This window comes from Lygodium microphyllum, chromosome 20, assembly GCF_053477565.2.
Source record: "Lygodium microphyllum isolate KBCC chromosome 20, Lygodium_microphyllum_v1.1.10, whole genome shotgun sequence".
Lineage (NCBI taxonomy): Eukaryota > Viridiplantae > Streptophyta > Polypodiopsida > Schizaeales > Lygodiaceae > Lygodium > Lygodium microphyllum.
This window is the reverse complement of record NC_141154.1, coordinates 102140174-102212262: the sequence shown is the minus strand read 5'-3', so window position 1 is coordinate 102212262 and position 72089 is coordinate 102140174. Positions and strand designations below refer to the sequence as shown.

General features: G+C 39.6%; 1 protein-coding gene and 2 pseudogenes across 1 annotated transcript; all 3 read left to right on the top strand.

Moving 5' to 3' along the window:
• Positions 1–27960: 27960 nt before the first annotated feature.
• On the top strand, positions 27961–56160 carry LOC148019179 (polyadenylate-binding protein RBP47B'-like). The gene is made up of 8 exons (XM_087660723.1): positions 27961–28247; positions 28612–29092; positions 42559–42641; positions 43113–43243; positions 43365–43470; positions 43560–43730; positions 55433–55530; positions 55624–56160. The coding sequence occupies exons 1-8, from the start codon at positions 28080–28082 to the stop codon at positions 55712–55714; spliced, it is 1329 nt and encodes a 442-aa protein (XP_087516849.1). The 5' UTR covers positions 27961–28079; the 3' UTR covers positions 55715–56160.
• Positions 46197–47163, top strand: LOC148019181 (uncharacterized; annotated as a pseudogene).
• LOC148019180 (uncharacterized) lies at positions 47291–55405 on the top strand (annotated as a pseudogene).
• Positions 56161–72089: the final 15929 nt, after the last annotated feature.

Sequence of the window (72089 nt, the reverse complement as noted above, 5' to 3'; positions counted from 1 at the left end):
GCTCCAATGAATCTCCGTACCTCTGAAGTGGTAGAACAATACTCTGTAATCTTGCATATAGCATCCACCTTATCAGGTGAGGGTTTCTTGCCATAATACCCACACATATGTCCAACAATGACAACCTCATTCACTCCAAAAATAGATTTTTGCCCTGATAGTGTCAAGTTCACTTCTTCTAACCTGGAAAAAATCTTCTCACAAGCTGAAATATGATCAACCACAAAGTATCTGCATCCCTACTCATTTAGACTCTCATTCTTCTCTTCTTCTGCACACCCCTTAATGGGCACATCATCCAAGAAAGGCATAGTAAGCTGAGGTATATAATCACGAAGAACCTTATGCATGGCATTCATCATATGTACAACAGATGTAGTGGCACCTTGAGGCAAGGTACACATCCTGACAAGCCCAATAGGAGTTCTCATGGTGATTATGTCCCTGCTTTCCAAAGCCAGCTGAAACTGATCATATCCTGAATACAAATCACCTAAAGAATAGATGGCACGTCCAGCAAATGCTTCTGCAAACTCATCCACAACTGGACCTATACCAACATTCCTGATAGTTACTCTGTTTACTGGCTGCATGTCTTGTATAAATCGGAGAGTACCATTCTTCTTTGGAACCGTAAACCACCTGTTTGAGTATGGTGCAGATGAAGGCTCAAGAATTCCCATCCTGATTTTCTCATTCAATAAATCAATCAGCTTTGGCAGGTGTGCCTTAGGCACTGAAATAGGTCGGAGATTCCATGGAATATGAGGAATAGTAAAAATGACCATAGGAGCAACAATATCCAGATTCACACATCCAATCTCATGCAGGAAAAAAGCAAACCCCCTTCCATGTCGCTTAAGCATCTCCTAAAAGCATTTCTTCTCTGTAGGTAGTAAGAAATCACCATTTCCAATTTTCAATTCAGCAAGAGTCTCTGCTGAAAATTTATGGCCAATATGCTCCGGATTCCTCAAAATTGGCTGTTTGGCAGCCCTCTTTATTTGCTGATCACTGTCAGGTGGAAGCGGTACAGCTACCGGCTTCACCTTCTTATCCACAGTTTTGTATTTCGTGTCAACCCTGGCTTCATTATGCTCTTCTGCATTATTCAAATATTGCTGTAAATCAGCAATTCTGCACTCCAATGGTTGAATAACCTCAGCCCTCTGCTCTATGGACTGCATAGAAACAGCCCTAAACTCTAGATGCTGAAATATCTCAGCAGTAAACTCTGTTGGCTGAAAGTTTTCAGCCCTCTGTGTCTCTGTAAGCTGATCATAATCAGTCGAAAACTCTGTTTGCTGAATTTCTTCAGCACTCAACACTTTTTGCTAAATCACCTCAGCCTCTGACTCAATCTGTGACACAAAATCTGCAATTTCATGAAACATGTCCAGGGATTGCACTAATACATTACTGTGACAACTCTGCATATCAATTTTTAGCATATCTTCCATCTCTTCCATCGTATCTGCACAAATCATACTGTCATACATCCCATCTATGTGCTCATCATCCTCTAAAATTCCTGCATTTTTCAAATTTTTCTCCTTCCTGCATATGTGCTGCCTAGCAGCTCTAGGCAACTTAGAAGTCTTCTGATAGCTCATTGAACTGTTTGCTGAAATCCCAACAAAATTGAAGGAGAAAACACTGCTGCCAGGAGGCGAGAACTCCAATCTCCTCTGCTCTATACCACCGTCGTCTCGCGAAACGGCAGTACCTAATGAAAACCCGAATCCCTCACAGTGGGCAAAGGTGCATCTCTAAGAGTATCTCTGTTTCTAACATGGTTCACACACACAGTCATAAACTGAACTGCTCTCATGCCATCTTTACTGCGAATCCATGCATAAGCAGATCCATCATCCATTACCTTTGTTTCCATGCGCATCTCTGTGATGAATGGCTGTCCAAGAATTATGGGATAAGAGCATGAATCCTACACAAAGAAATGGAAATCCTCCTCTACATCTCCAATATAAACCCTGACACTGGGACAGGCAGCATATAAATCACCTGCAGTGTTGTTGGCGGCTCTCATACGCCACCCATGCTCTACATCCATAGGCCATCTATTACTCTCATAAACTCCACGAACTATGAGATTAATCTCTGAACCATGATCCACCAAAGCAACATAAGGCACTTGTTTCTCTCCAATTTTTACCATCGTCTCTGTAGTTGCCCTAGCCCAATGACTCCGCGAAAAGTGACTACGCGGTATCAAGACAGGCTCATCAGTTTCAGCATAATGCATAGGCTGAACCCTCTTCTCTACCTGCAAAAAAACAGAAGCATTCTCAACCATAACCTCATCCTCATCCTCATCCAACTCCCCAATCCAAACTCCCTGTGTATCAGTAGTAGGCAATGCATGTCTTTTCCTCTTCAGGACCTCCTGAAACTGATCTTGAAACTCTCTTTTCGAGATGCCCAAAACCTCAGAAATAGTGAAAGTCACCTCACTGCCAAGTATCTTGTCATTAAAAATTTTCTTCATGTCCGTAGATGTCTCAATATCGGACATCAATCTAAATCCTGGCTGCTTTCTCTCTCTAGGCTCTTGCCTCTTTTCTCTCTTTTGAGCATCTTCCATCTGTCGTTCTGGCCCTGGTCTCAACGACGGTCCTACAGTAGGTGGAGTAACAAACTCACCCCCTCTAGTCTTTTTAGCTGCACTTGGATTTTCTTCATCCCTCTTACGCTTCTCCTCAACAAGTACATCTGCTCCCTGAGACTTAGCCAAGTAGGCATAAATAGAGTACCTGTCATCAACAGGCGAATCCCAACCTGTCTTTGAGAGCCTGCACTAGTCAAAACAGTTTGCTGAATTTTTCCCTTGTTTGCAGTCTCCATAGCATAAGTCCATAGTGCTGACTGATTCTCTGATCCCTTCTCAATCTGGACTCCATATGCAGAAGCATCTCCTCTAGCTGTCACATAAGAAGTACGCGCAGCCATGTCATCCACTAACTTCTTCATTCCGCCTTTCCCAAAGTTGGTAGCAAGCGGAGCTCCTATTTCAGTCAACCAAATCTTACCATCTTGTCCCCAATATACCAAATTCTTTCTCCTTGCATCCTGAAAAGATTCACAATCCCTGCAATGCTGATGGTCCGTACTATCACACCAAATACATCTCCGATCTCTCCTAGGTGCACTAGGAGCACTCCTAGGTGCAATAGGAGCACTAGAAGAAATAGTAGGCGCAGTCGAAGCAAACTGCTCTTTCAATTTTCCCACCAACTCCGCTTTAACTGACTCCAGTGTCAAATCCGTTATGCCTTTGATTATGTCATTAAGAGAGGTAGGCACTGACAGAGTGGATGGTTTTGGAGCAGAAGGTACAGGCATCGGTCGCGGAATAGGAGGAATAGGAGGAGTGGAAACAGTAGGCACTGGCATAGGCCAAGAAACTGGCTGAGGAGGAGAAGAAATAACAGGGATAGAAGCAGGCATAGGAGCAGAAGACGGTGTCGGTGTCATAGAACCATTCTGTAGTAGGCAGATCTTCCATATCCTCCTCTTGGTCAAATTTGAGACTGCATCCTGGGCATCCTGCCAATCCGTTTTAAGTCCCATAGGCTTCGTGCGATCTTCAAGAAGCTCTCCCAATTATTCCTGAAGAGCAGGATCTACAGCTTGCAAGAAAAGCTCAACTTTTTCAACATCCAATGCTCTTTGTTCAATGGCATCAAGCTGACTATACCTCTCTTCAAATTCCCGAATCAACTCTGAAGCAGCTAGACCTTTGTTTGGCATGTAGACCCACTCTCGGAATGACTGCCGTGTAGCCATCCCAAAGTCCTCAAGGAAATACTCTTCTTTCAGGGCCTTCTTAAAATCTTGCCAATGCGAATTTTGAATAAAAAGATCAGTCACTTTTGCCCTCAAGGTGGGTGTGACAAGACGAAGGAAGTACTTACTCATAAGTCCAGCTGTAACTCCAAAAAACCCCATCTTGATCTCATATATCTTCAAATATGCTGAAACATTACAGCCACCATCAAATAGCTTCTTCTCATTCTCAACTGCTTCAATCGCCTTAGTCGCGCTGTTTGCATTCTCCTGCTCCGAATATAGTTGCCTTTGCTGAGACAACTGTTGTTGATGCAATTGCTGCTGTTGCTGCATATACAATTGTGTCTGCTGATTTTGAAGTTGCATATACATGGACATATTCTGCAAAATCTGCTTTAGATCATCTGTTGAAGTACTTGACGCAGCATTCATTGATGGAGCTGAAGTAGAGAACGCAGCTGGAATTGTAGAAGAGGCTGAAATAGATGCTAAAGTATCTCCCATCCTGAAATTTCTGCGACGCTTTCACGTCGGGTTCACCAAAGATGTCGAAGGGTTTTCGAAAGCAAAGTCGCGACCACAGAGGACCTTGACTAATTTCAGGATAGAAGATCAATCGAAGCAAACAATCAAGACAAATATGATGCCAAGTAACAATTGTATTACTGCCAAGTTATCTCTGAGCATAGAGAAACATCATAGCAAACCACATGTGATCTATGCAATCGACCCATGCCATGTATACAAGCTCAAGTATTTGTGATTGCAACAGTTGACAAAACTATTTCACCCTCTCAAGAGCAATATGAAAACTGAGAATAGCTCTTCAAATCATGACAATTTGATTGAACTGCTCAAACCTTGTGGTTCAGAATTAATCATTGCTGTTGCTTTTCCAAAGTCTGTAAGAAAGCATACTGCTTGATTTACCAAATGTATGTGCACCAGACAGGGCCACCACATCCTTTATGTCATCAAGCTCTACTGCAGCAAATTTGGTCACAATAGCATCCAAAGACTCTCTTGCAGATGGTAGCCTGGATGCAACAAGGAACTTATATGCTGCTTTACTGTCTTTCCTTCCTAAGTTGACATTCCATGTTAAGTTCAGCTGTTAAACATATAAAGACAGCTCATACACATCATAACTGCATCTGAATGGCCAACATCACGATTGATCCCTTTTACCAGAAAATTAGAGGATTGTTACTTCTGAGAAACTCCAAGATGGATCCATTACTTACACCTCTATAAACTGAAAAGTAGGACTTGTAAAAGCACAAGTTCTCATCTCAAGGACTAGCAATTTTCAGAAATAATTGGTTTGCTGAAGTAGGTTTATGATTGAATGACCTATAAATTGAAGGTAGATCCATGTGTGAGAATTTAGCTATTCCCTGGCAGACTGTCGTCAAAAATCCTCCATACGTCCATAACCTGTGAATGTAATATATGCTCAACCACAGCTTGTCGCTGAACACTTGATGATTCAGTAATTCTCTACGACATGCAAAATTTTAGACATCCCTGTCACAATTGTCAAAATACCAGGAGTAGTACAAGCGAATTGCATAGTACATTGTGCAGGTGATCTTTCATCCCCAAGTTCAAGGAACTTATCCTTGACTTCTTGATTCAAATCCTTGACAAACTCTTCCCTGGAACAAAGGAGTGAAGTAAGGTCTCAAGATACACCTCCTGCCAGTAGACCCAGCATTCGCTTTTTCTCCCCTTTCACATCGACTCTGATCCAGCGCAATCTTTGTCTGCAATTGTAAATTCTGTCATGACAACCAATACATATGATCATGCTTTCCTATCAGCTTGGAGCATATAGCAGACGTAAGCGAGGTTGTCGTCCACTCCATGGCCATTGGTAGTTCCGCATTATGCACTTTTTCACCCACTGTTGAATGCTGGCACATCAATTTGATACCCCTGGCCTGGCCCTCCAGATCAGAGACAACTTCATATATCAGTGAATTGTGCCAGTTTCTCAATCATACTGTGAAGTCAGCTCATGAACTTCATTACAGAACCCAAGCTCGAGAAGCCGATCTGCTTCATCTAGCACTAAAATAGCCAAGTCCTCCAAGCCAACTGACTGGCTGTTATGTAAGTGATCAATCATGCGCCCTGGTGTAGCTATGACAATGTCTGGATGTGACCGTAGTGCAACCTCTTGAGCCTTACTAGAAAGACCTCCCACAACAAGACAACTTCGATCCCTTTTCTGTTGCACCTGTACCTTCCTTTCTGCCCATCCAAGCAAAGCTGATAGAAGACAGCCCAAGATTTCCGTGTTGCCAGTAAAGTGTGTGTGCTTTAGAGCTGAGCATCTTGCACCATGATAACAGTTTTCGTATTCAAAAGGATTTTAACTGGAAATTGATCACCAATCTTCACAGCAACATTGCTATCATCAGCTTCATCTTTAGAATCACTGCTCTCCAAAACAATTTACCATTCTGTGTCATCCAGATCCCTGTATTCGTTGCTTTCTCTCCCCCAGTATTGCCCGTTTCTCTTTTCCTCCACACTCACAGGGCGTCATCCTTCTTTTTTTTCTCCCTCCAAAAAGCTCACATTTAAAAATAGCCATACATTTCAAAATAGCCTTCCCAACAATAACGTGCATCAAATGACAAAAAGGTATAGCACCACTTGTAAACATGGGTCTGCCAAAATATACGGTCATGTTCCATAAAGAGCATCTCTCTAGCACCTCCAAGAATCAGAACACAGCTACAACCATCTTTTAATAAATCACAAAGAACCTTTCTTGAAGCAGAAACTAGTCCCAACCAAGTCCATATGTATCAAAAACCGCACTACTTGCTAGGCCCTTAACATTTCAACTGCAGAAACCTCCATTGCAAAATCCAAGGTAGATGGTAATTGATCTTCTAGTGCTTCTGGAACTGATCCAAACTTCCCAAACATTTCCATTACTATGCTTCCAAACTTCTCTCCACTATACTCGCATGCAGAAAATAAATGTAAACACAACGACTAAGTATGTACAAAGTAACAAATGTCACACACACAATATTTTGGTGAATTCCACACCTCGAATGCGCAGCAATACGACAACGTTTTTTTGCTCCTGTTTCAAAATCTGGCTCAAAAATCCCATTTTTTTCTCATATCTCGGGCATCCAAAACCGATTTAGGCAAGTTAAGAGTCTAACTTGGGTCTTGGCATGCTCCGGACACAGTGGTGATGTCAAATCTGCCAAATTTTGATCACAAAATTTTTTGTAATAGATTTGAGTTGATTTACAACAAGAAAATGTCATGCTCTTAGCTTATGTGATGCTCCCGAGGCTTGGTATTTGATGCCCAAATGCTTTGGGGATGTTCGCCCAATGTTTTGAGATGCTTTGGGACCCGATTTGAGCTTCCATAGCTCAATTTATGCACGGATTTACTGTTGTACATTGTTTAGGCAGCAAGGCTTTATCAGGGATGGCTTATGCATAATGCTCTTTGTTGACATTCGGGTGTCTTGTTGGATGTATTGATACTTGGTCATCATGGTTTATGCCTGCTATTTGAGAGCTATTGAGCCTTGATTTGGATGCGAACACTTCGTTGTTGGTTGGGATTTATGCTACCTTGGTTGAGAGGCTATTTTACCTCCAGTTTGGTTATGCCTATGGTCTACGGGTGCTCTCGACTACTCGGGATGATATGCTGATGTATTTGGATGATGCCACTTTGATGTTTATGCTCCCAGATGCTTCTTGAGCAAATAGTAGAGCTCAATTCTTGGTTCACTGTCATTTTCTTTCCAGCTGGCATTTCACTTGACAAGGTTTATGCCCCGTGCTACCCATTATGGGACCGATGCTGATGTGGATGCTTTTGGGTTTGACTGTAGAATGGCAGATGTTTGGGCTTGAATTGACTTGCATTTGAGAATTTTGTGGAACAATTTGCATTTGGTTGGCTTATCACTTATGCAGCTTGGATGCTATTTGGCCCTCAATGCCCCGATTATGGATCTTGGATTTACTTGGATGCAGATACATGTTTTAAGCAGTGCTTGCTCCATTGTCTTGGCAGTTGGTTATTGAGATTTCATTACTCATTGATGCTTGGTTCTTTGCGGGTTACTCCTTGATCACTAGATTTCTTGATAGTGCTTGGGTTTAGCAGTTATGGCTTTGTTGCTTCTATGTTGCCTAGCTTCAATGCTAGTTGGGTTGCTTTTGCCCATACAAGTCAGAGAGCAGTTGCTCTTGATGCTTACCCGGCTATGCACTTTGTCTATTGTCATGTACTTTACAGAGCCACTTATTTAGATGTTATTATACAGATACTTGGGCTTCTCCTGGAGCTTGACCATTGCAAGATGAATACCATATGCACTTATGACAGATGTCTTATGCTTTACCGTACTATGGTTGGTTATGTCATGTAGTTGGCTATGACTCTTCTTCATGTGGGAGCTTTTGCATCCTTGGTTGATGCCTTTATGTCCTCCCATCTGTTGAGGTTTCATGAGCCTTTGCAGCATGCTTCTACCACTGATGTACTTGTAGATGATTGTCTTTATGAGCAGGTTCCCTCCCTTGGGATAGCCCTCGACTGCTTGAGCTCCGTGGATGCTATGGATAGCCCTATTCATGATGACTTGGATTCCTTGTCGTCTTCTACAGGTTCTTCAGTTACAGATGTTGTATGCTTCCATTGTGGAAAGCTTGGGCATGTTAAAAGAAAATATTTTAGATGGATTAGAGAGTAGCAGAGACAGAGACGAACTCGACATGAGTAGAGAGTCAGAGATACAGGAGATGCAACAGGTGTTACCACTATTACTAGTGGTGAGGTACATGTTGTTACCCATGATGATGCAGTTGAGCATGTACTCCTGTCATCTAGTTTCCCTACAACTTTCTTGCTCAGTGATATGGCATATGCCTCAGATTGGCTATTGGATTCTATGGCATCTTGTCATGTTACTTCACATAGAGCATGGTTCTCTACTTACAAGGAGTTTGATGGATGCATTTCTTTGGGCCTTGAGCAGACTTATGCTATTCTTGGTATAGGGGACATACACCTAGCTTTGCCTAATGGGACTTCTCTTATACTCAAGGATGTTTTACATGTTCCCATGCTTGCTCAGTAAGAGCTTGATTTCTGTCAGTCAATTACATAATGCAGGATATACTATTTCTCTTCAGGATAGGTCATGGAAGATATGTCGTGGTTGCTTGGTTTTGGTCAAAGGTTCTAGAGTTGGTTCTCATTACCTAGTGCATGTCTCTCATGTGGGAGATTCTATGGTTGCAGTTATCCAAATACCACATGCATTGTTATGGCATTATCGCCTAGGCCATATGCACCACAAAGAGATGGAGATCTTGTCTCGTTTAGACTCATTGTTGCCTCCTATGTCACTTACAGATCTTGATGCTTGCCCTAATTGTACTCTTGGTCCTTGCAAATCCCCCTTGGCTTATGGCGATCGTATGAGGCACACTCCTCTAGATCTTGTCCATTGTGCAGTATATGGACCTATGCCTTCCCAGTCACTTGGTAAAGTGTCATACTTTGTGACCTTTTTTGTTCATGCTACCCACCGTGTTTGGGCTTTTCCCTTGGTGCAAATTGAGGATGCCACAGTTATGCTTGACAGGTTTATGGATTCTGTTGGTAGCAGGACTAGGTGCTTGTAGATGGATTATGAGAGTCATGCTCTCTCTCCCAACTTTCGGACCTCTTGTCAATATGGCATTGATTTATTGTGCCCATGGTATTATGGGATTGCTTATGCCATGTGTCTGACCTTACATGCAAAGGTTGCTTCTATGCTTACCACAGTTGGGTTGTCTTATGGCTTTTGGGCTAAGGCCTTTATGACGACAATCTATTTGGTTAACAGGATGACGTGCTTGACTTTGGATGGTATTACACCCCATGAGGCATGGAGTGGCATGCAGACCTCCTATGATTACTTGAGGATGTTTGGCTGCCAGGCATCTGTACGTATGCCACATGAGCCTATGTCACGTAGATGTATCATCCTTGGTTATGGAGATGGTGACTTTAAGGCCTATAGATTATGGGATTTGGATGCCCAGCAGGTCGTACGCAGCCGTCATGTTGTCTTCTATGAGAGGCAGACACTTCTCATGCCTCTTGATGAGCATTCAGTACGCTTTATGGCTGATTTTACAGCAACTATAGTGCTATCCCTTCACACATTTCAACACCTACATTCACAAATGTGCAAGGCTATCCCTAATCCCAAACCTAAGCATTTTTCACGGTATGAGGAAGGCTCCCCTCCAATGCCCAATTGTTTTACATGATCCTTTGTGCAACATCTTCACAGAAACTTTAACAACCCCCAGTTGGTTGCAATCAAGTGGACAGCCATGCACATTGTAGCAAGATCATTCAACTCCAATGGGGCAATCAAATGCCAAGATTTATGGCCTTTTACTCTAGCTCAGGGCCCTTCTGGCACAAGTAAATCCACACCCCCTTGCAGGCTCATGAGAGCTGTTTTCTTGTAGTTTTGCAGGCTGGACAGCCAGCCATATGTCAGTCTTCCACTTCGTTGAGGCCACATGTAGTCTTGAGACCCCATTCGAGATGTTGGCTCTCTTTCAGTGATTGACTTTGGAGAGTTTGACTACTCTCTGCTATCTTGTATGCGCTACATTGATGTTATGCTTGACTTTAATGCTTTACAGCCGTGCACTGGTGAGTTGTGCTTGCTTCATGAGAAGCATTCTTGGATTGCTCCATTGTATGGAGCTGCAGAATCGCTTATCTCCTGGATATCATGGACTCTGGGATGCTTGACTCTTCTCTGCAGAGGTTCTCAACACTTCTTGCATAGCTTGCTTTCCGTTTGGGCATTGGGTGAGATGTCATGATTCCTCACCTTGTCTTTTTTTTTCTTTTCTTTGTTTTCACTCCCTAGCCACATTGGCTTTTTAGTGGGAGGTTGTTGGGGTAAAAGGCCTCTGGGCCTGCCCGTGTACACTGTGACCACCCATTCTTTATTCATATATAATATGATAGTGCAATAAGGCTGTCAATTGAGTTGGATAGCACCTACATTGTGTGTGCTCTTCTCTCCCGCATCTTCCTCTTCTCCTTTTCCATTGCCATTGCATCCCCTTCAACGAGATTATTTCATCGAGAGTGGTGGTGCCCATAGGAGAGTACATGCACTTGCATACAAGTATTGGGCTCCAGATCACTTGGAGTTGGGCAAAGTTCCCCCCAAGGTGGGGTTGTGCATCCCTTCAGGATCTTAAGTGGTAAGGGAGGGTTAGCTCTCTTTTGGCTTACCACCTCACCTAACATCGACCTTTTTCCTCAACTGAAGTGTGCATGGTAGACATTTTTATTAAGCAATCAACGTGAGATGCATTGGAAAGGAAGCATTGGGTCATTTCATGATATGTGAAGATCTTGGATATGGATTACCTTGGCAATCCAATGACTCATTGGTTGCTACTTACATGTTTACAAAAGCTTATTACTCATTTGGGATTAATCCAAAGCACACAAGATCAAGGAGGAGTTAATGTCAGGAAAAAATGCAATTGATTTAGGATTAGTCATGATGCATTAGGAGGAAAACGGGGTATTAATTTCAATGGGCTCATGCATACAATAATGGATTGAACTAGTGAAGCCTATGCAACCTTAATCTCTCCAACAAAAGAAATTAAGCTCAGCAAAAGTGGATTAAGATGAGAGATTAAGATCAAATTGACATACCTCTTCAATGTTGGGAAAAGATAGTTGAAGTATGATTCACCATGATGCCAATTGCTACATCAAGCAAGCTCGATTGGTTGGAGCACTCCAATGAATGAATAAGCATTCGAATGCTTCCATTGATGACAGGGGCTCCTGAGCTTGTACCAAGCTTAATCTTCAATGATGTAAAGCTTCAAAGAGATCTTTCATGGCTGTCCCCAGGAAATCTCTATTTCTTGAGCTCCATGCTTTCAATCTAGTTAGAGAGGTCAAGAGTGGCTGAAGGAGCTCTTGGGGCTAAGATTTCAAGGGTGGGAGGGCTTGGGCTAAGCTTTAATAGTTGAGATAGCTCTAGGTGAAGAATTCATGGCTCTCCAAATTGTCCAGCTTGTTGTCTAAGGTTTGTTTCAAGGCCAAGAATGCCAAGAAGGGAAAGGAGAGAGTGCTAAAGGAGTGCCCTAGGCTAGTCAAGAATGCTAGAGAGCAATAAGAAGGCAATAGGAGGGCTAGGGCACAGGTTGGGGCAACCAACACAAAATGCACCGAAAATTGCAAGGGCTACCCTGCAAGCCTCAGGGGCAGCCCCCCCACTCCACTACTTGATCTCAAGTTGATGATACCAAGGCTGGATGGTAATTTGGGGTAGGTTGGAGTAAGTTCTTGGAGATTTTTGGGGCTAGTAGCCATGGTAGCTTGCAGGAGAAGAGAGAGAAGGAGGGTTGAGGCAAAAAGTAACTGAGATTTTTGCTCTCTTCTAGCTCCTAAGTCTCTAAACTTGGCCTTGAACCCCTGATGCTTGCTCCAAAAAGTTGAGGCTAACTATGGTCCTTTCCTATTGTACCTCTACCTGTAACCTGAGTAACTATGGTTTGGGATTCGAAAAGGAAGAAAGAGAAAAGAAGAAAAGGACCAAAGCCTGATGCTTTCATACCACTTGTAATGAATGAAGCTAAGAGGAGATAAGAGAATGCACTGAAGGGAGAAAAAGAGAGAAAGAAGAAGAGAAAAAAAAGACTAGAAGAGGAGAGAGAAAGACAAAAAAGAGGGAAGAAAGGAGGAGGAAGCCATGGAAGTTGGAGATGAAGGTGAATAGTATGTTCTTGATAATAATGGTTGCCCTAAACTAGGACTCTTACACCTTATATACCCTGGTCAATGTGACTGGGCATCCAACCCCTAGTTCTTATGTATCCCTCTTGTTACAAGCCACCACAAAATAGGCTATCAGACATGTACCTCTTTTCTAGTATCATGGTCCTAGTCCACTGGGGCATCTATGTAGTGTGTCTAGCTGGTTGTATAGTAATAGGAGACTCCTATTGAAATATGACCCTACATACCTCAACAACCTACTCATGTTACTTGTGCATTTTCTCCTCATGGAAAACAACATCATGGCTATAGATGATCTTTTTAAGCCTATGGATCCCATAGGTGATAGCCCATCTCACCTGCATCCCCATAACCAAGAAAGATGCATTTCATGAACTTAAGATCCAACTTAGTGCACTCGTCTTAGGGAACACATAAAAGAGCATCACAACCAAAGACACACAAATGAGTATGTGATGGAGGTTTTCCAGACCATACCTCCTCTATAACCTGATAGTTAAGAGTAGTGCATTGGGATCGGTTAATCAAATGCATGGTAGTAGTAACTGCCTCAAGCCAAAAGTGTTGCGATAAGCCTGCCTGGTTGACCATACTATATGAACTCACTCCTGAATCGTCCTATTCATGTGCTCGTCCATACCATTCTGGGGTGGGGTATACAATGCAATCAACTAACACTTAATATCTCTCTTGTCACAAAATTGCTCAAAGGCTTTAGATACATACTTGCAACCACTACCAAATCGTAAGTATTTCAATCTATATCAACACCGATTCTCAACAAAAGTAAGCCAATGCTAAAAGGTAGCCAAGACTTATGATTTTTTCTTTATGGGATATAATGTATAAATCTAAAGCTCTATGTAACATGCAAAGTAGCATAGGTAACTCCCATTGGAACAAAATCGAATGCCAAATGAGCAATCCAAGCTCAGAACATTAAGTACATGACATTCGAGTATCCAAGATACATGAAGCATAAATTAGAAGCTTAAAACCCAATAGATTCTTCAAGCCCATAACTGTGTTGATGCTAGGAGGCATATTCCACGGTGGATTTTGTGAGTTTTTTTAATTCCACGGTGGATTCCGTGAGGTTTTGTGGTGGATTCTGTAAAACTGTATTTATTTGTCGGGGCTTGTAAACAAGGTGGATTCCTTGTACTAGAAGTTGACAGGGACACCTGTCCTTTTCGGGCGTCATGTTAATTTAATGTGCATGTGAGTGACTCCACAGCTGGTGATTCCACAAAATACATATTTAAATCAATGGACATTTATGAGTTTAGAGTGCACTCGTATTAAATTAAGGTTAGAACAGAGTTCTGACCTATTTATTTATTTTGTAGCTGAAGACTACTAGGTATTCACTTTTGTCAGTTTAATCTTATTATTTTCTAACAATTGTGAATGCTTCAGTTGATGTGTAGAGCAAGCGGCGGTGGCATTGGGAAGCACTGGGCGATAGCATGTATTCAAATTACTGGAGCCCCAAGAGGAACACCAAGGAAAAGGGAATTCTCTTGCAAGAAAATCTATCTTGTTACATCAACAAGCTTTTATTCCATTCTTTTGATTATCAAAACAAAGAAAACAGCAATTCTTCACGCAGCATCATAGTGGATTTCTCCCACGGATTTGATAGAATCAACCATAATCTTCAACATCTTCATAAAATCCATCAATAGAACAAAGAACACAAAGGAATACACCATCTTTGAATGGAAATCAATCACATATTATTCATCTTCAATGTCTTCATAGTTCTCTCTCTCAATCTCTCATATACAATTACACTGTTTTGATAGAATTGACTATCTTTGACTCTCTCTCTCTCTCTCTCTCTCTCTCTCTCTCTCTCTCTCTCTCTCTCTCTCTCTCTCTCTCTCTCTCTCTCTCTCTCTCTCTCTCTCTCTCTCTCTCTCTCTCTCTCTATCAATAATACATCATATCCTCACTACAATACTCTCATAATAACCCTCAATGATCCTTCTTAGGTCATGGATGCACCTCCCAAGAGGTATGTCTGATATGAAGAGTCACCAGAACCACTACAGTGTCTTTTCACAGCTCACTACTGTCACTGTCACTGTCTTCTCTTCAGTCTTCAACAACTGTTTCTTCCACTTGTTTTAGCTCTTTTGAACTTAGATTCATCCTTTCCAAAGGTTAGAAAACTTTCCCAAAGTCACACATACATTCTACAGAACACTTACAGAAGGTCTACAAAACAGTCACAGTACAGCACCAGAACAGCTACAGTACATTTACAGTACAGAGACAGAGCAGAGACAGAGGCTCTATGGAGGGTCTACAGAAGGTCATCAAAACCTCGTAACTCATACTCAAACCATTCCAAACTCTCAAAAACTATTCAATAAGCTTTCACAAGATCTCAATCTTCATCAATCCTCAATCCATGCTTCATACATAAGACAATCAGAACAAAACAGAAGCTATACAGAAGGTATACAGAACCAATCAAAACCTATCAGAACATCACAAAACCTCATATCTCCACTAAGAAACGGTTTGGTTAGTCTCTTTATTAGCTTTTTTAGCTATATCTAGTGTTTTTGCCCAGCAGAGTGCCTTTGGTGTTCCTTCCGATCCCTACGCATTTCACCGCTCCACCGGAAATTTCCTTTGCCCCTACCGTACTCCAGCTCAGTAGTTTCCACTGCCTATCCATGGTTAAGCCCTGGTATTTGATAGGGGACTTAAAGAGCCACCTACAGACGCTTTACGCCCAATCATTCCGGATAACGCTTGCATCCTCTGTCTTACCGCCATTGGCTGTGCTGGCACAGAGTTAGCCGATGCAGATACCGTCATTGCTTCTTCTCCGAGTTTACGACTCGTGGGCCAAAAGGAAAAAGAAAAAGAAAACCCGCTAAGATGGCCAACCATCTTATAGAGAATAAGTTTTGAGTTTTCTTATTCTCATTAAAAAGTTTTATAAAACTTTATTATAGGGTTTCGATCAATTCCTGCCAGTAGCCTCGCCAGGATATGAGAAACATGAATCCAGTAGCCCAAACGAGATGCCCAAAGAGAAACATCCATGCCCAAACAGATAAATTGTTCATGCCAAAGGGGTTGTAAGCATGAATAAGTTGTGACGAATAATGCCATTAATAATCTCTCAATCGGCCCCGGTAGCCCCGTTAGGCCTGCCCGGCAGCTTAGTTCCCTCTACCACTATGGAAGGCTGGGTGTATCCCTTGGCAGATGATCTATCGGGGTGTGTGGAACGGCTGAAACACCGTTGTGAGAAGAGATCGTCTTGACCTCGAAGAGCTTGTCTGGGTTCTGAGCACCCGCCATACTTTCCTACCAATGGAACTTGGAAATCTTGGCCCGGGTTCGGAATGACGTGTTTGTTTTTAATAATCTTGTGGAAAAAGTAGATATATTGGTTATTTCATTCCACTAGTAAGTAATTTCTCCTTGAGTTTCTACTCATTTCATTGATTTTACCTTCTAAAAGAGTTTTACTTTGATTTTTAAAAGGATGTTCTTTGAAATTAACTGGAAAGTGTTGCTGCATTAATCGTAAGGATTTACTCCAATATATAAAGTAATCATATTATAATTTACCTTCTTTTATCATGTCTTGCAACGATAATACAGGCAATTCGTTATCAAAACGATTGCTTAAGTTGAAATCTTCTTATTTTTTGTCCTCTGGCTCGCCCAACCCTTTTTCATTAACTCGTTTCAATTTTAAGTTGAAATCTTCTTCTTTGTCCTCTGACTCGCCCAACCCTTTCCTATTAACCCGTTTCAATGAATTAACAACTTCATCTATTTCTTCTATAATCCTATCGTCTTCTCCTTTCAGAACCTTATCGTCTTCTTCTACTTCCTTTACTTCAGATGGTTTTATTGAAGAATGATTATCCTTAACCGGTGTTATTGAAGATGGATTGTCCCTAACCGGTTTTATTGAAGATGGATTTACAGAAGATGAATCGCCTTCAGACTTATCTGAATCAGAAGTATGTTGTTTGCTAATATTTCAATTAGATGCGCTAGTAGATGGTAATGTTATATTTTTTGAAGATTGAACTTTATCAATAAATATATATAGTGCACTCACTATTTTAGATATTCTCTCTTTAATAGGATTGTAAGTCAGCTAGCCAAATGAAATTAAAGTCAACAACAATAATAGCCAATAGCTCAACACAAAATTGTATTGCTAGATCAGCGCAGAACCGTTCGTTCCTGCTTTAAGGTTAGCGCACGTTTTAAGGTCAGCTAGCCGATCAGCACACGCATAACGTCTCAAAGTCAGCTAGCCTTAGAAATCGACACAAGTTTTAAGGTCAGCGAAACAAACACAAATGCTAGCCAGCGAAATAAACACAAATGCCATCATTCTTTGATATTTTTTATGAGAGAAGCAGCTAGGAATGCGTCAAAGGACCTTAACTTGGGTGCATCTCAGCCTACATAGTTAAACCACTTCACCGCATAATTGGACGTAGAAAGAATGCGAAACAACCATTGTTTGGTTGTTTTTGCTAGTAGATGGCATTCTAGTTTCTATCCCTTTCCGCTAGAATTTCTCCATACCTTGAAAGTTCTCCTTGAGCAACCATAGGTTTCTGGTGCATGTAAGTATTATTGTTAGAACGTTCATAGACTCTCAATTGAGTATCCGCAACCTGGCTGGCAAAGAATACAACTCTATTGCCATCAACGTATTTGATTCTTCTTTCTTGTTCGGATAGAGCCACGCTTCCTGAATCTAAAGCTACCTAACCTTCTAATCCAGTACCTACAATGCACCTTTCAGGCCTAAAAAGTGGAAAATCTTGCTTTAGCGTATTGACTAAAAGAAAATGGGCTTCAGCCACTCGACTGAAGGGAAGAGAGAAAGGCAAAGTGCAATGATTTGAATGGCATTCGACCCTTTATGCGATTGGAAAATTCCAAACATTGGGTCCCTAAAAAGAAAAGTTACCACTTAATTAGCCAGCCATCGTTCCTTCAGTCCCTATCACCCATTACTCTTTGTAATTGCAGGCGCTAGCCCCACTTACTTGGCTGCAGCGTATGCTTGGTTGCATCGTATGAATATGGATTGAATAATCCATCAGGCATAAACTCCAAAGTAGATAAGATTGCTTCTTATCCCCCTTTCCACATCGCGCTTCATCGCCTAAAGTGCCGAATGAAGTGCTGGTCTGATTTTAGGGGCGTGGTCATCTTGTCTAGGAAGCTATGGATGCCCTCATCGATAGCATACGTGGGCAACTATGTCAATAACAAACCTTACAAACAAAAAAGTCGTCTTTGTTGCACGATTTTATGGGAATCTGGATTGCGGGTCGTGGGTCCATCTTTTTTGTTACACCAATGTGGATTACCGAGTGATTCGTAATCTGACCTCTCGCTTGCAATTTGGTCATCCCATAAGGCGGCAAAATCGATGGAGTGACATAGATTAGGTATTCAAGCTAACTTTCTGACGCGCCATTCGCTTACATCCATTGGTTTGTGATCCGAGGACTGTCCATGTATCGAAGCGGCTCGTTATCTTAATTTATTTTATCTAACACGATCTGGTTCTCATACTGACCCAATATATGCTTTTCAGTATTCACACATTGACTATTGGGAAGGATTTCTAAAACCTAAGACCAAAAGTCCTTTTGCTTGCAAGTCACAAGTTTTCAGGGCCAAACAACTGAAACGACGATTATCACAAGAAACTGTGGCTTCTTCCAAAGGTTAGAAAACTTTCCCAAAGGCCAATTCTTAAAGATGTGTATGAATTACATTCTTTCTTAGGTCTTGCTAGCTTTTACAGAAAATTTGTGAGAAATTTTACATTGCTTGCATTGCCTTTGACAAAATTGTTAAAGAAAGGTATTGTATATCATTGGTCTGATAATCAACAAATGTCTTTTGATTTATTGAAACATGCTTTAACACATGCACCTGTTTTGCAATTACCTGACTTTAATAGACCATTCTTCCTAGTAGTCATTAATACTAGTGGATCTAGAATAGGAGCTGTCCTTATGCAAGATTCACATCCCATAGCCTACTCTAGCTACAAACTTAAACCATATAAACTCAAGTATTCTACCTATGATAAGGAATTGCTAGATGTAGTACAAACTTTACGTCAATGGAAACACTATTTAATGGGATCTGAATTCATGATCAAAACTGACCACAAACTATCAAACATCTTCTTAGTCAGCCATAAATCTCTAACCGTCATATTAATTATCCAATATCAACCTGGAAAAGAGAATGTTGTTGCCGATGCCTTAAGTAGAAGACCAAGTATCCATAACATCTTCGTTATATCTTTTGATTCCCTTATCCCTATGAAAGATACCTATGATCAAGACCCCAATTTTCAAGTTGATTGAAATAAATTAGCTGCAAATAACTAGATTCCAATAGATTCATTGTCTTATTCTGATGGATTTATGTTTTATGAGAAAAGGTTGTGTGTAATTGTTCCATTTAGATCATTTGTGTTGCACGAAATTCATTGTCCCCCATATCAAGGTCATAGAGGTATTATTTCTACTTTATGTATATTGGTTGAAGATTTTTACTGGCCACAAATGTAATTTGATGTTTCTAACTTTGTATCTGAGTGTTTAATTTGTCAAAGAGTTAAGCGACACCATGGTAAGCAATATGGTTTGTTGATGCCTTTACGAATTTTTGAACAACCATGGGAACATATTTCAATGTATTTTATAACTAGTTTGCCTAACACACAAGCTAATCATGATATGATTTGGACTATTGTAGATCGATTTAGCAAACAAGCATATTTCCTTCCATGCAAGAAAACATTAACTACATCTCAAGTTGTATATTGTTTTTAAAGACTGTTTTCACTAACCATGGTTTGCCAAAAGTTATTATTTCTAATCGTGATTTTAAATTTTGCAATAATTTTTGAACTACTTTGTTTGCTAATTTAGGTACAAATATTGATTTCTCATCTACATTTCATCTTGAAACAAATGGGCAAATAGAAGCTACTAAGAGTACACTATTAGATCTTTTGCATGCATACACAATTTCAAAACCACAAACATGGGATACATACTTACATTTACTTCAGTTTGCATATAATAATACACCGCACACAGCTACACAGAAAGCACCTTTTGAAATCATTTATGGACATAGATTGCCTACACCTGTTACATCATTATCAAACAAAGTTGAAGCTGCTGATGATATTGCCAATACACATGCTACTATTTTTGCCGAAGTCAAAGAAATGATTGCGAAAGCCCAGCAATCATACACTAAACAAGCTAATAAGAAAAGAAAAGCTATGAGTTTCAAAGTTGATGATTATGTTTGGTTACGCATTGAAAAGAGAAGATTACAAAGTATTGAGAAACACCATGTTGTTAAGTTAGCCCCTAGATTTTATGGACCTTTTAAGATCATTCACAAAATCAATGACAATGCATTTAAATTAGAACTATCCCAACACTGGAAAATCCACAATACTTTTCATATCAGTTTGTTACGACATTTTAGAGGCCAATTACCTGTTCACCCTGTCTATGAAAACCCTCCTTTATTAGAAGAAGAAACTGAAATCCTTGAACCTAAAATTATTCTAGACACTAACTTTATGACCACTAGAACTAGCCATCGATACTCTAGATATTTGGTTAGGTTTAAAAATCATCCTGTTGACGAGGACCAATGGATGCATGCCCACAACCTAATTTCTTACCCTTCATTGCTCGCTCCACATTGAGCTAATAGCAATTGAGGACAATTGCTATCCCACCCCGGGGGTATGATGCCAGGAGGCATATTCCATGGTGGATTCCGTGAGTTTTTCTAATTCCATGGTGGATTCTGTGAGGTTTTGCAGTGGATTCCGTAAAACTATATTTATTTGTAGTGGTTTGTACACAAGGTGGATTCCTTGTGCGATAAGTTTGACGGGGACGTCTGTCCTTTTCAGGTGTCGTGTAAATTCAATGTGCACGTGGGTGACTCCACAACGGGTGATTTTACAAAATACATATTTAAATTAGTGGACATTTATGAGTTTAGAGTGCACTCATATTAAATTAAGGTTAGGACAAAGTTCCAACATATTTATTTATTTTGTAGTTGAAGACTGCTAGGTATTCACTTTTGTCGATTTAATCTTATTATTTTCTAACAATTGTGAATGCTTTAGTTGATGTGTAGAGCAGGCAACGGTGGCGTTGGGAAGTACTAGGTGATATCATGCATTCAAATTACCTAGAAGAAATTATCATTTTTGATGGGTGCGCGTTTTATTATTAAAGATGTGGCGCTAATATTTATTTAAGCGCGCTTATCTATTGAAGCGTTTGACAAATATTTATTATTTTGTATGTGCATGGGCGCACGGTTTAAATATTTCATTATGGAACATTGTATTTGGGTACATCCCAACTTTTGGGCCGCCCAACTGCTTTATTCTTTATTTGAACAAAAGCAAACACAAAAGCTAAAGCATGCTTATTGTAAATTTGGGCTATTTTTTGAGCTTTGAGATGAATAAATTTATAAATACATACCTTGTGAAGTGCTCACACAAGGCATGGGGGGAGATTTTACCCAATTTGTCTCTTTTCTTCATGTTGTGCAAGTCTATCTTCTTGTTTTTTGAGCTTAAGTAGAGTTCTTTTGTTCTTGGGGACCTTCCAGTGCTTGCTATGTATGCATCCAACATCCGATTTGCACACCATGCGTAAGCCACTAAAGTAATCAAGGAATGTAACCATAGCCAAGATCAATGTAACAAAACCCAAATCTCAACTCAAAAGCATGCCACAGCATATCGAAAAGTATACATAACAATCAAAGTAGCGATACATCCATTGATGAGTACCCCGTAAAGCATATGAGCATTAGGCATAATCTTTTCACTGATAAATGCTTACTGACCTATTATTATAGCACTAAAATGAAAATGAAATCTAAGCTATTTCAAGCTCAATTGAGTCCCAAAAGCATAGCCGTGCTATCTAGGCGCCAAAATAGCATCCCCGAAGCATCAAACATGCATTATGGAATTTACTATTTGATGTCCAAACTAGAAATGTTCTATTCCATGTGAAACAAATAATTTAAAACTATACAAAATCAAATCTATGAGTACCTAGATCTGTAGCTCTCATCGCACTCTTAAAACGCCTACATCTGATACCATATACAAAAGTTATGGCCAAAATGTGGCAGTGTTATCAAGTCGCCATAGTTATCCATGACTTTTACAACATGCTTTGTATCCACTCAAAATGGATAAAATGGTTGCTCCTCAACTCAATAAACACTCAAGAAGGCTTACCTAATCTTGGGAAGTTCGTCAACAAGCATGAAGCAAGTTGGGATAAGCCGAAAGAAGGAAACATTCAATGTATACCTCAAGAGAAAGAAACAATGGCTGCCATGAAACCTTGAGTTCAAGCTTTGAATTTGGGCTAAAGCAAAGGATTAATAATCTCCTCAAATGGTTGGCTCTGATACCAATTGAAAGGTAGAGCCCAAAGTGGAAGCATACAAGTAAAATTAAGAGCAAAGCAAGTGGCTGATAGAGTAAAGAGCGAGAGAGGGAGAGAGACACCATACGTGACAACTCCAACAACCACAATGTGTGACTAGCCTTCCCTTATTCAAATGTTAATAAATAATGAAGTGACAATGATGGGCATCCACCATTTGCAGTGTATAGGTGTTCAGATATTGTCAATGTAATGAATACACAATTGGTTAGGTAGAGGCTCCTTTACCCCCAACAATGCAAAGCCACTTCTAAACTTGACTTACTTATAAATCGTATGTCTTTAGTAAAACATTGATTAAATTCTAATTCAAATCTAAACTTTAGTTTTCTTACAACCTATATACAAAGCTATAATAAGGAATTGGTTCAAGATTCTATTCCAACTTCTAAAACAATAGCTTAATAATTTCCCATACTCAAAGCTATAGTAACATAGTATTTCTAACTTTAAATTTTAAACCAATAATTTGCCTATAACCCGTATGCAATGTTGTAGTAAAGTATCGAATCATTATACAGTCTGATTTTTAAATTTATTATTGCAAGCTAGATAGATTTCTTCATCTATATTGCTTTTGCATGTCCTTCTCGATAAAGAGTGAACAAGCAGTTGAACAGAAAACTATGGACTAGCTTTACATATATAAAAGCTAAACTAAGGTATATCTATGAACAAATAAATATTTGGAGAAATTTTTTGTACAAGTACTTATTGTATGGATAGTGTTTAAACAACATGTATCAAAACATATTATTTGATTGATAACGTATTAATTGATTGGTTTATCCTACATGTCACCAAATAATCGAATGAGATTTTCACCTTCTACTATTTCATAATCAAGCAAATATCTTATTTTGAATAATACAACTCAACTTACATATGCATAATATAAAAAATTTAAATATTGATTGCCTCAAGATTCAATGAAGGCAATGGCAATAGAGGCTCCACTATATGAGAGAATGTTGGTTTCTACCATGAAGCTCTACAACAATACAAGGCAATGGTTCTTTATTTTTGAAGCATAAGTTAGAGTAAGATGCTATGAAGCCAAGTTCCTTTTGTGCCCCAATAGTTAACATGGTGCAACTACTTTCCTTTAATGGATATTTTGAAGAGTTGCTAATGCTATCGACAACATGATTTGGCTCAATAACTCATTTTCCTAGAAATTCCATTTAATAAGACATAAAAAAGGGGTAGACAAAAGGCGTAGAAGTGGGTGTCATGATGGACTAAGCAATTATCTAGTAAAATTTTATGAAGGGTAACTCAATCAATTTTTATGATCACAATATCCAATTTGGCTAGGTCTTCCATGATATGGATGGTGGAATCCTTGTAGACAAAGTGCTAATGCTAGCTCGAGCAGTGGTCACTCAGTTATCTAAACATGTAGTAGCTATAGCATCTAAAGCATCTTTTGATCTTTAAAAGAAATGAAAAGACATTGAAACTACATAATATTGTGAGACAACTATTATGTGTAGCCCTGACATTTGGAAAGCCATTACTCAACTACTTCAAGAAAGATATCAACATCCCTATGGTGGTGTAATAGGTAAAGTGACATTAGAAGTTGCTGTAAATCTAGATGTCTTAAATGTAGACTATTGCCTTCCAAAATTCCATGTCTAGTTGTTTAGATGTAGTGAAAGCTTTTACAAATGTCTTGTTTCATGGAGGATATATAGTGAATGTCATTTAAGAGAGCATACATACCAAGTCCTTAAGTTAACCAACTAGGAAATGGTTCTTTTCTTAATTAAGATAAGAAACTGACACGAAGTTCTCCCTCTTGGTGTTCTTTGCTCCCTAATTCTAAAATTCAATGGCATCCAAACTAATGGTTCATTAATCACATTGGCTACACAAGAACCCAAAATTCTTATCCATACTCTTGGATAGGTCTTAGCTCTGACATGCACATAAGTATGATTGGACGAAAGACATGTGAAAAAGAAGTAGCTCATCCTTTCAAGAAACAAATCTAAAGTAAGTTTTACAGTAAAGAGACATATGCAAATGACTACTTGTATGGTTTGGAGAGAACTCAATATACACCAACAAATTTGTGGAAAGTTTAACTCTTTATCCAAAATATGCTTCTCTAGGAGCATTATGATGTGCTACTTAGATGGTTCCTTATGAAGTATTTATTAGTCCTATATCTTAGTGGCTGAAAACAAGGTCATGTCTAATGATGTGCACCCCATCCAGTTAGGAATCAACATTCTGTGATGTCTCGATGTGGAGGATATGCAGGAGCATTTCATTGCAAAACATTGTCGACATTGACATTTTCTCCTACCCCACCAGAGTATATGCATCTTCCCCTAGGCACTCCTTTTGCTAGCTCACCTAGAATTGGTGATTTCTTTTGAGGTCAATATGGCCAAAATTTTCTCTCAGGATGTGCCTTCCCATTTTTTAGAATGGATCCATTAGTAGCATGAATGGAAATTATTCTCACCCTAGACACTCCATACATTTTTTGTTTAATTGGTAAAGTTTGTCCTAAATCTTTGGGTTTCAATCATACCAAACATGTGGTAATGGATGCCAATAGAGGGAAAGCAATTAATTCCAATCCTTAGATGTACGAAGAATGGACTGATGTAGAGTTGGAACAAGAACTACATGCGTTCTACAAAGTTAAAGAGGATGAGACAAATGAAATTAGCCTAGGTATTCTAGATGAAACCAAAATAATCATTTGAATAAACTAACTTCTTTGCTAGAGCAATACATGGATTTTTTTAACCTAGACTCATAAGAATATGCATGGTATAGACCCTCGATTCTATCAACATAGGATTAACTTGAAGAAAGATGATACACCAAATTAATACCAATGGTACTAATAAACCTAAGCTATGTTAAGGTTGTGAAGAATTGGAGGAGCTCCTAAGAGTGGGGTTTATTTGTCTAATGAACCATGCAACAAGCCTTTCTCCAAATGTGGTAGTATCAAATCAGAATAACAAAGTATGAGTTTGCACCAACATTTTCCAACTAAATATTACAATGGTAAACTAATCCACTTCCATTATTGCTTACAAACTTCATTTTGGATGACAACACAATTCATGATATGCAGTTCTGCTTTGATGGATTTAATGGATATACCGAGATCTAGATGCAACCAAATGATTAGCATAAGATAGCTTTTGCTAGAGAATGGGAGTTTTTATTCGTATTGTTATATGATATGATTTAAACAATGCCCGATGGCCTCTCAACGATAGGTTAGGATGTATTTGACCTATAGCTAATAGATTTTGTGACAATATTCTTACATGATTTGACAGTGTTTGGGAGGATACTAATTTTGTATGGAGTACTACTCTTACATTAACAATGGCAACAACTTTGATGATGTAGTCTTCTAACTAGACCAAACCTTATCATGTCTTTGTGGATACTTTAGATGCGGTGGTAAAAAATGCTCTCATGCAAGAAAGTGTTGTGGTTTCAGGGCAATCTATTATGCAAGATGAATATTTTCATTGCACGAAGTGCAACTATTTAATAATGGAGCAAGAAGTGTTGGAATTGGAATCTCAACAATGACACATACACACCTTTGTAAAGGCAGGGAGGCTTAGATGTAAACTAATTCGTGATGCTAGTAGTGAGTTAATATACTAAGTGTGATGCTAGAAAGCTAAGAGTACACATGGGAGATTCCTGATTACATCATGGGTTACTTTGACATGATCTAATTAATGATTTCATATACATGCTTAGGGTTAATACTCTCCCATCCACCAAATAGGGGGAGCTCATATGTGCAAGCTAGCTATAATTGATGCATAATATTAATCTCTTCCTCCCTAACTCAAAACTAGCTTTTACAAAAATGTCAACACAAATGTAGAATAGACTGATTAGCCTCGTGTTAAAAGGCTTTGACACAAATTATGTTTATCATCTTACCTCTTACGAATTGCAAATCGTGTTAAAGGAGTTGTTTCTAATTCAAAAAGAAATATTTCCAAAACAAAAGTCTAACTTAAACGAATAAAAATGAATGAGAAGAGGCAAAATAAAAATGCAACATCTTTTGAGGGAGGGTCTTTGATTCCATCAAACGGCCAAATTAGTCTTCAATAATAACTAGGTTATGAATAGTCCATGATCTAGTAGTCCCAAACCATAGAGGTGAATGCTCTCCAAAATAAATTTTGAACAATCATTTGGATAGTCTTATTTCCATCTTGCTCTTTCCTTAAGCAATGGCTCAATCTTTTCAGTATTCTATAAAATGTATCATCCATTTCTTGATGATGGCCTTTGACTTCTCCCTTTCGATATACATGAGGATTCATGTGACTAAGTCATTCAATGTGAATATCTTGTGTTGACTCTAGAAAAAATCATCTAGAAAAATGAGGATATTGATCATATAACCATTTGGAGGATGTAAAGTCATGATGATGCCAATTTTAATGTCATGATCATTTTACCATTTGGAGGATGTAAAATCATGATAATGCCAATTTCAATGTCAAAGAAGTAAACAATGAGTTTTAAATAAATTAAGATGAAGATTTATTATAGCATGGATGTGATATGATCTTTTTTTCTAGATAGGTCACCCAAAAACCATCGAAGTATGCAAACGGGGGCCTTCTTGTCCAAATTTCCATAATAGTCTCACAAGAGTAAGATGGAGAGAGCTTAGAGTTTTGTATCGTCAAACAATAACTAAAACTCTATTTTTAGTAAAGAAGAGTAATGGCTCCTTTGACGGTTGCTTTGACCAATTTCTTTGCTAGTATCTAGTGCCATGAGTTGCAAAATATATCCCAATGAAGGGACAAGAGAAATGGATGCCTCCTTTGAGATTTATGAGTCCTTTATTAAGGGTGGTGATATTGTGCCAAAATTGGATAAGGTAGAAATATAATGAGATAAGGTAGGAATACTAATGGGTATCATTTAATGGGGATATTCACATGGTAAATAGGAAAATGGTGATTTTTATTCATGAAAGGTTTATAGATAAGGGGTTTCAAAACTAGGCCATGAATGTGAGTGATAGTGAGGATTTGCATATATTGAACCCCTCGAGGCTGTGGATGAAGAAATGGATGGTTTGGATGTTTTCATACATAGATTTAGTGTCATTGCCAAATATAAGAAGCCACTAGGATGTAAGTGGGTGTACAAGATAAAACATAATGCAAATGGTTTAATAACTAGGCACAAGCCAATGCTAGTTGCCAGTATGTATGCTCAAATGTATAGTATAGACTATGAGGAAACTTTCAACCCTAATATAAAAACCATAACGATAAAGTAGTGATTATTATGGCTAGATCAAAAGGTTGGCAATCACAACAAATGGGTAGAATAATGCATTCTTGAATGGTGAGCTATAAGAGGAGGTGTAGATTGAAGAACTAGAGGGTTATTTGCATCTAAAATTTCGAAATTATGTATGTCTATACTATTAGTTAAGGAAAGGTGGGGGAGGGTGCCACGTGGTAGCCCCCCACCTCCCCCACAAAAAACAAAGAGAACGCGGGGGCGGGGGCGGGTGCCACGTGTCCAACACCCGCCCCTCCCCCGCAAAAATCGTGCCCACGCGCCGGGGTGAGCCTAGGCGTGGAGCGCCTAGTATGTCACGGAGAGAGATAGAGAAGGGGTGGGGGGGCAACTCAAGGTAGGCAAACATTTTGTGATTTTGGGGGTGAAATTAAAATAAAGTAGGGTGCTGTATGACAAATCTTTTCACCCTTAAAAGGCGTGGACATGCCTCCCTTCATTCACTAGAAAGACAGAGCTTCAAAAGCTCTGTGAATTGCGCCTTACCGAGTTGCACCAAAAACCCACAGAAGAAAAAACAGAAGGCGAATCATGCAAGCTGACCAGCAGTACCAACAATGGCAGCAGCAGACTGCTTACTCTTCGCATCATTATCACCAGCCCCAGACGCTGGAAGAAGTTAGGACGCTTTGGATTGGCGACCTTCAGTACTGGATGGATGAGAATTATGTGTATTCCTGTTTCGCACATACGAACGAGGTAATGTTATCCTTTCGGTCTGTACTTGCAATTCATAAGCAAATGTTATTGTTTAGTTCAGTGGTTTTTAGTGTTCTACATTTCGTGAAGTAGAGGTACAGACGTGGGATCTTTGAAGGGCCATGAAAAGAAGAATTATTCTGGTGGTGAACGGTATTTGGTTGCTTCTTTGCGGCGAGCTAGCAAGAAGTTTTGCAAGATTTATGCAAGGAGTTCTGACCTTATGATATGGTTGATGCTGCTCATTACATTCAGGGGCCATGAAAGAAAGAATTTGGCATATTAGCCATATTAGCAAGAAGCTTTTGAAATATTTATGCAAGGAGTTATGACCTTATGATATAGTTGATGCTTCTCATTACAGGTGTTATCTGTGAAAATTATACGAAACAAGATCACAGGCCATCCAGAGGGATATGGATTTATTGAGTTCACTTCCCATTCTGTTGCCGAGAAAATCTTACAGACGTACAATGCCACACAGATGCCTCAAACTGAACAGTTTTTTCGGTTGAATTGGGCTTCTTTTGGGCTTGGTGATAGACGAGGTGAGACAGGGGCTGATCACTCTATTTTTGTGGGAGACCTTGCTCCCGATGTAACTGACTACATCTTACAAGAGACATTCAGGGCGCAATATCCTTCTGTGAGAGGTGCAAAAGTGGTCATCGATGTCATCACTGGACGGTCAAAAGGTTATGGATTTGTAAGATTTGGTGACGAGTCCGAAAGGTCAAGAGCAATGACAGAAATGAATGGCGTGTACTGTTCAAGTAGGCCAATGCGGATCAGTGCTGCAACTCCACGCAAAGCATTGGCTGTTTCACAGCAGACAACTACAAAAGGTAAGCAAGCCTTGAAAAGCATGTTCATGGTTTTTCTCAGTACAGTGATGCAGGTCAACATTTAGACTGCTATTCACAAGGATATGCTACTCACAACCTCAACATCTGCTTATTTATCTGAACCTTTAACATGATTGAACTGGTCAGAAAACAGTTTCCTTGTTGCATAAATCAATTCTCAAAACTTGGGCTTTAAGTAAAAAATAATCTGTTCTTGATTCTTTCTTTTGGATTATTGTGACAAGCATTGAGCTTATATTTGTAGAAAGAGAAAACAATACAAGGATTCTTTAATGGCATTAGGCAAAGGCAAGGTATACATGTTATGGTCACTGGTGGTATGAAAGGCATATATCCCTGTGCTTATGTTGCTGGATTTTGAGCTTAGAATCTCTTGAGCTGAATTCTATAGTGTATGTTTGCAAGTTCCATGACATGAGTGCTAATGGATTGTTCTCAGTCCATTTTTCATAATGTAACTGTTGACCAATTTGGCTATTTCTAGTGTATTAGACCTTTTGTTTTGTCTCATTTACTGGCGGAAAACATAGATGTTGCTTTTTGGCTGCATGCATTTTCATTCAAGCCATATGAAAGGGCAAAACTGGTTATTTAAGCTGCTTGGCTTGTTCTGTCTCCCATCCTTGCAAATCCTAGTTTGAGGGAAGCCTAACCCTAGGGTGTGGGAAGATAACATGTGTCATGACTTTCAAAAGAAGAATCAAACTCTAGGCAGCCTTGTCCTATGTGGCCGTTTATAATTGAATGGCATCTAAAATCATGCATGGACAGTGAGTAAGTTGTGTGAGTAGTATCAAATACAAATGGAGTGATATGTCTAGGATGACATCACCAATAGATATCATAGTAACCACTTACCACAATAGGAAACCCCTTATGTGATCATCAATCCATATGTGAACATCAATGCCATATGCGAAAGACAAAAAGCTCTCCTAGTGTGCTAGATAAGCCATTGATCTCATACATGGAACTAAACAAAAAAGCTGACTATTATGGTTGTAAATTAGTACCATGTGATAGGCTTTCCAACACCTATCCTTGGTGGTAGTACTATCTCCACATTGTAGAAAAAGTAACGGCGATGGGCAATCTCAAAAGTAAAAAGTTTACTTCAAAAAAGAGATTTCAACTTCTAGAATTTAAGTGATTTTTTTCGCTATACTTGACAACCGGCCCTGCATGACCAAGCTTTATTTGCCTTCTCCTTTGTAATGAGTTGCAAGCAAAAGGAAAGCAATCAGCCCTTTGTGTGTCTGTTCACATTGTTGGACTGGAGAGCTAAAAACCTCCCCAAAAGACCTAGCTGACATCTTTTAGCTTGTTGAAAGCAACTTCTTGCCTCTTTTCATCAGAAAACCGCTTGTAAAATCTTTCATGCCTTAGTATCTTTGGTTGTAATCTCCATGCCCTGTGACTATTTATTAGTTGGATCCTCAAGATAATTGAACTTGGATTTCACAAAAGTGTTCCGCTCAAAAAGGCCGATAAGAGTTGTTGTAAACTTCCTTTTGTTTGTTTTGGCCATTGAACCTCTTAAGCTTTACCATTTGTCACCACCTTGAATCACTAACCCTTCTCTGTTTCTTTTTCTTATCATCCTCTTCTTTTTTAACAGGATCTCCATAAGATGAGGAATCAAAATAAAAGACTTTGTTAAAGAACTAGAGTTGGAAGAGAGAGAGAGAGAGAGAGAGAGAGAGAGAGAGAGAGAGAGTAGAATGCCAAAGATTGGAAAGAATGAAGGCTGAAACTGAAGGCATAAATATATAAGGGCTGTGTGAGTATAACGAGACGGGGAACTCTCTCCATGTGCACGCACAAAGATGAAAAAAAATGGGGGGTAAGGCCTGCCCTATATAGGCAGGAAAAAAATAAGATAGTGACCAGGTCAGCCAGTAAAACCTGGCCGACTGCTGCATATTGTGGCCAACTGGTACAAAACAGGCCGACTGCAGAAAACAATTGCATTAAATGCTGTGCAAGCTGCTGGGTGCCACGTGGCACATCTGCTTGACCTGTGCAGACTCCAAACTGATCTGCCTGCCTGGTAACCTGCCCAAACTGCTGGCGGCTGTAAAACTGATGCCTGACCTGCTCCTGTACACAGTAAATCTGCCTAAAACTGCCCTAATCTGCTCTGTACATGCCTATGCCCATCTTGGAGGTGACCAAATCTCTAACATCCCCTCTTAGGTCCTAGATGTGACATTAGGCTAAGGGATCAGGAATGTTGATGAAGAATGGCCTGAGGAAGTGCCTTGGTGAACAAATCTGCGAGATTATCCTTAGTCTTGTAATGCTCCATATCAATGGTCCTGTCCAAGATCTTCTCACAAATGCAGTGATATTGGATCTCTATGTGCTTCGTCCTAGCATGGAATGCGGGATGTGGTGCTAACGCTATGCAACTCTTATTCTTGCATAGGAGTGTAGTAGTCCTTGTCTGTGAACATCCAAGCTCCTCCAACCACCTTTGAAGCCAAATGGTCGAACAAGCTGCTAGGCACTCAGCCTTTGTAGATGAAAGGACAATTGTATACCACTTGCTACTCCAAGAAATCGCACCTATACCTAGAAAAAAGCTATAGCTTGTCGCTAATCGTCTGTGATCAACATGATCAGCCCTGTTTGAATTTGTTCAGCCTTGTAACACCAAAGCCAAACCACCTACACTTGCTAGATAAAATAGGCATGGATTGGGGTTCTCTTTAAGAATTGTAGCATTTGTAAGGCAGCCTACCAATGAACCTTCTTAGGTTCACTCATAAGGCTTGCAAGCAAACTAGCTAGAAAGCACAAATCAATCCAAGTATTCGAAAGCCAAATCAACGACTCAATCAATTGTCTATAGTGAGAAGCATCTACCAACGGGGAATTTACATTGGCCATAACCTTCTAATTTGGATATATAGTAGTAGAAATGGTTTGACACTCTTGTTAGGTTAGGATGCAAGTACAATCCCTAAGGTACTAAGTACCATACCCACTGATGGGTGTTCACATGGGGAAAAAACCCTTCTCTAGCTAGAAGGTAAAAAGTGCTTGTGGATAAGGGAACATTCACACTAGAACTTAGGAGGAGCACGATAAGGGTAACAAACCCCCATTCATAGTTGTGAGGTACAAAAGGTACGAGATGATACGGCACTAAATGGTAACTCAAGATTTTATAAGGTACGGTACAATATTAGCACGTAAAAAAATTTAACTTGATTATTTTGGCTAAATATAATATAATTGATGTTTAAAGTCTAAATAGCAATGCTATTAGAGTATATAAGATGAATACTTGAGGTCCATGTGCCAAAACCTTGTGCTGCATGCGCAGCGTGCACTATTGTTGCCTACAACAGACAAATACATAGATAGGAGTAGAATCTAGATACATCATATATGAATGATTGAATAATAAGAGAAGTGTAGGCTTGAGAGACAGAGAAGCTAGAGAGAGAGAGAGAGAGAGAGAGAGAGAGAGAGAGAGAGAAGGAAAAAGAAAGAAAGAAAAAAGAAATAAAGAAAGATACAGCCTTGGGGGAGAGTGGCAAAAAAAGGACATTTTTTTGTACTAAATCGTAGAAATATGTATGGTATGGTACCATATGGATTGTACCATACTTTGTATGGAGACAACCCTGTCTCCCTTGAGTGAATGATGTGAATGTATATAGGGAATAGGTAGATCAATCCCCAAATGGTATCAAGCCTAGAGCCTTGTGAAAGGCTTTAAACTTCTCTCTAGGGAGAGCTTTTGTAAACACATTTGCCAAGTTATCTTGTGTAGGGATACATACCAAGTCAATCTCCCTTGCATGGAGTCTCTCTCTAACATAATGGTAAGGCATCTCAATGTGCTCAGTGCGAGTACGAAAAATTGGATTTCTTGCAATCGCCATGGCACTTTGATTGTGAGTATGGATAGGAGTGGGTGATTGTTGTCCCACACTAAGATCAACCAAAAGGCGTTTGAGCCGTATACATTCCAATGTAGCTGTAAATGCTGCCTTATATTTAGCTTCACACCTAGATGTGGCTAGTGTAGATTGCCTCTTGCTATGCCAAGAATTGGATGACGAGGTCAAATGTGTGCGAAGAGATTTGCGTAATCTTAGAGAGAAATGAAAAAGATATGGCTTATCATTGTTTGTGACGGATGGTGTGATGCACAGTGTTGACCAATTATCAATGTAATGGTTTCATGCATGTTTGGTTCCACTTTCTTGTGATCACTTGATACAAGTGGCGAGTTTAAGTCAGGAGAGTATAGCTTTGAAATTCTTAAGAGTGCCATCCTTGAAGTGGGGCCTCATAATGTAGTCCAAGTGTGTTTATGGACAATGTAGCCAATTGTGTTCGTGCTGGTCACTTGGTTGAGTAAGAGTGGCCAACCATTTTGACACCCATTGCACATGCCATTGCCTTGATTTGTTGTTTGTGGATATTAGAGAACTTTCTTGGGTGAAATCTGTTTTGGAAGAAGCTGTGAAAGTGGTGACATTTGTCACATGAAAAAATAAAGTTCTTGCTTTGTATAGAAAGTTCAGTTCAAAAGAGTTGCTTAAACTAGCCCAGACTCAGTTTGCATATATGTTAATCATTTTGGCAAACATGTTGGATGATTGAGTCTTCAATGGATTGTGCTACATGGTCATTAGTGATGAGTATTGCTGAAAGAAAGTGAGTAGAAGTGTCAAGGCTTTGCAGGTTTTATCTATTGTCTTGGGTTTTTCATTTTGGATCAATTCCAAGATTATCGTGAAGCTATGTGCTCCAGTATTAAGGATTTTGGGTCTTGCTGATAGAGAGGGTGCCACCATGGAGTTGGTGTATGAGCTCATTGATTGGATGATAGAAAAGATTGAAAGTCTTGACTTGAGGTTTTTGATGCTTCCAAGTTATAGCAAGTCAAGGCACTTTGGGTAGACCAATGGAACATGATGCACTCTCCATTGCATGTTGTTGCTTGTGTGCTCCATCCTATTTGGAGAGCAAAGGATCTTGACAGTGACAAGGAGGTGAATAAGGGCTGAATGGATGTGGTTGAACATGTCACAAACTATGATGTGAGTGCTCAAGGGGAGTTATATGTTGAACTAGATAAGTAAAGTCTCAATTAGGTGCATTTGCGCATTCTATTGCAAGGGATGAGAAGAGGATATATCAAGGTGTAAAATGATAGGAAACTTTTGGGGCAAAGACACCAAATTTGCATCGCTTGGTAGTTAGGATAGTCTCAAGGCACTTGTACTTCAGCATGTGAGAGAAATTGGAGCACTTTTTCTCTCATTCATACAAAGAAAATGAACAAGCTTAAGCCAAAGAATATGGAGAAGCTTGTTTTTATACACACCAATGTGTGTCTCATAAGCAAGTTGAAAGAAAGAGGATTTGAGAAGATAAAAGTGACCTTGTAAATGCTAAACAAAGGTAAAGGATGATGAAAGGCTGCTTGGTTTGTAGGAAATGAGAGAGGATATGAAAGTACATTTAGATGCTTTTAATGGTGTGTGTGATTTGTCTTGGTTTTAGATATTTCTACTACTAATAGGTAAGCACACTAAAGATATAGAAAAATAAGAGTAGAAATGCAATGGAATAGAGAATAAAGCTAGAGTGTGTCTACTACAATCAAACTGTATGCAAGTGGGAAGTGAGTGGAAAACTTGCAAGAGAGTATCAAAATTTGTGAACTAATGGTATGATGGCTTAATATCTCGAGTAGTAGCATAACAATATCCAAATCTCTTTGCCTTGGAATCCACAACTCACTTGGAACTTGGAGATACAACTGTAATATCTTGTTTGGACAAGTAAGAACCTTGCAGCCTTAAATTGGAAAGCTAGAACTACCATCTCAATCTCAATTTCATCAATTGGAGGTATTCGAGAATATATGGAGTTAAGTACATCTTGATCCAACATCTTTGATTGTGCCTCAAGTTTGATGCTCTAGCCCTTTGTACCCCTTGGACACATCACTTTCAACCTCTTGGACTAGTTGAGAGAGAGAGAGAGAGAGAGAGAGAGAGAGAGAGAGAGAGAAAGAGAGAGTGAGTGAGTTGATACTACATTTAGAGGGTAACCAGCTTCTTTCCCTTTACAGGAATTTTTTGAAACAAACCATAGACACTAAGTACTTGAACCATATACAAAAGGGTTGATTTGTTGCAATTTTGAAATTTAGGGTTTTGAAACCCTAAATTTTGCAAACTTTGGGTAGCAAGCTGATTTTTTTCTTTAGTGCTTGGATTAGATTAAGCTAAGTAGAAAGTGCTTCTTGAATGAGAGAGAGATAGGAGAATACAAAGCATGTGGTTGAAATTTCAGCATAAGAGCTTAATTCAAATGAAGAGAGAGACCTTCAATATATAGGTATGGGGCTTGGATGCTAAAAAATGGAAAGTAGAGGTTACAAATGATAAGCGTTTGTTGAAAATAATAAGTATAGGAACACTTGTCTCTTCAAAATGACATATGTTCTATTCTAGATGCCACATGTCACTTTTTTAGAGAAAGAAGCTTCCAAACCTTCTACTCTCAAAATCTCTCAAATGGTTAACAATTGGAGATAGTTGCTGAAGATGAAATTGTTTCTTGTAAAATTTTGGAGCCTTTGCCGCGAATAAAATTTTTATTTGAGCAACTTCCAAAAATAGTAACCTTCTAAATTTTAGGAGTTGCCAGATTTGACTTTTGGAGATTTTCATTATATAAGTTCACCGGTTCATGGTTTGTTTCTTTGATCATGAGCATTTGGTTTTAGTTTTTGAAACCACTCATTATATGGGCTTATAGTCAATGTGACTATCTGAGTATAAAAGACTTAGTCATCTAAGCTTTCTAGTCAATCTAACTACCTGAATAAACTTTTAATTTCTCTTAGGCATCTCGTCAATGATGAGGCAACTATAATTATAGGGCGTTTTGGCCATTGGCCACCCTTAAATAGAAAGATGAACATTCAATCATATTTTGAGACACTTAAATAATACAAACCGTCTTTCAAAGTATATGAGCATGAAATTAATTTGGAATCATTGACCCAATATGTCTTGGTAACAATTGATATACAAACATTTTATTACAACCTTACACTCAAATTGCCATACACTTACAGGCTTATGTCAAGACAACTTGCTAAGTTCAATAGCTTTGCTTGTGCCTCAAAGACATTCCCTTGAGTACCTAGAGTAAATTGATTGACTTGTTCATGTGTGTTCCGAGACCACAAAGAACCAAAATCCAAGACCTAGAGATTACTATCAAATGTCAAGAACAATCTTTGAGCTAGGTGAAAGAAATTAAAACACACGTGTTGCTTAAAGTCAAAAGCTATTGCCATTTCAAGCTATATAAAGATGACATTGTGCACAAAATTAGGCATAAATTCTGAGCTATTCTTGTGTATTTCAAATAGCGTATCATTTTCATAAATTTGAATATATGCACACATGATTGCTCTAAAAATAGCCCACATCTTGTATAATTCATCATCAAGATTTCTTCTATCACGAAGTAAAGCTTTCTTTTAGTTGATGGATTGATGTAGGCTCACCTTCTCCATACACTTTATATGCGTATTCCATCCATGCTTTACTTTCCTACACTCTCAAAACAAGTGCATAATTATTTCCTTCTCTCACTTGCAGAAGAAACACAAATGAGAGACCTTGGGATTATTCTTGAATATGTCTTTTAGTGGGAAACTGATTATTTAAAATCCTCCATAACATTCAATGTGTGAGATGGGGTTTCCCTCCATGAAGGTTTCAGCATTCTTTCCATGTCTTATTGCTATCTCCAAGCTCTATGGTAGCCGAGAGGCTTTGGTTTTATCAATTCATGTAGTACTTGTGAGCCTTAGTCTAAGTGAGACTAGGATATTATGACCTCTGACTCGGTCTTTTTTTGTCAATTTATCTCCGTGGAGGTTGAAACCAGCCTTCCTTACGGGGATGGGTGGTAAATCCTTGAATACAACTTAATTACAACAACGACAATAAATGCAAATCTGAAAATACAAATCTACTTACTGATCTTGGACAATGTACACTGGATTGGCCCCAAAATTGGCTCCCCTTTCAGTATTTCTTTAGCTTTATTGAAGAAGAAGTTGATTTACGATGGGATTCTCCTGATCCCTTTTGCAATCCAAACACCCCTTGTTGTCAAAAGTGATCAGCAAGTCTTTAATCTATTTTGCCCCTTGATTCGGGCACTTAATTGGCCTTTACCCACTTCATAGATGATGGAAATGCCCCAAATTCAATGGCTGGCTAGTCCTCCACTCGATTTCAGCTGAAATTCACCTTCAGCCTTGAAAAATCCAAGTCTTGGAGCTTCCAATTTTTGGCACGTTTCCCGAGGCTGTTACTAAACTCTAATTTCTGTTGTAAATTAGGGTTTACAACAGAGAAATTTGCAATTTCTCAACCTTCAAGGGTCCAAATGCTGAGATATTCGGAGCAAGGCTATGAAATGGCTAGGAGATGAGAGAGAAAGCTGTAGAGAGAGAAAATTCAAAGTTTTGTTGCGAAGAATGACTAAAAATCAGTCAAATGCAGTTGCTACTGTGCCACAACAGCATTAAATGCTGTTGCCTACAACTGAGACATCCAAATCAGCTTTCACCTTGTACCTGGATGCAATCGCCTAGCTGTGAAGGGTTTGAATCTGCAATTGCCTCCTCAAAACTCACTCGTGGTTGGTTGCAATGGCTGAAAATAGGCTGGCCATGGTTGCTCACAACTCTCCTACATTTGCTACAACAAGAATAATCTCGTTTTTCCTCTTCTTCAGCCTTTTACCAACTTGTATGGGCAAGTTTGCCAAGTGGCAGCCTTCCCAAATAGTTTGCCAAGTGGCAGCCTAGCTGTGAAGGGTTTGAATTTGCAATTGCCTCCTCAAAACTCACTCGTGGTTGGCTGCAATGGCTGAAAATAGGCTGGCCATGGTTGCTCACAACTCTCCTACATTTGCTACAACAAGAATGATCTCGTTTTTCCTCTTCTTCAGCCTTTTACCAACTTGTATGGGCAAGTTTGCCAAGTGGCAGCCTTCCCAAATAGTTTTTCCAACATTATCCATCATTAAATATTAATTTTTAGCCTTTAATTACTGAAAATTAATCTAATAATTATTTCTGTGCCCAGAAAAATAATTCGACTGGCCAATAATTAAATTGGCTAGGCATCTTCCACTCCCAAGTCTCTTTGTGCCATCTTTGACCATTAGATCTATGTTAGGTACCATTAAACGCTACTTCTATAGTGTCACCAATTGATACTTATGGCCAAATGAATAACCTAGGCCAACAATTGACACCAAATACCACCAAGTACCTGTGCAACATAACTAATAGCAACTTTTGCCTTTGACATCCCGTGGTTTTTGAGCTTGTAAATTTACTCTAACCCCAGTTGCACCTCACATGTGCAACATTTACTTAATCATGTGATTAAAAAAATTAATCCACATGTTAAGTGAGGTTTCAAAAATATATGTTCTCATGACAGAGGTCCTTGCGTATGGCAGGGAAGCTTGTTTCATTGACATTTGGGCAAGCGTATGCAGGTTGGTCAGTTGCTGCTTGAATAGCTGCTCACCTTTTGGCTATTTATTCCCACCTGCCCTCCAGTGTGTTAGTCAATCATCATTATCACCAGCCTTCCTCATTTTCCCTCTCATCATTCCCTGCCTCTGTTTGGCACCCTCATTGACGCTCCATGCTATGTGTAGGGGGACTGACAGATTGCAGCCATGTACCTTTGTGATCAGTCAGTTTTGTTTCTTCGATTCCAGTATGTTTCTCTTGTCTCCATCTTCTCTTCTTAGTTTGAGTTTTGTATCATTTCAGTATGTTCTGTGGTATCATCCCAAAGGGTCTCCTTTTCCTGCATTTTGATTGAGACAAGCCTTAAAGGGCTCTGTTTTCTGTCCCAGCATTCTCCACCCCTTGTGTTTTACCCTTCCTACTGTTGCACTGATCAGTCTGCCCCCTCTCCTATCTATGTTTACTGCTGGCATCGGCAGCTCAGGCAGTATAGCAGCCAGGCGGGACATCTCAACAGACTGTTCAGCAGGGCGTGTACAGCAAACAGCCTATTTTTTGTGTTTTTTTGCAGTTATTTTTTAAAGGACATAGATAGCAGACCAGTAAGATTGGCAGGATCATGTGGATTGGGGACCAAAAGGACCATTGAAGTGATGACCGAGATTGAGAAGACCAGCGGTTTGATTGCCATGACTATGATGATCATCACAAAGACCGTGGAGATTGTGATGTGGCTTGTAGGTAGACTGGCCTCCCAACCACTTTCATACCATTCTTTCCCTGTTTCCTCTTCTATGGCCACAAGTCCACGATTGATAATCACGGATTCAATTGTTTAAGTGCCCATCCTACCCTCTATCTTTACCTCCAAAATGTTGCACGGGACCAATTACTCTCTTTGGTTGGGTAAAGTTGAGTTCATCCTCCACACTTTTGACCTCTATGAGTTCGTCAATCCTCATCCTCAACCTATGGTGGATCTCTAGATTTGGAGCAACCGCAGACTTGGAAGTTTTGTGGAATTGGCTCAATCCTAGAGCTTGATCTTTTTTCTCTTTGAGTTCTATAGATTTTGAGCTTGTGCATGTAAGACATATCCGGATTTTGAACTGCTATAGAGGTTTTGACTAGGTTGGCATCCCTTTACTAGGTTTGGGCGTTTGGGCTTTGGATGGCCCTCAAGTTGAAGCTGCAACCTTCCTTTGTCATAGGTTCCCCTACGATGAAGGACCACATCAACTAGATGGAGGAGATTTGAGATGAGCTTGCATCCCTAGGAAAGATTGTGGCTTCAAAGGACCTAGCTGTGATGCTTATGTCACATTCCCCATCATTGAAATATGATCTCTTCTATATTAGTCTTCTCACCTCTCGTACATGGAATTCCATCACACGGGAGGAATTAGTCCCCATGGTGTTCGAGCAGGATTCGCATTACAAGGAGAGAGATTCTTGTAGAGTGAGTGTAGAGAGCCGTGCTCTTGTAGCATCTTCCTTGGGTAAATAATAGTCCAAGTAGAAGAAGAAAAAGAAATCAGAGTCATCTAGTGACTTTGATTCAAATACGGGGAAGTGTAAAGAATATCAAAAGTGTCCACACTGTGAGAAGACCTTACACCTTGAGAAGTGTTGGAAAAGTTATCCCCACCTTTGTCTTGGTGCAAAGCAGCCTACTTCTATATCTATCTCTACTTCTGCCATTACACTTGTGAGAAGACCTTACACCTTGAGGAGTGTTGGAAAAGTATCCCCACCTTTATCTTGGTGCAAAGCAGCCTACTTCTATATCTATCTCTACTTCTGCCATTACGCTAGAGTCAATCTTCTTTCAAATTCATGAGTTGGACGAGGGCTATCTTGGCCAAAGAGAGGCCCTACTTCATCAATAACAATGTTATGAATTGTACAAGTCATCAAGGTGATTGTGTCTGGGATCATTGTACTTAGGAGGGTACAGTCATTGTAGGTGACGCTTCATTGGTGCCTATTTCTGGTGGTGGCACTTTGATGTTGCTTTCCAATCATTCATCTTTGAGCTCCACATTAGTAGCCTCCATGTTTTGGACTTGGGCTTTCATCTCTTTGTTTATGACTTTACGAAACTTGGTTTCCAGATTGTCTTCATGGAGTAGGTTGTATTTGTGTGAGGATTTTGTGAAGAGTGTGCAATGAAAGAGAATCACAAACACATAGAAAGAAGGGAAGAGAGAGACAATATGAATACACAGGATGAAAGAATGAACTGGTGGGAATTTGAATGATACAAGGCTGGTCTCAACGAGCCCCTACATGCAGCTTGGAGTGTCAATGAGGACACTAGACGAAGGTAGGGGATGAGGAGGGCTGGTACAATGATGAAGACTGAACGAATGAGACAGTAAAGAGAGAGGCAGCCATAAATAGGCTGTGACCAACAAATGGGCCAACTTGCATTGAATTCCAATTGGCCAAGTCAAATGCAACCGTCCTTTGGAAATATTCTAAAGGGCAATTAATATAAACTAACTCACATAGATTAAATAAATTAGCAAATTAAAAAAATATTCATGAATTTCCATGTGTCTTGCCCTTGACTCAGTCTAGACTTGTCTCCAACATGATGCCTTCGATTGCTCTCATCAACCTTGATCAAGTATGGGGCAAATCTGACCATTCACATTCTAACAAGTGTAATGCATATGAATGCATGCTTCCTTAGTCCAATTGACTTGCAAAAGTGACATTGAAGGTGTAAACTCGGTCCTACATTGCTGGCACTGCAAACAACAATCTGTATTACATGAAAATCTCAGTTTTAAACTGATTTGAGTTGTTGTACAAAGTCTTAGTCCTGTTCATGCATCAATCTCAGTGCTTTGTCCTAACCTTACTACACTCAATTTGTTGTCAAATGGAGTAAATTCAGATCTGCACTTCAAAGCTGCTGTGCTACCACAGCAAACTAGCATTTGATTCATGCGTGAAAACCAAGGGAAATTGCAGTGATGCCTCCCTTTTGCATTCTGTTAAGTCCCTCTTACATTTTCCTGAGTTTCCCATGCATTCCACACATTTAGAAGAGCTACAATCTCTCTTTGCATGCTCCAAATTTGTACAAATTGCTATATTTCAGTGATTTCACATGACACAACTGATCCATAGGTGCTCAATGACCTTGTCACTTTGATATTGATCTCCAACCAACTTTAAAGTGTCCAAATATGCAAAAGAACACTCAGTGTGCCAAACTCTAAAAACAAATCAGATCAGTCTCACAAATTAATAATGTTTGACTAAAATACAAAATAATACCCCAGAATACATAGTACTTTTTGGAAAATGGCAAGGACAGTGCCACCTTGACTGTCTTGCACTACCTATTTGAGGAAGTCAGGTGATGAAAAGCAAAAAGAGAAGATGCTGGAAGACATGGTGGCAATGTTACTGGCTGTACAGAAGTCATTTTTTGTGGAGTGAAGTGTCAAGACTCAAGATTGAGCGTCAGTGCAGGTTGTGTGCATGTGCAAGGTGTTATACAAGTGCTGCATGCTCATGGACCCATGTGCGCCATTGTTGGGGCCTGTCAGATTAGGGCCAACAGCCAACCTACCCATCTTTGGGGTTGGGCTGGTCGACCCATTTGTTCTCTGGTTGCTTTAAGGAGGTCTCATCCACATATATAAGTTCTCCAATCTCTGTTTGTAGTTGCATTGCATCAAAGGATACTCAGACGCACAAGAGGTCGTCTAGCCAGCATGCATATGATGATCGATGTGAACTCAATAGAAAGTTGATGATGCCTTAAATAAGCTAGTCTAAGCTATCTATTTTATATTGTTCTGACTTTTTCGGGATATGCAAGTTAGGACAGGAGGGTTATGCATGCTTGAATAACTATGAGTCTATTTTGCAGCTTCATATCCATCACAGGCATACAGCACTCCTCCATCTGCTTCACAGGCATTTGCAAACGACACTGATCCTAACAATACAACAGTATGGTTTCTTTTATTTTCCCTGTGTGACACATGTTCTTAGCTATGTTAATGGCTTGGAAGGTCCTTGAGCTGGTGTTTTGTTGTGATGTGCTTTCGCTGGTGTGATTTTTTCATGGTGATATAAAATGCCAGATTTCAGGGAATATGTGCTGTTTGGAAATGGTTAAAACTAGTAATCTGTTTCTCTATAATGCCAGAGCTTAGCATAATATGGCAAGCCTTATCATGCAGATTCAATTGTTGTTAAATCATAAATTAGGTAACAGGAGAAATTGAACATAAATGAAATTTGCGTTAGGTACACTAGCAGTGGGTGCAAAGAGGACCCCACTTGCTGTCACTTCAGTAAAAATAGGGATTCTTACCCCAGCCACTGGGCTTGTAGGTCTGCATTTCCATGAGTGTTTATCCATCATGATTGACAATCAGTGTTTGGAAAAACTTATGTAGCTTTATCTGTTCTATGTAGATCTTTGTTGGTGGCTTGGATCCAAATGTGACGGAGGATGATTTGAGGCAAATGTTCGGTCAGTTCGGAGAATTGGTATATATCAAAATTCCTGTTGGAAAGGGATGCGGCTTTGTGCAGTATACTTACAGGTGCTCTCTATATGATCAGTTACTGCATTAGTGTAGCTTTGACAAGAAAAAGGACATATGGCCATGGAAGAGGCATGTGCCATGGTTTAGAAATTTTCTTTTGAAAATAATGGTTCTGTAGGTCTTGTGCTGAAGAAGCCTTGCAGAGGCTGAACGGAGTTGTTGTTGGCCAGCAAGCAATCCGTTTGTCCTGGGGCAGAAGTATGGGAACAAAGCCACTTTATACAGTAAGTTGGTTTTTTGATCATCTTCTTATTGTTCTACCGAGTACAAAACTTTTCTTGTAAACACGTGCTTGTACCATGCAATCTTTTAGGATCAGGTAGCAACATCTTGGGGTCAAACTCAGCTTGATCCAAATCAGTGGAGTTCCAGTTTTTATGGCTATGGCCAAGGTTATGATAATTACACCTACCCTACCAATCCTCAGGATTTAACTCAGTACAATTATGCCAGTTATGGTGGATATGCAACTTACCCTCAGCAGGTGCAGCATCTCAAAATTGGATCTGTAGCTTTATGATGAGTAGTTCTTGTCACTTCCTCTTTTTTGTATGCTAAATTAGGACAATAACTTCATATGTACGTGCATCCCTTATGCTTTTATTGCAATTCTTTCTTTCCCTTTAGCTTATTTTTTTCACCGGAATTTGAGGCTAAAAAATTAGCTCAATTAAGAAAAAAGATAATAAGTAGATCAGACATCTGCAGGATCTGTAATGTTGGCTTAGGAATTCAAGGACACACAGTTTTCCTTTTTGGTGTCCAAAGACCCCTGATTGTCCTGAAAGCTGCACTGACACCTACAAGAGATATAGGCTGTCCAATGAAAGGATTGCGGCATTATGCATACACCACTTTCTAGAAAGAGAATGGTTTTTTGGGGGGGGGAGAGGGTAGGGAGAAGGGAGTATTGTCAAGCTGGTCTATGAGACCAAATGAAGTAATTCAAATTTCAAAGGTGTCACAAAGTGCCATATCTAAATTATCATATTTTTTTGACACTTTTCTGGCTCAAAAAAGGCAAATGTACTTTTTGAATGAGGCATGAGACTTTTCCTGGCTCCACAATGTTCTATAAAAGGGACTCATCGTGTACACCACTTTTGATCCCTCTTCACTACATCCAGTGCTTTCCATCATTTTCATTATCTCCATGCACTGCCCCTTGCTGCAGGCTGCTGCCCTGCCCTTGGTGTTGCAGCCCTTATCATTGGTGATTCTGCTCCTGCTACCAGCCTGCCACGCCTACTGTGTGGCTGCTGCCAGCCTGTGTAGTTGATCCTCTCTGCTGCCACCAGCCTCCAAAGTACTCCAGCCCATCTGCGATTTTTCTGCTGTTTTGTTTCTAGATGCTACATGACATTATCTTCTTCATCAATGGGCTCTTGACTGCTGCATTTCTGAGCACTCCAACCATCTGCATTTTTGCTGCCAGCACTCTCCTCATCTGCTGGCATTGCCTACTCCTCCAGCACCCTCTTATCAGCTGCATTTTCATTCCAGCTACCTGTCCCCTGTTGTGTTTTGTTTCTAGATGCTACATGACATCACGTTCTTTCATCAATTGGCTCTCAGCTGCTGTGTTTCATTGTCAGGGTGCAGTGTTGTGGAAGGGGATGCATGGGATGGAATATAAACAAGTGAAGGAGAGAGAGAGAGAACAAAAGAGAAATCTGAAGAGAATGAATGCTGAAGAGTGAAATCGTAACATATCCACCCCTATCTAGGTTAGAGGAGGCACCATTTAATAGTTGCCCGGACACCTCGCCATAAACAACACTGTCCGAACCCAATTTGGATACACGGACTTAGCTGGTTGTGTAGTCTTTGAGTCTATCTCGTAGTGAAATGTCAAGGCCTCAACCCGAAGGATGGACCCGAGGGTTCTTGAACTATGGTCTCCTAAACAGTAGTCTAACTCCCACCCAAGAAGGGTCACTTTGTAACCAATCAAAGATGAGAGTGGGCTAAGCACACTTGGTTCAAAGAGAATGGACATGTCTTTTGGAGTTCCATGCATAGTAGCAAAGAAACACATTTCTTTGCTTTTGAAACTTACGAAACGTTTTGTAAAGTATGAAACATTTCTTTGCATGAAAAACGTGGGGAAGGGGACCCCCCCCAAAAAAACCAAGTTCGATTGTAAAACAACAAAGGTTAATGTTAGTCTATTGTCGGGGGAAAAAAGAAAAGCAAAAAAAATCAAAAGAAATGTGCCTTTCTTAACGTGTTGCATGCATAGCCTATCGTGCCTCCCATGTTACTTGTTTGTCCTGTTCCGTCTGCCCTGTTGATAGTCATGTGCCTGTCCACTTTTGCCGTGTTTGTTTGCTAGGTCTTGTGCCTACTGTCCCGTTTTTGCAATTCCTGCCTTCCGTTATCTAGTCGACAGCTGCCATTTTCCCTCTCTTCTTTCTCCTCTTCCTTCTCTTCTACCCTCTTCTTCTCACGAACAACAATGGGACATCCTAAATTTGGAGGATGGGTAGAGGTGGAGGTTATCATGGATGAAAGCAAAAATTGGGCCTTCAGTGGAATAAAGGTATGGAGGTGCAAGCATTGCAGCAATAAAAGAAGTGCTTCACGGTTGAAAGCCCATCTCTTGATATTCTCGGGCGAGGGATTGCTGCTTGTAATGGTGACATCCTAGAAGATGTGATTGTTCTGGTGGGCAGAGATCCAAAGGCCTTCCATCGAGCAAAAAAATCTCTGTTGGGAATTCAAAGAGAAGAGGAAAATGTTCATATGAGGCAGCTCCCTTCTAGTACAGATTCATCTCCAAATGTTGGGTCATCTAGAGCTACAACAAATCAGCTATATCCTACCACATCTCCCTCTCCAAATACCAATGTAAGTACAAATGTATCTCAGCTCTCTAATTCTCAAAGCATGCTTACCAAACAAAAGGGGAAGAAAGGGACGTTGCGAAAAAATTGGCTGAAATTGAAGCATGAAAAAACTAGAACGGCTGTTAGTAGTACTTTTTAAATGTAATGTGCCATTTGATCATGCACGAAAGCTAGCCTTCATCAATATGTTGAGTGCAGTGGTAGAGGCAGGTGAGACCTTCAAGCCCCTATCCTATGAGACGCTTCACATAAAGGAGTTGAAGTTTGAAGTGTTAGACATTGAGAGGGAGTTGGAGCCTTGAAAGGTTGCATGGGTGAAGTATGGATGTACCGTACTATGTGATGGATGGTCTGATACCAAACGACGCCATCTTATTAATATCTTGGTTTCTTGTTGTCTTGGCACTACCTTCTTGACGAGCATAGATGGCTTTTGGCAGAGGCTCACATGGCACAATATATCTATGAGCAGTTGAGAGTTATGATTGTGGAGGTTGGCCTTGCAAATGTGGTATCAGTAATAATGGATAATGCAATCAATTGCAAACTAGCAGGGTATTATGTAGAGAGGGACTTTCCACACATTTGTTGGGTACCATGTGCATCACACTCTCTTGATCTTATTGAGGACATAGGGAAGCTTGGATGGGTGGCTGATGTGATAAAGAAGGCCGAATTTTTAGTGAATTTTGTATGCTGCAACCAATGTGCCCTTGGTATTTTTAGGGCCAATTGTGATATAGAGTTGGCAAAGCCTTGTAGTACAAGATTTGCCCATCTTTTACTGTTCTATAGAAGCTGGAGATTGGATTCAAATGCACGATTGTTGATTCTAGGTGGCTTGCATGGCCTAAAAGGGAGACTCCTAAGGGAGTCTTGTTTGAGGATCTCATCCATGAGGCTAGCTTCTAGCACGATGCAAAGGCAATCGTCGGGTTCATGGAGCCTCTCATTGTTGCCTTGCGGCTTTCAGACTCCGAGTGGTGCACCATGGGTGTCATCTATGACTTCATGGACAAAGTTGGTGGTGCCTTTGATACATGTACACTTATCTCACACCCTAGGTAGAAATCTTTATTCTCAAGCTCTTGGTCTTTTTTGTATTTTAATTTTTAAGTGTCCATAATTCAAATTTAAATCAAATTTCAATGGACTTTTTGGATAACTTATTACTTGGAACTAACGTTTCTATCCACTTACCAGATGGATGAAATCAAGGAGATATGGAGGATAGATGGGATTGGTTTCATCACCCAATCCATGCAGAATCCTGTGTTGCATGACATAATTGAGGGGCACCTTGTGGCATATAGAGATCCTCTTGACCCTCACTTTGGGAGTGCATGGGCTAGCATTCAAGATTCACAACTCAAGCTCGTTATTTGGTGGGAGAAGCATGATAACTCATGCCCCCAACTTCAAGGTATTGCCTTGAGGGTTCATTCACAAGATTGTTCACATTAGGGGCTTGTGAGAGAAATTGGAGTTTATTTGCAGCCATACACACAAAGAAAAGAAATTGTTTATCTCCTGAGCAACTCAAGCGTCTAGTTTATGTGAATTCAAATATAAAGCTTCTTTGCAAGAGATAGAATTGTAGGGGACCAAATGAGATCAACCCCAACTCCTTCAAGGTGGAAATTCACTCAGAAGAATTGGTGTAGGACACGAGGACAATGAGGTGTGGGCCTTGCTTGCAGTAGAGAGAGCACATCTTTGGTATCAGACAAGATCTAGGACCAAGGGGGCTGATGCATCAATTCTAGTAGAAGGTTCAAGCAAGATGGTAGTGGTTAGTGCTGGAGCTAGTGTCATAGATGACACAGAGGATGATTGGAGTGTGAGTAAGGAGGATGAACATGGGAATGATGATGGCGATGATAATGAGTCTGAGTAGTGACTCATGAGGATTCATGATTTTGGATTAGACTCTAGAATCTTACCTTTTTGGGATTTTGGCACTTAGTCAATGTAGTGTCCATGGACCATTATTGTTTGAACAATTCATTATATGACTCTAGTTTCATTTATGAGTTTTGATGTATCATGATTCACTTTGGATTTTGATATTTTGACATTTTGCTTTGAAATAAGAAGCATGATATTGCCGCTTCACCCATTTTACATTGCTATTTGCACAAGGGCTATGTAAAATGTCTATTCCAATTTTCTTTATGTGATGTGTATGAATTAATGATCATGATGTTTAAGGTTTGATTATAGTATAGCTTATTCAAAGATTAATCTTTGACAATAGTCAACAATGGATTATGGATCATGGATGTGTACTATGTTATTCTGAATTGACTGTAGTGTCTTGTGTTTCATCACTTCTACTCAATTCACTTATTTTTGTTTAAGAGAAAGTTCCATATTTGTTTAAAACCTATTTTCCTAGTTTAAAACTATTAAAAAACCCTTCATAAAAAAATCTCGCGTTTCTTATTGTACCTCCTCTGGAAAGAAACTTACGAAACATGTTTCTAACGTTTCATTTCTAAACGTTTTTGGATGCTATGCTTCCATGGCCATCAGGACCTGTACTCAACCACGCTCCGATTCTCTAAAACGGTGTTATCGAATTTGGGAGTTATGTTCTAGTAACTCCATCAAGTATCTAGGAAAGTTACCCGACTGATTGAGTCCGCCTAACCATAGACACTCAATAGGTTTGTTTTAGTTATCTAATTAGCAAAGTATCCTACCACATTGTAAAAACATATAAAGATAGCTTTGTTTTATTATCCCATTACACAAGGCTCATCACATGCCTTTAGGTAGTGTACACAAAAACAAGTGGAAGCAATCATTTATTTCAAACAAGTGAACAAAAACTAGCTCTAGACAAAGTTGCTTTTTATTGAACCAAAAGAAAAAACATTTTGGATAGTCCGTTTGATATTGAGCAAACTGCTATGGAGTAAAACTACATATACCGAGTGTTACCCATCTTTAATTACTCTTATCACTAAGTATTACATAATGTCTAAGGTACTAAGGTAGATACATTATATCCACTCTCCCTTGGAAAAATTGAGACATTCTTATCTCTATTAGTAGTCATGTTTGTCATGCCTTGTCATCTCCTGCCTATGAGCCTCAGTTTGAGTTAGACGAGGACTTTAGGAGCTTTGACCTATCTATCACTTGTTTTGACGGAGGAGGTAGCTCATTCTAGAGCACTCAGTTTATTGCATTTCACTACATTTTCTTCTCTTGTTGGGATTTTATGTGCATTTCTTGGGCAGTTTTTGCATTCTTCAGCCTGCCTCACCTGCCAGACATTGTTCACCCTTTTTTGGATTTTTATGAGCATTTATTGCATTTTTACCAGCATTAAATGCTGGTCAGCCATATTTTTAGCCCCAGATTTCAAGTTGGCCATTTTTTGGGATTTTTGGCTATTTATAGCCATTTTCCACTTGGCAATCACATATATTATCATCTTTCCTCTTTCCTTGGTAGGAGTACACTTCAATTCTATCGTCTGCCTCCATCTCCGGTGCTGCCATCATCATTAGCGTGATCTGGTGCCCTCATTGACGGTGTGGGCTGCGTGCATGGAGTGATTAGACCTCCTATATTCAACATTTGTTCCTTGTTCAATGCAGGTTTCTCTTCTTCTTCTCTTGTAGATTGTCTCTCTATCTTCCTTTATGTTCGAGTTGCTTCCTCTGTTGCACACTCATAATCGCAACAAAAACTAAGGATATATTCTCAATAGTGATTATCTATACTTGTAACTTTATTGCTAGGGTAACTATAAAGATAATATCCCAATCCATATCACATGGGTAATAGACATTTGCAGAGCATACTTTCCAAGGGTAACAAACTTGCTCTAAGGTTAGGTCAAGTTGTTGAAGACCACAAAATTTATTCACCTTCAAGGTTTCAAAAGAGGGTGAAAGATAACTTAGTCTTATTGCAATTTTTATCTTATCCCAAGTCCTTTACCCTTATTATATTGTATTATCAAGGCACCATTGTTTCCACCACAATTTGGCTTTCCTAGTAAGGTGTAAATGCACTATCATAGATCTATTTGATTCATTGTTTCCAATGGCAAAGAAATAATCATACATATTATCAATCCATACTTTTGCATCTATCTCGACTTTAGTACCCTCACCATTAAAGTCTAGAGTATCTATTTGCTTGAGAAGAAATTTCTTCTTCCAGAGTTCAACTATGGTTATGTTCACATGTTCCTGAGGTCATAAAAATATTGTCTTAGATTCTCAAGACACTATGCCATCAAACTCCATAACTAGTTTAGTTATCCACAAACACTCTCAATCCAACACTTGGATTCACTCTATTTAGAAGCCGTATCAATATCACTTCTTGATCAAACCTTCTTGGAAATGACTTGGATTAGGTTTCTCCTAGCAATTTGAATGAATATTTAATTACTTTAATAAGTTAAGAACAAGACAATTATCTCTCATGTTTGTAAAATTGTGCTTTCGTAAACCCTACTTCGATAAACTTTTGCTCGCATACCACGTGTAATATACCCACCCCTAGCTAGACAAGATGAGGCATCATTTGGTAGTTGCTCTGACATGTTGCCACGAACAACACTATCGAGATTCAATTTGAATACATGGACTTATCTGGTCGGATAGTCTACGAGTCAAACTTGCAACAAGGAAACGTCAAGGCCTTAACTTGAAGGATCAGCTTGAGGATGTCTAAACTACGAAGGTTTCCTAAATACTAGTCACCTAAGAAGGATCACTTTGTAACCTATAAAAGGTGAGAGTGGGCTAATATTGCATTTGACTCAAAGAGGGCGGAGTTGTCTTTTAAACTTCCATAGTAATTATGACTCGTACTCAAACGCACTTTGATTCCCTAAAACAATGTTAAGCCGGTTAATTGTCTTATTGAATTGGGGGTCACATTCTAGCAAATCTATCTAGTGTTTAGGATAGCCACCTGATTGAATGAGTCCACTCAGCCATATACTCTTAGTCATCATGATTGAGACCTCCCACTTTCTTCGATGGGTTTGCTCTAGTTATTTAATTTGCAAAGTATGCTATCACACTGTGAAAACATATAAAAGTAGTTGTATTTTATTATTCCATTACACAAGATTCATTACATGCCTTTAGATCGTGTACACAAAAACAAGTGGAAGCAATCATTTATTTCAAACAAGTGAACAAAAAGTAGCTCTAGACGAAACTGTTGTGTATTGAGTAACAAAAAAAAAAAACCCCACTCTGGATAGTCCATCTAATAATGAGCCAACTAGTCTGGACTCCAACTATTGATATTGAGTGTTACCCTAGATAGATTGTCTGATATTGAGCAAAGTTGTTTGGATTGGAACTATTGGTATTGGATTTTCACCATATCCCCTAACTAGTGTAGGGACCTTCTACTACATATCTAGGCTCGCAAGTCATTGATCTCGTGGTCCATCCTAGACCTGTGAAAGTTTCCCTACAACCTCGCTAGTTATCACAGTCTCGAGCAAATTATCATACTTGCAAAGGGACCTCTTGTCTACGGGCTTGGCCCAAACATATGTGACGAAACCAATTCCTAGTGTGCTTGGGGATAGCCACACTCCCTCTCAATCCATCATTTTCTTATTATTTCGTAAGTACAACCATAAAATTGACAAATCAAAGCAAGGAATATAGTTCTTTTTCAATCAATAAACAAGATCAACTAAAACATTACTTTTAACTCTAATAAAAAACAAAAAAAAACAAAATGAATAACTCAAGTCTAATTACCGCAAGTCACTATGATATGATCTACATCCTTGATGTCATTGTCTAAGTTTTACACTGGAGTGTCTTCCTTCATATCTCGAGAAGTACCTTCTTTAATGGTCTTATTTTCTTCATAGGCTCTCTTAGGGACCATCATTTGGAGTAATTTGACGGAGCTTTCACACAATTGTGGAAAAGAGAGAATAACACTAGTTAGATTTCAACATAGTTTTTGCATGGTCTTTTAGAAGAGGGAAAAGCGTTGGTGGATTTCAATAGAGCTTTTGCATGATGGAGAAGAAGAGAGAAAAAGTTGTGGATGTTTGGTAGAGCTTCTGTGCATATGTGGAGAAGAGGGGGAAGCTCGATGGATTTCGGCAAAGCTTCGCTACATGTGTGGAGAGGAGGAGGGAACTTGGAAGCTTGGTGGATTTCGGTAGAACTTTCTTGCATGCATGGAGAAGAGTGGAGAAGCTCGGCGGATTTGGTAGATCTTCTATACACGTGTGAAAAAGGTGGGAAAGGGGAGGGGGGAGAGAAACCAAAAAGATTTCTTCGGGAGCTTCACCTGCTCTTGCAGAGTGGCTTCTTCTCCAAGAGAGTTATGTGCCGTTTAGACTACCCATGGGTTGTTTATATAGACAGAGAGGGGGGCCTACATTAAACTTGAAGCAAGCTATTTTAAGTGATTTTAACTCAAGTTAGTGACCATCCATGTTTTTATGAACTTAGAAGCCCAAAAAAGAAAAAACGTGACCTTTTCACACTCGTGCACAGCTCATGCGTAAAAATTCATGCACTCTAGATAGAACTTAAAATGGCCATAAAATTTGATCTAGAACTAGAAATTTAGAAAAAAGGGAAAACATGACCTTTTATGAACTTAAAAGCCCAAAAAAGCAAAAAGAGGACCTTTTCGCACTCCAGCACAACTCGTGTGTAAAAATTCATGCACTCTAGATAGAACTTAAAATGGCCATAAATTTTGATCCAGAACTAGAAATTTAGAAAAAAGGGAAAACATGACCTTTTATGAACTTAAAAGCCCAAAAAAGCAAGAGGACCTTTTCGCACTCCAGCACAACTCGTGTGTAAAAATTCATGCACTCTAGATAGAACTTAAAATGGCCATAAATTTTGATCCAGAACTTGAAATTCGGATCCATTTGGACCTTGCGATCATGGAGATGAGCTCTAGACTTCTACCATATTTTTAAGAAAGTTTAAAAATCTGCTGCTGAAATGATCATGGCAGCTAGACTGAAAATGGCCAACCTCCTGCCACAAAATTGCTACTTGCTGCCTGACTTACCCACTTGACTAGATATTGCTTGTGCTGCTTGACTCAATGCTGCCCGATTGTCTACTTGCCCTTCGCTTGCTCTATGGGTTGTGTACTTGGCCGCTTGGCTGTTCAAGGAATGATCCTCTTAACACTTCCTCTTGGATCTTGGATGGGTTGAGAGATTAAGGGATCTAGAGTGTTAACATAAAGCAGCCTAAGGGAGAGCTTTGGTGAAGAGATCTGCTAAGTTATCTTGAAATCAGTATTCCTTCTTAAGAAAGGGTGGTAGAATTGTCAATAATACTGATTACAAGATGCAATTAATGCATTAAACAAATAATAACTTGAACATTTAACACTTTACCACATGGGATTAGATTGCCCTCAAGAAATTAGGATCCAATTGCCCCCAAAAAACGTTGTTGCCCCTTGTGTTATTTCATTTCACATTAATTTTAGAAGTTGTTACAAATGGAATAGGCTAGATCTCTGAGAGATTTGTGGGCCTCGCCACTCGTCGAGATTGTTCTCTATAATGATTAAACTCGTGATCCAATTCGCCCCTTGATTTCACAACTAGGGTAGCCCAAATAGAATATTCTCTAGTTGCATGCAAATCATCCCTATTGTAGACCTTCTGAATCTCACTGAATTTGTTGGCCACTAGCCGAATTCACATCACAACTTTCATAGAACACCAATGCATTGATTGGGAATCGTTGATCCCAAGTTTGTAACTAGCAAGGTTTAAGGTTTGCATGTTTGCATTGGAATATGTGCTATAAGTGCCATGAGCCCTTGGGATCTATCTCCCTTGGCCTTTCTTTGGAATGTGGACATACGTGTCACATGCAAATATCTTGAAGTAAGAAATGTTAGGTTTAGTGCCAAAATATGCCTGCAAAGGTGTCATTTGTGGAATTGTTTGACATTAGGGATTTGTTAAGGATTCAAAATGGTCATCACTATGATCTTTACATAAAGAGCCTAGTGTCCCTTCGGATGTTGCTGAATAGTCCTTACCATCTCCACCACTATCTTGCTCTTGCATTCCAACACCCTGTTCTCAGATTGAGGGTCGGTGTTGGCAAACCGTGATGTATCCCCCGACCAACTCAGAATTGAGACATTTCCTTTGAGATAAACTCACTACCTTTGTCAACTATGACGGTCTTTAGCTTTCCACCTAGATTGCATTTCTTCATCGATCAGCCACTAAAGAGAGAAAATTTGTGACTTTTAACTACAAAAAAAGAGCATCATCTTGCTAAAATCATCAGTAATGAGCATAAGATACTTACTCCTTTAAGGGGTTCTTGTTGCATAGGTCCTCACAAATGTTTGAAGACTAGCTCCAAGGGGGTCTTGGCACGTCGAGATGCATTGCTAGGGATGGAATCTTGTTGCAACTTCTCTTGATACAGGAGATGCATGGGTTTTGGTCATCCAAACCTCTAGTAAGCCACGAACGAGTTTGTCATGAGTTGCCTTTTGAAGGTACGTGTAATTGAGTTGACTGAACCAAGCATGCCACAACTCCATTTGGGACTATGAAGCAAGGACATAGTGAGAAAGAGGGGTCGTGTCTTTCAATTTGTAGAGTCCATTCTCTTCAAGTCTATGGCACACCACATCTCTCATTAGACCATCACAAATCTGGAAAGACCTGGCATCTGTTTGTTCAATCCATAAACACGTGCAGTTCCATCCCCGACCGTTATCACTCAACCGGTCTCATCCACTGACAATTTAGACTCAACAGTCAGCATGAGGCCACAGATCTTGCTCATCGACAATGGGTGGAAGCCAAGATTGGGCACGTAGAGGACTTTTGATGTAAAAGCACCACCATGCCCATTGGGGATGACCTGAATCTTGCTAATACCACAAACAAGAAGACTAAATGTGCCAAAGTCATCAGGTCAGGCAGGCTGAAAATGACCGACCTCCTGTCACAAAATTGCCGCTTGCTGCCTGATCTGCCTGCCAACCTGTTGCCCAATTGCCTGCATTGTTGGACTGGATGCCTGCGCTGGCTAGCTGGCTGCTCGATTTGATGCCTGTGGTGACCGACGGGCTGCCTGTGCTGACCAACAGGCTGTCCAGGGGATGAACCTCTAATATTCATTAATCACAGCTTCAATATATTGCATTGACATAATTCTTGTTTGTTTTGCTACACTCAGATCCCTGCACGGAGGACCACTCTAACCTCTGTTTAATGCTTTCAATGATTTGTTGCTCCAGTTTAAGAGGGGTTTGTTTTCTTTCAACAGTCCCTCTGTGTGTAGACTGACATGCTTTTTCCTGTCAAAAGATGGAGTCTCAAGCTTTTGTAGGGGTTTCATCTAATGCTGCTCTGCCTGAACATGACGAGGAAATATTTGATCCCCTTGCCCCAGTGGATATTGACAGGTATGGTGGGAAAAGGGAGACTGTTTGGCTTCTTTTTTTTCTCTATTAGCATTGGAAGAAAATTAATTCCTCTTCATGTTCTTCACTTTGCAGGCTAAATGCATCATACATGGCCATTCATGAGAGTTTTTCTTTAGGCCGTCATCTCTGGGTGAAGACCTCTGAACAACTGCAAGCTGCTTAAATATAGTTCTGTTCTTCTAAGGAGGGTCAAGCAGGTTGGCAAAGTGGTTCTTGCATTTTGTGTAGGCTAAGAGCTGCACATCAACTGGAAGTATGGATGGTGGAACCCAGGAATGGCCAACCATTCCTGACATGGAAGGGCTCCAGTTAGTGCTCCAAAGATTTGCACTTCCAGTACTGCTAAGAATGAAATGTGGCATGTGGATATATCTACTTGTCTGCTGAATGGCAGGTGTTTCAGGCATATTAGCTGTAACAAAAGGTCTTGCATTACTGTATGCTTGTCCTTGATCATCTATTATTTTTTGGCATAACTCGCTTTACAAATACTAGTTGATGGTATATATATTTGTGCTTTTTGACGATTTTTTGGGCCTTTGGGCATTTTAAGTGGATTTTGAAAGGCCTGTGTGGGGGCTTACTAGTATGGAGCAGTTAGGTTTATCTGGTCCAGGTGTCTCACTGATTTTATCTTATAATTTCCTAACCAGTCACTATTTTTTGTACTGAAATGACTTTAGTGGAGGACATTCGAGTCTAAGGGGTTTCAAAAATACTCTCTGAATACTGTTGCTGTGCAGGTTTTGTATTTAAGGTTTTTAAACATACTGTTTGGACACAGCAATGTAGGGTGTTGAAAAAGCCATTGATGAGAGTTGTGTAAAATGCCCTTAGAACATCTGCTAGGGTTTACTTACAGATCTATCGCATATGGTGATGTGTGCAATCAAATATCTTCTGCTTTTTATACTGACATTATGCGACACTTGCGTAGTTTGCTCCTAGTTTGTCAATAGATAGATGAACCAATAGAAGTTGAGTGCTCTAACTAGTACCCCAAGCTTACAATGTCAGTCAGAACACAAATATTCATATCAATCCACATAGACAATGAGTTAGTTTTTGAGAAACAGTCTTTGCTTATACATGATCAATTAGCCATGCTCTATTTGTTGCATTACCAAAATACTTTATATTGTGGATGGAAGTTCTTGATAAGCTACTAGCTAGTCAACAACTCATAGGGCCTCTGTGCTTGTGCGCGCATGTGTGTGCTCGTGTGCGCGGTTGAATTAAACATAATCAAATGTACAAGAGGCGAAGCCATTTGCATTGCTACAAAGAGAAATCAAGCTAAAGCACGCTAGTACTAGGAGAAAATGGAACTTGATGAGGCCCTTGAACGTATAAAGTGGCTTGCATTATCACTCTCAAACTATGATCAAAGCAGCAAGACTAGCCTCTAGTCATGATATCATAGAAGTCACATTCCATAATAGTGCACACATGTGCACGTGTGAAAATTTTTGATAATTTGTACGGGGTATCAAGATTGTGATGCTTAGACTTGTGCTTTGTGAAAGTCATTACAATTTGTAGGTGAAGATTGGTAAATTGATTATAGCTAATATTAATTCAAACTGCCAAAGCTTTGACACAACAAATGAAGTGGATATATTGCTTTAAAAAATTATACTTGATGCTTGTAGTTGTAGTTTTTGAGTGCATCTCATTGTTCTTTGTGTTTTCAATTGCAACAGTCTACAATTGTAACTTTCTTAATTACTTTAGATACTTGTGTTGTGATTAGTCTTGTGTATCATTCTACTTGTCATGATAGTTGAGGTTCCTCACAGCCTGTGTGATTGAATGCTAGCTATGTGCCAATTATACTTTTAACCTCACTGCTTGGTTCATTTGAGCTCTAGGCTTCATGAAAGTATCTCTTGATCTCAAGGTCAACTAGTTGTTTACATGTTTGAATATTTGGTCTACATAGTTGTCTTAGGTTTCAAGATTAGATGCTAGGGCTTTGAGGGGAATTGGAAGCTCTTGAAGATTTGGATATTGATATGTCAGCTTTGTTTCTCAAGTGCAAAAACTACTCCTGGGTTTGATCCTTGGGCCTAAAAGTTGTACTTTCATCATTGTAGGGTTATGGTCAAGAACCTTAAGCTCTTGATTTGTCCTTACAATATATAGAGGAGTTTATTTCCTTTATTTTGGACATTGAACTTGGCACAAGGTTCTCAGAAGATTTAGACTTCTCAACATTCAAAAATGTTTATGTTGTAGACATGGGATCATTGCTCTTAATCTTTTTTATATTTACTCTCTATAACTCTTCTTACCTAAATCCTCGTGGTTAAGGCCTTCTACCTTATATGCCTCCACATTCGGTGAACTTAACACGAGGGCCGTTGGAAGGATTGCAAGCATGGGTGATGTAATGGGCTTTGGCTCTTTTGCAAGGTCTAATGATGATATGAGGCAAGTGTCTTTGCTACTATAGTAGCATTAACAACAACAATGAAAGCCAACTAAGGAAGAAAAATTGAGCAACCACAAGTTGAGAGTTAAGCTCTTGCACTAAGCAAGACTATTTAGGTTTGGTCAATCTCTCTTACCATGGCATGGCCAATGTCAAATTAGCAATGAGATTTGAGAAAATGAATGTACTTTTTTGCTATATAAGCAAGGTTTTATTATAATAATGGGGTCTAATGAGACTGTATGAACTTTAGGAGAGACTAACTAGTGTACATGAAGTACCCTAGAAGTTGAGGACTGTCTTCGTTGTTGTCTTGTATCTATCCTAGGTAAAATACCGTAAGCGTATGGTTTTGTTGTAAATTTCCAAATTTGGGGTATATTTCAAACTCAAGTGGAGTCTCAAGGTTTTTAGAACTCCTTTGGGGATACAAGGTTAAGAATAGTTGTTGTAGACCTAACATAAGGTGGTCTCAAAGGTGGTGTTGATGGTTCAAGAAGGCTTCAAGGAAAACACAAGATCAATGAGTGGATGCTTGGAAGATGAAGGGTGAACTCCTTAAGATCCAAATGAGGAAGCAAACTAAAGTGCAAGTTCAATTTCCGTACTCCAAAATGTTGTCTCAATGCCTAGGTGTGGCTGTTTTAACCAAAACCCTTGCATGAGTATTGAAGGTGGTCAAAACCTACTATCAAGATAAAAATACCTCAGTGGTACCATTGGGGTGAAGATTTACAATTTTACTATCACTTGCAAGGATAGAACTTGGTTTTATTCAATCATAATGTCCTTGCTAGTCTTTATATTCTCAATCAATGCATGTTAGCCTTGTCTAGATATGAAACAAGAGCTTTTTAGAACCAATGGCAGTCAATGACAAAAAGTATTCAAGTTAGTTACTTTTTTAAAAAGGTGAAATTGGATTTTGGAAGGTCCAAGGTCAAAAATTTCAAGTCCAAGTTGGAGGACAAAGGTTCTAGGAACCATAGTTGTTTGTTGTTGGTTAGGAGTTGGAAAATTGAAGTTTGATAACAAATCCTAACCATAGGTCTTACACATAGTTTTGGGTTATGGAATGTTTGGCAACTTCAAGGTTGGGTCCCAAGTCTAAGGTGGAGTTCTAGAAAAGTCTTTGAGGTGCCTTAGTGGATGTCTAACTCAAGAGAAATTCAAATATGATGGCTAATAGACACACATCTATCCTAAGAAGTTAGGGAGCCTATTGAACTTGCACTTTGGGCGTTTTCTTCAAGAGAAAGCCACATCACCCAAGTCATTATATTAGAGGAGATCCAAGTGAGTACCCTTCTCAAGGTTGTGTTTTTAAGTCCCAATAATGGATTGTGTGCCTCTTGAAGTATTTTATCTTGAAGGTACGCTTGAGGATTTTGAGGATATTGTGAGAATTTTCTTGCCAAGGAAATTGGTGCTCAACTTTTAAAACTTCTAGGAGTGTCAAGTGAAAGGCCTCTTAGTGACAAGGGGTTCTTCCTAGTCAAGGTGCTTTGCTTCAGAAAGACCATAATTGAATGGAAGGTCTAGCCATATCCTTGATGTAAAATACCTGGAAGGTAGGTTTCAAGAAAAAGTGGAGCTTTAAAAGTGTATAGGAGTACAATACATGCCAGCATTCAGGGCCATTACCAAGCAAGGCAATAGCAAGGATAATATGTTGGAAATGTCTGAGTGTTTGCTAGACTTCATGGTGAAGAACCCAAGATGGAACCTCAAGTAAAATTACCCCCAATGTCATGTTAAAATGTACAGTTGGAGGGTTTTTTGAAGCACAATGACAATGCACAATGCTAAGGACGATGTTGAAGATGAACTTTCAAGCTTGTGAAATGGTTGCTAGACAAAAGGAGGACAGTTGAAGAGCATCATCCTCGAGGCATTTTATTTCAAGGGTACCCTTTGTGGTGCTTGGAACTTTTTGGATGCCCTTGAAATCTTGAGGCTAAGAAACTATTTTTGTAAGTTGTAAATCCAATCATAATGACAAGGTTTCTTCGAGTGAAGGAAGAAAAGACATCCAAATGAGGTTAGCTTTTGCCAATGTACCCTCAAGTTAAAATGAGGTTAGGCTTGCCAACTTCCCTCGAGCTATTTTACCTCAAGGTAGGTATAGTGTAAGACGTGATTGAAAAAGATTTCTTGTAAGGTCCAAGTCTTCAATATGTAACTTGATGCTCTTGACAAAGCCTTGGAGGTCCTACGTATCTACCCTCAATGGAGAAGGGAGTCTTTGAAAATGCACCAAGTGAGGCGAACACTCTCCAAGTGAAATAGATTAAGGATATGTTTTGCCTCTAAAGGTGTCTTTGAAGGAGCAATTTCAACCTCATAATCAAACCCAAGGTTCTTGCAAATATGACTAGCTCAAAAGTTCTTTGTTAGGGAGGATTGCATTAGGGGAGATATAAGGTTATTTTATAGCAATGTAAGAAATTTAGGAGAGAAAAAGTGCGGTGAAATTTTTTCTAAAATTTTGGAAAACAAAAATCGCAATCTGGGATAATGTTCAACTCTTTGTACTTGGTACTTTTGTCATCAATCATTGACAATGAAAGCATTACATGCCATTGTCACCTTCAATGTCTCACCACTATTTGGAATCTTCCTCCTCCAATGACTTTCTTAAAATATTTCCTCTTGATTTTCAAATTTTTGTTTTGGTGGACTCTAAACCATCTCCATGCTATGAGCATGGACCACTCCTTGATAACTCTAGTGCAAACATGGATGCCTAAAAACTGCGTTTATACTATTTTCATATTGACCTGAAAGATGAGTATCAACCTATTCATAAAAGAAACAAGGTTGGTATATATATAATGAGTGCAATGAAAATGTTGAGGTTAGAGGGTAGAAAGAATATTGATCTATGGACCAATGGCAAGTTGTATCTTGTTGATCCTACAACAAAGAAACACCCCTCCATTCTATAATTGTTTCTCATTTGTTGACGTTTGTTAGCTTCTAGCTTATACATATAATCTAGTAGCCCATCATTTTAAAGCTGGAGAGCCCATGGTTATGTTAAGAAAGAGATATAGTGAGGAAACAATTAGAGGAGACCAAGGAAAAATAAGGGGTCTTCAAACTCACCTACTTGCAACCAAACAGAAGGAAACCATGCTTGGGTTGAAAGGTAGAGAAGTTTGAAGAATATCAAGACTCTCGAGTGTTGAAGTGAAGATTACAACAAAATAATAAGAGCAATATGGTAGTAATTACTCACTCACTTAAAACTAGTTTTGTGTTCTTCTACTATGTTTTGGGAGCATCAAGTCATCCCAAGTGCTCACTGCATGATTACATTGTGAATCTATGTTCATGTATATGTTGTTGCAATTGACAGGGCCCTTATTGATCCAAACTAAGAAAAGAGAGACATAGAAAGTGCATCGCAAACCTACAACAATATCATTTCTCCTAAGTTATGAAAACATGTTGGCTAAAAAGAGGTTGAAGAAGGCCAAGAGACAATGTGTCGAAAAGTTGATGCAAAGGTATTGCCTAGACAAAGAGGAGATCCAAAGCATTTTGGACAAAGTGTAGATGGGTAGAATTCAATTCTTCAAAGTCATGCAAGAGACATTGAAGAAGAAAAGGGTTGAGGGGTATGATTCCAAAACCATATTTAGCTCAACAAACAAGACACCACATCAACAAAAAAGTCATGGAAGTACTTGGTGAGCCTTTTCACATCATTGGTAGCTACCTTGGAAAGAAAAGAGGGCTAAAGTACAATAGCTTGAACAACATATTTTTAACCTAAGGACTTTACATAGAACTATTATAAGGTTTTATAGGCTAAAGCATATCATGGCAAAAGAGATTGTCATCTTTTAAATCAAGTTGAATGAAATTGAGATTATGAAGGACAAGAAAGTGGAGAGAGTTTCTATCACCTTGATGAATAGGGCTCTTTAGCTAGGTGATGAGAGGGGTCAAGGACATGGAGGGCTTAGTGCACTTCAACATGCAATCAAAGCAATAAATTTGGTGGTTGGGAGCATTTCAGGTTGACTCTGAATTGATGTGTTTCATTGGGTGTTTCAACGAACTTCTATACCTAAGATGATAAGGGTTCAATAACCAGGAAAGAAACTAAGTGTTGAAGGGTTTGCATAATATAAAGTGGAGTGGCAATTGGTTGTAGCTTTCATGACACTGAAGTATATATATAATGTGTCAAAAGGTGCTAATACTAAGAGCCATTGTGCATTTAGGTGCTAATGCTAAGAGTCATTGCATTTACTGCATGGCCCTAACCAAGGAGTGTAATGCTACTAGTTGGAATAAGGCACATGATAAATATATCAAAGATCTGAACTTTCAAATTGTTCAAGGTATCCCTTTATCATATGTCCACTCACAATTGTTACTTGCCTTGTGTAGAATAGTTGAGAAAATTATGTAGTTTTACATTGGATTTGTATCAAAATCACAACCCCAAAAAACTAGGGATGATACTATTAATGCTATTGAAAATGTTCTATTAGACATTGGTCTTCATGGGGGGCAATGTTGTGATCAAGGAAGATCCTCATTCGAGTTACCTAGAATAGGGTTTCACCATTGGCAGCCATAGCTCCACATCTTGAGGTTCATGTTGAGCTCTCATTGCTCTAGGACTTCTTAGGACCTATGGGGATATCCCAAGGCATTGTTGAGTTGAAACACTTTTAATGATCGAGGCCCGTGATTTTTTCTTATCTATTCGATTGGTTTGGTAGTTAAAGTCTTTTCAGTGCCAAGAATGTTAGAGCATAAAGAAGCAATAATACTCGACTGAAGGGAAGAGGGAAATGCAAAGTGCAATGATTTGAATGGCATTTGACTCTTTATGCAATTGGAAAATTCCCTACATTGAGCTTATTTTAGGGAGTATTTAGCTTAGTATTCAGGGCTAGACATAGAAAAATGTTTTTTCAGATGTGGCCATTTTCAAGCACTTGTGTCAACCACTCCAGCAACATTGGACAAAGGCTTTGGCATTGTTTACCACTCCTCCTCTCGGCATTGACCATTAACATTGAACATTGGTTTTGAGTTATCAAGCTTCAGCTAGTAACTATGCAAACAGGGCAGCATGCTATCATAAAATAGGGACATCCATATCTTCAATGTTTGGAGCTTGTATATGCTTCTTGGGATGCCTATATATCTATGTTTTGTTGCCAGATACTTGGGGGATCATATGTCATTGGTTTGAGATGCTATTGAACTGATCTAAGCACTCTTTTAGCTTAATTTTCTCATAGATATCATTACTATAATAACAAGGATGAATGTTATTTGTTTGGGAAATGTCATGCTCTTGGCTTATGTGATGCTCATTTGATATGACACTTAGGGAATGCTTGGCCAATGTATTGGAATGCTTTTGGACTGATTTGAGCCCATATTTGGCTCAAATTTACTACCATTTTATTGTTGTAACAAGAAAGATTGAAGGCTATTTTATTAGTGAAAGCATATGCCTATTGCTTTGTTGATGCTTCTCGGCTACTTGGGATGATACATTGATGTCTATGGTTGATGCCACATGCTTGGCCATGCTCCCTTGAATGCTTTAGCTCACTTTTGCTCAGTCTTGACTGTCATTTTACTGTTGTACATACAATGGACATCAAACTTTTAATAGGGACAATCTATGCCTAATGCTCTTTCATGCTATTCGGGCATTCTATCGAATCTATTGATGCATGACATTGAAGCTCAATGCTTGGTTATGTTGTTGAATGCATTTGAGCTTTGATTTGAGCTTAGGACATTTGACATTGGTTGTGAATTACTTCATTGGATGCTTCAAAGGTCTATGACCTTACGGGCTTGAAGCTTTTACTGGGTCACATGAGGATTTGAGCTTTGTTTGCTCATCTAGCATTTGACTTTTATTCTAGTGTGGGAGCTGCTTACTTGACACTTGGATGTTACATAGAGCTTTGGATTTTATTTGCAATTGAGCTTGAGCTACTTCAACGCTTGCTCACGTGCTCTAGATAGTTGTATTATTTATGAGAGTAGTCCCCTCCATTTGATACTATCTTGGTCATAGTTTGTGGATAGTTGATTATTTGGTATGCACCTCTTGTTTTCACCTTGTTTTGGTAGTGGTTTTGGGGCTGTTTGTTGTAGGTATTATAGCAGCTTGTTTGGTCTGTAATGTGCCTCTTTTTCCTGTAGTATGACTGGTCATTCAAATGACAGTGCCATCTTTAACATTGAAAAGTTAGATGGCAACAATTATGGCTATTGGAAGACCCAAATTTGACAGGATTTGGTGCATAAATCTCAGATCAGGCCGATCAAATGCAAGAGCATTAAGCCTAAAGGTCAAGATCAGGATGTACAGAATGACTTAGATGAACTTTTCAGGTCCACGATTATCACGTCCCTCAACAAGTAGGTTTATTATAATGTTGTCACAGATGGGTAGACTTCATGGGATCTTTGGGAGAAAATCCATAATCTCTACGTGATAAGAAGAGCCGTAATTCTAAGATGTATTGGCTAAAGAATCTTATGAACCTTCATATGAAGGAATATGCCAATGTTTCTTAGCTTTTGAGTGAGTTTCACGCTATCATTGGCGAGCTATCACCATCGGATATTGACTCTAAGGACAATCTTCCACCTTTGTTCTTATTGGTCACATTGTCTGAGTCTTGGGACACATTTGGTAGTGCTACGTATGCAAATATGCTCGAGAATGGGTGAAATGGTCTGATGTAGAGGATGCACACTTGGCATAGGAGATAAATAGGAAGAATGTGGATGCTTCTTGTACTTCTTCTACCTTGACTATTTGGGGTCACCATGATGGCAAGAGTGGGAATGACCGCAGTGGTAGAGACTCGTAGTAGAAGTCTCATTCTTAGTCCTATGGATAGTCTCGTAGTAAGTCCCGTGGGTGTAAGTTCTATTTGACATTCCATTATTGTGGAAAAATAGGACATATTAGGTCGTAGTGCCATAAAATGGGCATTGATAAGCACAAGAAAAAGGGCAAAGGGAAAGCATAGGACAAGTTTGATGATCACAGTATTGCCCCTGCTAAGTCCAATGTTAAGATCGAAGAGATCAATGTAGTACAATAATCTAACTCTGATGATGCTTACATACTTGCAACTTCTTCTTTAGATGAGTCACAATTGACCGATGCCTCGCCTGGTTTTACTCAAAGTTGGTTGATGGATTTAGGGGCTTCCTTTCATGCGACCCCTCATAGAGAGTGGTTCCATTCCTATAGCATTATGATTGGATTTGTTTATTTGGGGAATGATTTGGCATTGTAGATAGTTGATATTGGTGATATCCGGTTGTAGTTTGGTTTAGGTAGTATATTTACTTTGCATAATGTTTGACATGTACCAATTCTCATGAAGAGTCTTATCTCTACTGGCACATTGGATGATGAGGGTTACTTTGTTTCCTTTGGGGATTCTTCTTGGAAGATCACCCGTGGAAACTAAGTATAACACTTTATATCCCTTGGTTGTATTTGGATCCGTAGATCATGTTTTTTCTGTGGTGGCTGCAGTCCCGCATGTATCTCTTTGGCATTGTCGCCTTGGGCACATGGAATGAAAATGCTTACTTGTTTGTAGTATCTTCCACCCCTTGAATATAAGTGTTTTGAGTCATGTGATCATTGTTTGTATGGAAGGTAGACACGTAGTATGGACAATAAATCTAGCACTCTGTGCACATGGGTGAGCCTTTGGCTCTTGTTCATTCTGATGTCTATGGACCTATGCCTTGTCAGTTGTCGTTAGGAGGTGCAAAGTACTTAATCACATTCATTGATGATTACTCACATAAGGTTTGGCATATCCCATCAAGTTGAGATCTGATGTTTTGGCTATCTTTAAGCATTGGCTTGCATTGGTTGAGAACGAGTCTGGGTATAGGTTGTGAAATGCCTATGGTTAGATAATTGGGGTAAGTATGTCTCTAAAGACTTTGACCAGTTTTGTGATGAGAGGGGTATTAAGCGTCAGTTGACCACCCTGTATACCCCACCTCAGAATGGTATGGTTGAGCACATGTAGAGGACAATATAGGAAATGGTCTATAGTATGCTTAGCTAGGTAGGCTTACAACAATAGTTTTGGGTTGAGGCAGTGACTATTGCCGTACACTTGATCAATTGATCTCCTTGCAACACTATTAAGTTTCAGGTTACAAAGGAGGTGTGGTCTAGAAAACCTGCCTCGTATTCTCATTTGCATGTCTTTGGTTGTGAGGCTTTTTTCCATGTACCCAAGGAAAAGTACACAAAGCTGGATCCTAAGTTTGTGAAATGTATCTTTCTTGGTTATGGGGATGTAGGTGAGATGGGCTATTGCCTATGGGTTTTATAGGCTTGAAAAGTCATTTGCAACCATGATGTAGTTTTCCATGAGGAAAAGATGCATAAGCAGTCTGAGTGGATAATCGAGATACATAGGGTTTTTATTTCAGGAGGAGCCTCGTGCTCTCATACATCTAGCTAGATAGCATGCAGTAGTAGCTAATTCTTTAGTGGCCCATGAACATGATGTTACACAGAACGCGTAGGCTCCTCAGTTTGCCTTGAGATGCTCTACTAGAGCTAGACGTCCTCTTGATGAGTGGTTTGAGCCCTCCGTTGATTATGTGATGGTCATAGATGCAGGTGAGTCTCTCACTTATGATGAGGCCATGTGCCATGGTGATAGTCACTCTTGGGAGAGGGCAATGCAGTCAGAGTTTGACTCTTTACAAAAAAATCATATGTGAGAGTTGGTTCCTTTGCTTAGTGGAAAGTGTGTATTGCCATGCAAATGGGTATACAAGTTGAAGAGCGCCCCTAGATGCCCCAAGCCTGCCTAAAAGACTAGATTGGTTTTGTTGAGGGTTTTAAATAGGAGCATGGTGTTGACTTTGATGAAGTCTTGTCTCCTATAGTAAAGATGACTACCCTATGCTTGGTACTAGCATTGGTTGCTCAGTTAGATTTGGACCTTTATTAGATGGATGTTAAGATGGCTTTCTTACATGGGGACTTGCATGAGGAGATTTCTATGTAGCAACCTAAGGTCTTTGAGGAAAAAGACATGGAACACCTAGTGTGCAGATTGAGAAAGAGCCTTTATGGCCTTTAGCAAGCACCTAGGGAATGGTACCACAAGTTTGATGCTTTTATGCATTTGCAGGTCTATACATGCAGTGATATGGATCCATGTTTATAGAAGAAGAAAGTTTGTAATGGCAGCCTTTTGATTTTGGCATTCTATGTGGATGATATGTTGATTGCTGGAAGAGCTCATGATGAGCTGGATGCTCTGAAAAGTCAACTCAAGAAGAGCTTTGAGATGAAAGATATGGGACATGCCTCACATATTCTTGGGATGCACATTATGCATGACTACTCTCAAGGGCTCCTTTACTTGTCACAGAAGGAGTGTATCTAGAAGGTCCTTGAGTAGTTTCATATGTAGGATATTAAGCCTATTAGTTGTCCTTTGCCTTCTCATGTGAAGGTGAGGCATGTCGATTGTCCACAGTTTGATGAGTAGAAGGTCGAGATCGTGAAGATCCCTTGTGCATCCACAGTGGGTAGTTCGATGTATACCATGATAGCCACTCGTCCTGACATAGATTTTGCAGTGGGAGTTGTGGCACACTATATGGCTACACCTTGGAGGTGGCATTGGGATGCCATCAAGGGTATCATGAGGTGCTTGAAGGGCACAACAAATATGTGCATATGTTATGGTAGCTAGGATACATGAGTAGGGGGTACACTGACTCTGATTATATAGGACATGCAGATAGTAAGAAATCCACCTCTAGCTATGTTCTTACCTTTGCTGGGGTACTGCGTCTTGGATGTCTAGGGTGCAAAAATGCATGACCCTCTCTACTACTGAGGTCGAGTATGTTGCAACTATTGAGGCTTGCAAGGAGGCTCTCTGGTTAGATCGTCAAGTGGCGAACCTTGGTATGACAATTGATGTTGTTGAGATGGCAAGCTCAACATGTGCGAACATTGATGATGGACTGCCTGGCTAGATGAGTCTGCACATCTACACTTAGCACGTTGGTGGTCATTATGATACTCACATGGCCACTGACTTATCACTTATTATATTTAGTTTGTTACACCTACCTGCAGTTGGCAAAGATATAACACCAGTCGATTAGTGTAGTCGGTTATGCACCGTTTGACTTAGAAGGCCACTTTCCTTTATGTTGTATCTTATCTATACTTTGTGTACATTGTATAGTGTGTGGAAGAAGAAAAAGAAACCATCAAGAAAACATTTCGGCCTCCATCTCTCTTCTTGTGTTCTTGAGTGAGCTTCCTCTTGTGTATATAGTGTGTATTTGGTACAACAATTCAAGCAAGTCCCCCCACCATGCGATTCTTGAAATGGTATCAGAGCCACGCCATTGAGAGAGGCTCATTTCGAAGGCTGAAGTGAAGGAGAAGAAGCAAGGTTCAAGCAAGAAAGCAACGGGTAAGAAGCTCTCCTATTCTTTCACTCTCTCTCTTGGATAGTGCTTGCGAAGGCACCGGAAGCAGGGTCGATCAAAAATCTCAGATTGCTGTGAGATTTGGTGTACAAGTAAATTATTGTATATTTTGGGCGTCCAAGGCCGTTTTAGGTCCCATTTCAGGCCCCGTTTTAGAGCCGCAAGGTTATTTTAGGCGTGAGATTGCTATGTATTTGATGTGAGATTGTTGTGAGTTATTTTGGGCATCTGAGGCCGTTTCAGGCCTTGTTTTAGAGCCGCAAGGTTGCGGACAACAGTTTCAGGGTACACTGTGATTTCGGCTGTATTGACCGAAAGTGGATGCACATGTTATATATTGCAAATCTGTAATTTTTGAGGTGTTTGTAGGAAGAAAACATAAGGTTTATCTGCAAACAGGTTGCAGATTACATGTAATATTGAGCAATCAGTGAAAAAGATTTCTTGATGTATTGCTGTGCACGTGTTGTGAAAGATTGCAGAAGACTAGCTAGCTATGTTGTATCCTTATTTGTGATAGTGGCAGAGAACAGTGGAAATCCCATTATTGAGAAGCTCAACAAGAACAACTACCCTTCATGGAAGTTTCATGTGATGAACTTCCTCATTGGAAAGGGCCTTTATGAGTTTGTCTCAGGTGAAGAAAAGAAGCTAGAGCTAGGTATCCCTCCGACTATAGATGAGTTAAAAGCATAGAAAGAGTGGAATGCAAAAGAAAAAAAGGTGATGTACTGGTTGTCTGCAGTCATTGATAATACTATGTTGGGACATATCAGAAATGCAAAAACTTCACATGTAGCTTGGACAATTTTTGAGAGCATGTTTTCAGTTAATACAAAGGCATGAAAGATTCAACTCAAGCAAGAATTGAATGCCTTGAAGAAATGGAAAATGTTTGTCAATGAGTATGTGTTGAAGGTGAGGAGCATTGCAGATGCTTTAGCAGCGATAGATGCAATGCCGGATGATGATGATTTGGTTTCATCCACTCTGAGTGGCCTTAACAATGAGAATGCATGGAAATCATTTGTTACTTCAATATATGTACGGAAGCCATTTCCAGATTTTGATGAACTGATCTCTCTCATGATTATTGAAGAGATCAATATGCAGGGTGATTCGTTTGAAAGAAATGGTGAACAAGTCCAAGCATTTTACTCAAGTTCAAGAAGGGGACGTGGTAGATTCTCTTCAAGAGGCCATGGTATGGGATGTGCTGGCGATAACTGGCAAAATAGGTTCAATCAATAGTTTGGTGAAATGCAAGTTTCTTGAGGCAGAGGAAACTTTAGAGGCAGGGGGAGCTCTAGAGGAAGAGGTGGATGGCAGAATAGAGGCTCTGGAAATTCTTCTATTGTTTGCCATTACTGTGGCAAAACATGACATATTACAACCAATTGTTATGCTAAGAAGGATGATATTTGCAGTGGTAAATTGCTGCGAGGAAACTATGCATTGTCTTCACGATAGAATGAAGACAAAAATGAGCATATGTTTGTTATGCAGCATATGATGAATGCAGTTACAAGAAATGAGACACATGATGATGTATGGTATGTTGATTCAGGTGCATCTAACCACATGACCAGTCATGTTCAATGGTTTGGAGAGATCTAGGACTTACAAAATCCAGGTTATATGTAGACAGGTGATGATTCATGCCACCCAATTTCACACATTGGAAAGGTTCCCTTGTCCTTGTATGATGGCCAAACAAAGAGTCTAACAGATGTACTACATATGCCATCAATCACAAAAAATCTAGTGTCAGTTGGCCAAATGGTAGAGCAGGGGTTGCAGGTTCGATTCAATGCAAAAGGTTGTTTTGTAGAAGACTTTAATGATAGGTGCAGGTTGGTCACAAAAGGAAGTAGAGTCGGCCACACGTTCACTTTAGATGATGGAATTCCTGCAATGGATGCTGCTCTGTATGCTAAATGAAAAGGAGTAGTTGCAGATATTGAAATATGGCATAAACATATTGGACATGCAAATGTGCAAAGGCTAAAATTAATGTAGTCCAGAGGATTGGTTACAGGGTTACCTTCTTTTAGAATTGCAGAATTGCATAAAGTCTATGAAGCATGCCAATTTGGTAAGCAGGCGAGACAACCCTTCTCACATGATAGAGAAGTGAGTAGAAATATACTTGATGTAGTACATACAGATGTTTGGGGGCCTACACAGAATGTATCACTTGGTGGCAGTAAATACTTTGTCACATTTATTGATGAATGTTTAAGGAAGCTATGGGTATACTTCATGAATGAAAAGAGTGATGTGTTTGAGCACTTTAAATCTTTTAAGGTAGCTATTGAAACAGAAACAAGCTTAAAAGTGAAGTGCTTGATATCAAATGGAGGGGGAGAGTACCTCTTTAATGAGTTCAGTGGCTTCTTGAGGACTCATGGAATAAAGAGGCAATTTACTTGGAGGTACACCCGACAGCAAAATGGTGTTGCAGAAAGAAAAAACATGCATATTGCTGAAGTTGAATGGGCATTAATGGCTGAAAAGAATATGCCCAAACATTTTTGGTCTGAGGCTGTCCATACTATTGTCAACATTATGAACAGAACTCCCACAATTGCAGTTCATGGGATGACTCCTGAAGAGTGCTTTACAGGCAAGAAGTCTGATGTATCACACTTGAAGGTATTTGGATGTGTTGCATATGTTCATGTGCCAGATGAGCTACGGAAGAAGCTTGATCCAAAGGCTAAAAAATATATTTTTATTGGGTACTCTTTAGAACAGAAAGGGTATCGTTGTTATAACCCTAACACAGGTGAATTTAGAGTGAGCAGTATCTTAGCTTTGATGAGATGGGCAGCTGGTATGCACCTATTGATGATGTATTAGATGATGATAATGATCAGGACAACTATGTGCAAAAAGAAAAAAAAGAATCATAGAGTCTTAGTGGACCAGAAACATCATCTGGTACTATACCTATAGTGAGCCCTTGGTCAGGGAGACTAAGGAGTAGTCTCACATCTTTAGGTGGATCTATAAGTGTTACAAGGAAGGACAAAGGAAAGAAGAAAGTGCCGGATGGTAATGATGCATCTACTAGTCATTTGGGATTTGATGGAGATTCTAGTGGTTCAGAGAGTTTGGATGATGAGCTTGGCATTCCTTTAGTCAGGACACTAGGTGTACAGAGAGCTCATAGTAATGTAAAGGCTCCATTGAGTGATCCGGTGGTACGCAGATCTAGCAGGGTCAGATACCCTACCCTATTAAAAGATTTGGTTTTGAAGGTTATACAGCTCACCATTATGCTTATATGGTGAAACTAGTTGAGGATGTTGAGACCACTTGTTTCGAGGATGCTGTTGGTCATGCTCATTGGGATGCAACAATGGATGAGGAGATGGCTGCATTAGAAGCCAATAAGACTTGGAATTTGGTACCCTTACCTAAGGGTAAGAAAGATATTGGCTGTAAGTGGGTTTACAAAGTCAAGCATAATGCAGATGGTTTAGTTAGTAGGTATAAAGCTAGACTGGTTGCAAAAGGCTATGCTCAAACATATGGCATATATTATGAAGAGACATTCAGTCTAGTTGCTAGGATGGCAACTGTTAGA

Coding starts and splice junctions, on each gene's coding strand:
- LOC148019179 (XM_087660723.1), top strand. CDS start 28,080: ATGCAAGCTGACCAGCAGTACCAACAATGGCAGCAGCAGACTGCTTAC. Junction 28,248..28,611: donor GTTTCGCACATACGAACGAG/GTAATGTTATCC, acceptor TTCTCATTACAG/GTGTTATCTGTGAAAATTAT. Junction 43,471..43,559: donor GAACAAAGCCACTTTATACA/GTAAGTTGGTTT, acceptor GCAATCTTTTAG/GATCAGGTAGCAACATCTTG.